Source organism: Populus trichocarpa, chromosome 16 (assembly GCF_000002775.5).
Source record: "Populus trichocarpa isolate Nisqually-1 chromosome 16, P.trichocarpa_v4.1, whole genome shotgun sequence".
Classification (NCBI taxonomy): domain Eukaryota; kingdom Viridiplantae; phylum Streptophyta; class Magnoliopsida; order Malpighiales; family Salicaceae; genus Populus; species Populus trichocarpa.
The window spans coordinates 10,338,567-10,410,655 of NC_037300.2; the positions used below are offsets into that span (position 1 = coordinate 10,338,567).

A 72,089-nucleotide genomic window follows, 5' to 3' on the forward strand; every position below is an offset into this window, starting at 1 on the left:
AATATTTATTTTTTCATCGGTAAAACCATTGGTAAAAAAGTCCTAAATTAAACTACCAAAATTTCTCAAATTATAACAGACATGCTGGCTTTCTTCATCATCATCTTCTTCTTCTTCTTCTTCTTCTTCATTTACAAATAAACACCAGTGTCCCTCTCTTTCTTTCTCTTATCCATCTTCTTCTCTCCTCAACTCATTTTCTCTTCTCTTCTCATTCGGGCGCAGTTATGTCTTTCCTCTCTTCTTCTACTAAATTCTCTGTTTCTTTTTTGTTAATTAACATATTGTTCAATTTTTTTTTCTTTTCCTAGCTTCAATCACAATGAAATCAAGGTAAGATTTTTTTTTCTTATCTTTTATTTGTGTATTATTATATTTTTTTTGTTCTTAACACTTATATGAATGTTGTTGCTGGAAGTTTTTTAAATATAAGAACAATTTTGTTGAATTTTAGTTGGATTTATTTTTTCAATTTTGTTGTTCAAATTCAATTAAATTTATAGGATTGCTTTTAATTACTATTAGTTAATAATATTCTATTAAAAATTAATAAATTTAAAATATTCTTAGTTAATAATAATTAATTATCTTATATTTATAGTTATAAGTTCAATTTCAATAACAAGTTAAAGTTATAAATTTATATTGATTTTTATATGATAGACAATATAATATTATTATGATAATAATTGTATATATAACCTAATTATAGAAAAGAATCTTTTCTATTTATAAAGTAAAATTCTAGTTAATAAGTAGATATTCAATAATTAGGTTTGCTCTATAATAAATATATGTATTAAAAAATTAAAAAAATATATCCTAAAAACAAGGTTGAGTACAAGTTGAGTGAACTCTTCACTCAATGACAAGGAAACAAATTGAATAAAATCAATTGGTTTGTGGCAATTGAATTTAAATTGTTGTGTATTTGCAAGTTTAAAAATTTTGGATAGTCTTTCCATATATGGAAGATGCTGCCAATTTTTTTTTAAATAAGAATAATTTATGATATCTTAATCCCTTAATTTGTGTGGATGCCCAAGTGGAAGTCAATAACGCGTCGTACAAACAGGATCACTGCTGGTTCTTCTACTATCATTTTTTACGATTATTGGTTGTTAGGTGCCGATCAAGAACAAGCAATTGAGACACGGCTGCTCGACGCGGGCTCGTTGAGGGGGTCCCCTTCACAGCGAGATCCATTTACTCGGAAGTACCAGACTAAGTGAAAGAATGACATTTCAATGTAAGTTTGTTTTTTCCTTCACATTGACATGTTAATAATTTTTGAAAAATTAATTTCAATTAACAATGCAATTTCAAGTTTACATATATTGAGGCTACCAGATCCATAACATCAGTCATGAAATTGTTGATGGAAATTCCATTGTTTCAATGGTGTGAGGTTTCCAAACATCCTGAAAGGGAACCTATGATTGATGCATGATTCAGAAGGTTTAAGGTTCGTATTAACTTAAATATTTTTTATATTAATTTGGTTAGTTTATTAATACTAATGAAAATTTTATTTTGCAAGTTTTAACTGCAAGGAAAAATTTGAATGTGATAGAGATGACAACGCTATTGTAAGGAGTGTTCGGGAGAATCACGCTGCAACTAGGTAAGATTGGAATCAAGATAAAAATAATAATAATCCTCATTCCAGCCTTCTAGACCATTATCTCTCGCATATCTTTTTGTTTTTTTTTTATGTGTCATACCAAAAATCACGCAACCTACTTCCATAGTAACAAATTAGAATTTAAAACATAAAATTATAAAACAAGAAATTATATTATTTTCTATGTTATCTAGTTGCTACGTGATTCTCCCATACCCTCCTCACAACATTGTTGTATGCGCTATCCCACTCAAAATTGTGTTGTGTATAAATAATTCATTTAAAATAAAAATAGTACAAGATATAAAATTATAAAAATAATTTATTAAAAATAAGCTGGAAATTAGAAGTTAACACCTACCTGAAATCGTCGAAACCAGGCATCGATATTAGGTCTCCACTTAGGATGTCTGGAAACCTGACTCCATTGAAATAATGGAATCTCCATCGACGATTTAAACGCCGATATTATTGTCCGGGCAACCTTAATATTTGTGAACCAGAAATTAAATAAAATTAATAAAATATTAATTAGTTGTTCATAAATTATGTTATAAGTATAAAAAAAACTAAAACCTAAACAAACTGACATTGAAAGGTTATCCTTCTATTGTGCCTGGTACTTGCAGGTGAATTGAACCCGCTGTGAAGGCACACCGCCTCTGCGCTGTGAAACCGCGCTAGAAGAGTTAGCATCACAAGTTGCCTCTTCGTGATCAACACCTAAGGATAAGTCATTCTCGCTGCTAGAAGAACTAGTTGCAACCGTCTGCTAACGACATGTTGTTGATTTCATTCTACGCATCTACACAAATTTATATGAATAATTACATAATTAACTTCGATTATTTAAAAAACAATCGGCAACACCTCCCCTATACTGAAAGACTACCCACAGTTTTCAAACCTGCAAATATTTACAATAACCACAAGCCAATTGACTCTATTGGAAACTCTTATATACAACCTAACATCTATAGAAATTTAACATCTATATATTTTCAACTAACATCTATAGAAATACATAAATGACAATTAAAATTAATAGAAATAATAAAAAAACATAACAAGCAATAATAGAATAAAATTGAGATAAAATAATTAAATTTAATTCTTCATTTCCAATTACCATTTCCATGGTAAATTCAACAATAACAATTAAAATTCAACAAAATTTTCAAATAATTATTACAATACAAACAATAAAATAATTAAATTGTCATTCTTCACATCTACACAAATTTATACGAATAATTAAATAATTAAATTTAATTATTTTAAAACAATTCGACATCACCTTCCCTATATTATAGACTACCCACAGTTTTCATACCTACAAATATTGATAATATCCACAAGCCAATTGACTCCATTGCAAAATCTTATATACAATCTAAAATTTATAGAAATTTAATATCTATATATTTTCAACTAACATCTATAGAAATTCATAAATAACAATTAAAATTAATCGAAATAATACAAAACATAACAAGCAATAATATAATAAAATAATTAAATTTAATTATATATTTCAATTAACATTTTAAAGGTAAATTCAACAATAACAATTTAAATTTAACAAAATTTTCAATTATTATGGCAATACAAACAATAAAATAAATTGAACAAATAAAAAGAAAAAACTAAAGACTCAAGGAATGAAAAATGTTTACCTTAAGTGTGTTGATTTCAAGATTTTATCTACAAACAATACACAAAACAAAAAACACAACAAAAATAATCATAATTAAAATAAAAAAAAGTAAAAAAATACAAAGATAAAGAAAGGAGAATCATACCTTTTAATATGTTGAAAGCTACAATCAAAACAATAAAAATGAAATGAGAAACGCAAAGGAGAAGAGAAGATGAATGAGGAGGAACGGAGAAAAATTGAACCACGTGTTAAATAATATTTATGTAGTCTTATTTAGTAAGGGTAGAATAGTACTTTCAGTTTAACCTATATATACTTTATTTGTATTTAGGTTAAGACTATGCACTCATAATATACAAATCATTCAGAATTCTAGCCTCCTTTTTGTGTTTCATCTTAATTATTTTAACATGGTATCAGAGCTGGTTTTATAGAACGAGGCTTAATCCCGAACACAACTTCGCGGATCCAACTTTTTGGAGTGATATTTTGTCTCCCGCTTCTGCAAAATTTGGTATTTCGTCAGTTTCTGCAATTATTTTGGTATTTCATCTTCCCTTCAGCTTCTGCAATTTGGTATTTGCGTTCAGTTTCTGCAAATTTGTTTTGTGTTTTGGAGTAATCGCATAATTTTGAGAAGATATTTGTTTAGTTCTGTAATCTCTGTTCAGTTTTTGCAATTTGGTATTTAGTTTTCCGCTGCTTTTGCAATCTGGTTCTCTGTGATTGTTGATTATGGTTACTGAAAGAGATGATTAGCTCCAGTCTGTGAGTGTGAGGTTGGATGGGAAGAACTATTCATATTGGAGCTATGTAATGAGAAATTTTCTTAAGGGTAAGAAGATGTAGGGATATGTTAGTGGAACTTATGTGGTACCTAAGAATACTGAAGAAGGAGATACTGCTTCAATAGATGCATGGGAGGCAAACAATGCAAAAATCATTACTTGGATCAACAATTCTATTGAGCATTCTATAGGTACATAGTTGGCGAAGTATGAGACAGCAAAGGAGGTTTGGGATCATCTGCAACGGTTATTCACGCAATCAAATTTTGCAAAACAGTATCAGTTAGAGAATGACATACGAGCTCTTCACCAGAAGAATATGAGTATTCAAGAGTTCTATTCTACCATGACAGATCTTTGGGATCAATTGGCTCTTACAGAATTGGCAGAATTAAAGGCATGTGGTGCCTATATTAAGCATAGAGAGTAGCAACGATTGGTACAGTTTTTAACAGCACTTCGCAGTGATTTCGAAGGACTTAGAGGTTCAATTCTCCATCGTTCTCCACTGACTTCTGTTGACTCTGTTGTCAGTGAGTTATTGGCTGAAGAAATACGTCTTCAATCTTATTCTGAAAAAGGAATCCTTTCTGCTTCAAATCCTTCGGTACTAGCAGTACCTTCTAAGCCATTCTCTAATCATCAGAACAAGTCCTACACAAGGGTTGGCTTTGATGAGTGCAGTTTCTGTAAGCAGAAAGGTCATTGGAAGGCTCAGTGTCCTAAGTTGAGACATCAGAATCAAGCTTGAAAGTCTGGTAGCCAGTCACAATCTAATGCTCATAGACCACCTCAGGGTTATAAACCACCACACCACAATACCGCAGCAGTAGCTTCCCCAGGCTTTATTACCGATCCTAATACTTTGGCTAAGAAATTTCAGAAGTTTATCTCATTGCAGCCACAAGCAATGTCCGCTTCTTCTTCGAAAGGTCAGTTGCCTCATAGTTCCTCAGGTATGTCACACTATGAATGGGTCTTGGATTCTAGTGCTTCCCATCATGTGTCTCCAGATTCTTCATCTTTTACCTCTGTGTCCCCTTTGTCCTCCATTCCTGTTATGACTGCTGATGGCACTCCTATGCCCTTAGCAGGTGTTGGTTCTGTTGTCACACCTCACTTATCTCTCCCTAATGTTTATCTTATTCCAAAACTCAAATTGAATCTTGCGTTTGTTGGTCAAATATGTGATTCTGGTGATTATTTAGTTATGTTTTCTGGTTCTTTTTGTTGTGTACAGGATCTGCAGTCTCAGAAGCTGATTGGGACAGGCCGTAGGGAGAATGGATTATATATTTTGGATGAGTTAAAAGCGTTAGTTGCTGCTGCTGTCGCTCCTACTACTACTGTTAATTTGTCTTCCTTTCGTTTGAGTCTTTCATCTTCTAGTTTTTATTTATGGCATTCCCGTCTAGGTCATGTTTCGTCTTCTCGTTTGAGATTTTTAGCATCCACAGGAGCTTTAGGAAATTTGAAAACTTGTGACATTTCTGATTGTAGTGGATGTAAACTGGCAAAATTTTCCGCTTTACCTTTTAATCGAAGTATTTCTGTTTCTTCTTCACCATTTGATTTGGTTCATTCTGATGTATGGGGACCTTCTCCTGTTGCCACAAAAGGAGGGTCTCGATATTATGTCTCTTTTATTGATAATCATACTCGTTATTGTTGGGTTTATTTAATGAAACATCGTTCTGAATTCTTTGAGATATATACAGCTTTTCGAGCTCTTATCAAAACTCAACATTCTGTTGTGATCAAATGCTTTAGGTGTGATTTGGGTGGGGAATACACCTCTAATAAATTTTACCAATTGCTTGCCTTAGATGGAACCATCCACCAAACTTCATGTACAGATACTCCTGAGCAAAATGGTGTTGTTGAAAGAAAACATAGGCACATTGTCGAAACTCCTCATTCTCTCTTGTTGTCTGCTTTTGTTCCTAGTGAGTTTTGGGGGGAAGCTGTTCTTACTGCTGTAAGTTTGATTAATACGATTCCATCTTCTCATAGTTCGGGTCTATCTCCTTTTGAAAAGTTATATGGGTATGTCCCTGATTATTCATCATTTAGAGTCTTTGGTTGTACTTGTTTCGTTCTTCGTCCTCATGTTGAACGTAGTAAGCTATCCTCTCGATCCGCTATTTGTGTCTTTCTGGGTTATGGTGAAGGTAAAAAGGGGTATCGTTGTTATGATCCAATAACTCAGAAACTTTATGTGTCTCGTCATATTGTCTTCCTTGAGCATATACCTTTCCTTTCTATTCCATCCACTACTCATAGTCTGACTAAAACTGATGTTATTCATATACTAGTACTGATACCTCTCCTCATGTTCGATCAATTTGTACTCATAACTCTGCAGGTACTGGTACTTTACTCTCTGGCACACCTGAAACTCCATTCTCATCTACAGCCCCTCAAGCTTCATCTGAGATTGTGGATCCACCTCCATGTCAGTCCATCCGTATTCGTAAGTCCACAAAACTACCAGATTTTGCTTATTCTTGTTATTCTTCATCATTTACTTCCTTTTTAGCTTATATTCATTGTCTCTTTGAGCCCTCTTCCTATAAAGAGGCAATTCTTGATCCGCTTTGGCAGCAAGCTATAGATGAGGAACTTTCTGCTTTGCATAAGACAGATATTTGGGATCTGGTTCCTCTACCTTCTAGTAAGAGTATTGTTGGTTGTCGTTGGGTGTATAAGATCAAGACTAATTCTGATGGGTCTATTGAGCGATACAAAGCTAGGCTGGTTGCAAAAGGATACTCTCAACAGTATGATATGGACTATGAGGAGACATTTACCCCGGTTGCAAAAATGACTATTATTCATACTCTTATTGCCGTAGCTTCGATTCGTCAGTGGCATATTTCTCAGCTTGATGTTAAAAATGCCTTCTTGAATGAAGATCTTCAAGAAGAAGTTTATATGGCACTCCCTCCTGGTATTTCACATGACTCTGGATATGTTTGTAAGCTTAAGAAAGCATTATATGGTCTCAAACAAGCACCTTGTGCTTAGTTTGAGAAATTCTCTATTATGATCTCGTCTCTTGGCTTTGTTTCTAGTAGTCATGATTCTGCTCTTTTTATTAAGTGCACTGATGCAGGTCGTATCATTTTGTCTTTATATGTTGATGACATGATTATTACTGGTGATGACATTGATGGTATTTCAGTCTTAAAGACAGAGTTGGCTAGATGATTTGAAATGAAGGATTTGAGTTATCTTCGATATTTCCTGGGTATTGAGGTAGCATACTCACCTAGAGGTTGCCTTTTTTCTCAATCGAAATATGTTGCAGATATTCTTGAGCGGGCTAGACTTACTAATAACAAGACTGTAGATACTCCTATTGAGGTCAACGCGAGGTACTCTTCTTCTGATGGTTTACCTTTGATAGATCCTACTTTATACCGCACTATTGTTGGGAGTTTGGTATATCTCACTATTACTCGTCCAGATATTGCATATGCTGTTCATGTTGTTAGTCAGTTTGTTGCTTCTCCTACTACTGTTCACTAGGCAGTTGTTCTTCATATTTTGCGATATCTTCGGGGTACAGTTTTTCAGAGTCTTTTACTTTCATCCACCTCTTCCTTGGAGTTGCGTGCATACTCTGATGCTGATCATGATAGTGATCCCACAGATCGCAAGTCTGTTACCGGGTTCTGTATCTTTTTAGGTGATTCTTTTATTTCTTGGAAGAGCAAGAAACAATCTATTGTTTCTCAATCATCTACCGAAGCAGAATATCATGCCATGACATCTACTACCAAAGAGATTGTTTGGTTACGTTGATTACTTGCTGATATGGGAGTTTCCTTTTCTCATCCTACTCCTATGTATTGTGACAACCAGAGTTCTATTCAGATTGCTCACAACTCAGTTTTTCATGAGCGAACTAAGCACATTGAGATCGATTGTCATCTTACTCGTCATCATCTCAAACATGGCACCATTGCTTTACCTTTTGTTCCTTCTTCATTGCAGATTTCTTTACCAAGGTGTATTCCATCTCTTGTTTCGTTTTCTTGTTGGCAAACTCTCGATGCTTGTAGTTGCCGCATCGTGAGTTTGAGGGGAGATGTTAAATAATATTTATGTAGTCTTATTCAGTAAGGGTAGAATAGTACTTTCAGTTTAACCTATATATACTTTATTTGTATTTAGGTTAAGACTATGCACTCATAATATACAGATCATTCAGAATTCTAGCCTTCTTTTTGTGTTTCATCTTAATTATTTTAACACCACGAAGGGGGGGTTGGGTTTTATACTGCAATATTATTGACAGAATTACTGACGGATCTTAGAATAATATTTTCTTGGGCGGTGGCAATAATTTTCGTCGGTATTTTTTGAATTTCACACTAAAATTTTAAAAATCCCTCCAGAATTTTCGAAGTCAGTCGGCATGTCTGTCGGTAAATAGGTGTCAGAGCACGCGCGCATTGGATTTCCAGCTTCCGTCGGTGATTCCTTTGGTAAATCGGTCGACTGACCTGGCACTCTGACAGTCGCACGCATGGGAATGTGCAGCCTCCGTCAATGATTCCGTCGGAAACAACATCGGTGATTGTGGCAGGGCAGTAATTTTTTTGCAACTCCCGGTAAAATAACGACGGCCACAAACTGTCGGTATAGTCATTGGTGATTGTGGCAAATGCAGTAAATATTTTGCAACTCTCTATGAAATACCGTCGAATGGGTTCTGTTGGTATCGTCGTCGGTATGTGTGTCATACTTTTACATGTTTTGTTTGTATTGCTTATTTATCCTCCTACACAAACGCTTAAATTGCAAACTTACCGCACGCACAACACAATAACAATAACAAACAATTATAAAATAAATATTACATGTTCCAAAATATCATTCATAATGTTACATTATAAAAAAAGGCTTTACACTTTCGTATTCTGATCATATTTAGTCAGAATTTTCATCTTCGTCCTCAATTGAATTGTTATCAGCTTCATCGCACTCTTCAATGTGGTTATCATCTTATTCATCAACATTCTCTAGTCCACTAGAGCTCAAAACAACATTCAACTCCTCTGCGTCAACATCAATAAGACCATCATAAAAAACACGAAAATTTAAATTTTCTTCTAAGTCAATCGAAGGAGCAACTCGGTATGGTTCAACCAACTCACTAGCTTGAAAGACTTCATGTATCACACTTGTGTCTTCGTTCTCATCCTGAACAACCTCGACACGACCCCTAGGTTTTTTTTTAAAACGGATAACCAATCAATTCTTGATCAGTCCTTTCTAAAGGAAGGGGTGTATGTGTAATAAACATGTTGGCATTGCTTTACGAAAACAAAGACATCGTTTACGTTGCGGATTCTAGCTTTTGAGTTGATTTCAACGAGACCATAGTGATGATCTACATCTGTCAGTTGTGTCATACCAATAGCATTTGAATAAAAACATTGTATTCTGCTCGCTATGATATTGCAATTCGACGACCTCTTCTAATTTTCCATAGTAGTCAACTTGAAACTCACTAGAAGTCGATCCCTTAATACAAACACCGCTGTTGTATGTCTTTCTTCCATGCCCGTATTCTTCAGTATGAAACACATATGCATTAAAAAAAATACCCGTTATAGAACTTGACTTTTCTTTCAGGGCCCAGGCTTAGTAAAGATAGTGAAATAGCAGCACTACCTACCATTTGATAAACCTTGTATATCAAATACAATAATAGTCAATAAATGGACATTCTCTAATATTGAAGTATAGTTACCTTGCAAGAGATGATGAGTTTGTGATAGGACTTACATGTGTTTTAAACCACGTGGCAAATTGTTCATCTTGTAATTGAAAGATTTAGGATTCGGTCAGCTGTGAGTTATTGGACAGTAAATATCATTGATGTTGCTTGCAAGATTGTTCCAAATTATATGAGTTTATGATATCACAATATATAAATAGTACACTCTCGACAAAGTTCAAGTAGTACATCTACTTACTTAATAAAATTAAGGTCTCAGCTCATCACAGTTAAATAGAACATAATTGTGTGCTTGTTTGAACTCTATTTCAGACAAATATCTTCCCCTTACGACATTTTTAGGTGTGGGTCGTCCAAGATTGGAGAATATTGACAAGTTCGCACTTGAAGGCACTTCACCATCATCATCATACCGTGGAACACGATTGATTCTCGTTCTCAAATAAGGTTCGAAATAATACGAGTTAAATGTTGAGATCTCCTCAACAATATAAGCCTCACATATTGAAGCCTCAACATGCGCCTGTATATATAGAACAAGTACCTGCATATATAGAATTAAACAAAAATTATCAATTAAAAAAAAACAATGAAAAAACTTTTAATTATGAATTATATTGCAACTGTAATATCTAACCTCTCGAATGGATTCATCCATCTATACTGGACCGGGCCTCCAACTTTTACCTCATACGGTAAATGTATGGGTAGATGCTCCATTAAGTAAAAAAATGATGGAGGGAATATCATCTCAAGTTTGCATATTGTCTCGACAATATTCGTTTCAAGCCTTTCAATGTGATCAACATCCAACTTGCTGGAGCATATGACTGATCTCCATGAGTGCATCCCATATCCCCTTTGGCAACAAATCACGAAAAGCTAATGGAATGAGTGTTTGCATAAACACGTGGTAGTCATGACTCTTCATTCCATATAATCTGCATTCCTCCATATTAACCAGCCTTGATATGTTCGAGGCATATCCATCGAGAAAACACAGACTCTTAAGCTATTTGTAGACTAGTAGTTATGTGTTTTTCTCTAGCACGAAGCTTGCTCTTAGTTTTGCGACCCGTAACCCATCACAAACCAACTCCATATTTTTACGGTTACAGAACAACACTAAATCCAACTCTGCCAACAAAGAAATCCTTTATGTTCTTTCTGTACCTGTGATTCGGTGGCAAGAAACGACGGTGACAGTAAAAAAAAAGAAGCTTTACCTTCGTTTGTTAGCGTGAATGCCTTGTTGTTTTCCATACAGTATAGACATGCTAGTTTTCCATACGTGCTTAAACCAGAAACCATTCCATAAGTTGGGAAATCATTGATAGTCCATATCAAAGCCGCTCTCATAACAAAATTATGTTTCCTCGAGATATCATAAGTCAAAGCTCCAGAAGATCACAATTGCGTCAACTCATCAATCAACCGTTGAAGACAAACATCTATATTCTAACCCGGACTGCTCGGACCTGGTATGACCATAGATAAAAACATGAATTTCATAGACATCCTTGGTGGTAAGTTGTAAATCGTGAGTATCACCGGCCAACAAGAATAAGGAGTAGCAAATGACCCGAATGGGTTGAATCCGTCTGTACACAACCCAAGACGCACGTTCCTTGATTCAGCTGAAAAGTGAGGATGCACATTGTTAAAGTGTTTCCATGTTTCACCGTCAGAAGGATGCACCATCACTCCATCAACCGTATTATGTGATTGGTGTCATGTCATGTACTCAACAGTCCTTGGTGATATGAATAACCTCTGCAATCTAGGTGTGATTGTGAAGTATCCAAGTTTTTTATATGCCATAAGAGTCTTTCCCCTACCAGTTCTGGGTTTGTAACGGGAATGCCCGCATGTCATGCACTCGGTCAGCTCAACATTTTCAAGGTAGTATAACATGCAGAAGTTAGGGCACATGTCAATTTTCTGGTATCCTAAACTGAGGGGTTTCATCATGGACTTTGCAATATAGAAGTTCTCTTTCAGCCTGTTCCCTTTAGGTAAAATTCTTCTCGCCCATTCGATAATTTTGTCATAACCGGCCTCACTCAACCCGTGATCTGACTTGATGGTGAACACCTGTGCTACAGTCGATAATTTACTATGGTTCGTGCAACCATCCCATAATGATTCGTCAGAATCTTTCAACAAATAAAAAAACCTTGCTGCATCTGCATTAGGTTCTTCTTCTACAATTAGACAATAACTGACATTACCTTCATTCATTCTCATTGCATCCATAACCATATTTCTGTAAGGATTAATGTTGTCATTTACAACTTCATGCAAGTTGTTAGCATTAGAAGTTGACTCAACCATCCTTTCTACCATGCTCTCATTAGGAACAAATAGTTCTCCGTGTGCATACCAACACAGGTAATCCTCTATGAATCCTTTGGTTAGAAGATTCATCGTTACAACATCTTGATGCAGAAACTTTTTATTTTTACACTTCCTGCATGGACACCTAATACCGACATCAGTAAAATTCCTCGAAATAGATTGCGAAATTAATAAAACCCTGAACCCCATTACAATAATCCATCCTCTGCAATCCTTAGGGTGAGTCTCGATACATCTATGAACGATCATCCATGACTTCTATAGAACCTCTATAAAATTATGATGACAACATGTATTAATTAACTATGTTACGTAAATAAATTTGTAAAAATATTGGTTCGCCCCGACATTATCCAACAAACTAAAAACACACTTATGTTAAATATTCATTATCAATTATCAACGTCCATATAAATTTATACATATATAAATTTACGGAAATCACAACTCCGCAATAGAATTGATAAAAATTAAAACGAACCCATTAAATAAGCTATTATTTATTTCATCACAACATATCTAATTCGGTGTAATTCAAACAAAGTTTCAACAATTTACAAACAAATACAATTTCATAAAATCTAAAACAAACTATAACAACTACAAAATTATATATTCATACTACAAGTTTCTTTGACAAATAACAATAAAACAAGTACATACGTTAACAAAATACTTATACTAAAAAAACAATAAAAAATAACAAAATTGACATTTAAATGTTAAAACTAAAAAGGATAGATTTGCTTACAAAAAATGATAAAATCCACAATAAATTAATCGGAGAACAGATGTTGTCATGACCATGTACAAAAGTATAAGAAACTTGAGTGTTTGTGTTGAGAAGAGGGGGAGAGTTGGGATGGGTGGTTGGTTGCAGTTTGGGAGGGGAGAGTTAGGAAGGGAAAGAAAAAGGAGAAATAGAGGAGGAGAGAGTCAGCAAAGTGTGTATATATTGGCTTTTATCGATGGAATCACCGACAGACACGTTCCGTCGGTATACCCATCTGTAATGCTGACGGTGAATGGGCCACGTCACTATACAGAGATTCCGGTTTGAATCCATCGGTCATTTCGTCGGTAAAATCATCTAAAAAAATTGCACGTTATCACACTGTTTCTCCTTTTCAAAATTATATAGATTCCGTCGGCAATCCAGTCGGTATATACCGACCGCATTGTCGACAGAATCTATGCCATCGGTAATTATTACTGACAGCAAAATTATATCCGTCGGTAAAAAATACTTGCCCTCCCTTCTGTATATTTTTGTTCCTCCTAATAAACTTCCTCTACATATGTAACACCAAAAAGTTATGTCTCTCTCACTCCTTACATTTACTCTCACAACTTCTCTTTCATTATCTCTGAAACTAATCCCTTATTTTCTTTCCTTTCTCTTTCTACTTGTGTTTTCTTCTTCTTCACACCCCTCAATCAAATCAACTAAAATCCAATTACAATTTCTTTCTCTTCATATATTTTTTATAATTACTTTCAATATTTGTATTTTTATGTTTTTACTTCTTTCCTTTTTTTTATTTTTTTATTCTTTTTCACTTTTTTTTTATATTTTTGTTCTTTTCTCTTATCTCTCTCATTTTTGTTAATGTTTTTATATATATATATATACCATGCTTAATTATTTATTCATATAGTGTAACTGATTTATTTATTTTGTTATCGATTTTTCCTATTTTGTTATTATTATTGTCATGTGTAGGATTGTGTGTGATGATGAAAATAGTTTGATTTCTATGAAGTGTTAGTGGTTTATTGATTTTAGATTTTAGAATTGTTCTTGATATTATGAGATCGATAATCTATTTTTTTTTCATTGAAAAATATATAATTTGATTCAATATTTAAAAGTAGAATATGTGTATTTTTATTGTTTTATATTTTATCTGTTTAGAATGTTATTTTTATTTATTTAAAACACCAAAGGAATCAGCAAAGGAATTTAAAAAATATATATTTTTCAAAAAGAAATCCCTAAAATTAAAAACCCCATTAGCAATTCTCTAGGTGAAAGATACCAACAATTATTTTTTTTTTCCAATCCAGAATTTTACCAACTTATTTTTTCCATCAGAAATCTCCTTCAAAAATTAGTTTACGACGGAACCTTTAAGGCATAGCGAGGGGTCAAGGCTCGGGCTTGGAGTGGCAAGCAGAGCTGCAGAGGCGGAGGGGAGAATACAAATAAGAAGGAAGCGCTGCCCTATAAAACCATAGATATTAAACCCGGCCTGAGGGTTGACCCGGCCAAGGGGCCGGGTCCCGGGTTTCAGGGGTCAACTCGGGTCAACCCGGATTAACCCGGAAAAATAATAAAAAAAAAAAATTAATATTTCATATGAAAAAATCCATGTAAATATAGATTATATATATTATGAAGTTTAAAAGAATATTTAAAAAAAAAATTTATCCCACATTAAAAAGATATTATGTTAAGCTTTTAAGTTAAAGTATTTAAACTAAAAAAGTTTTTTATCCCACATTGAAAAAACATAACTTTTTCCTTGGAAACATAGAGTATATATACTAATGGGTTTCAAATCCCACATTGAAAAAACATAACTTTTTTCATGGGAACATGGAGTATATATATGAAAGGGCTTCAAATCTTATATTGAAAAGATACTATGTTATCCTTTTAAGTTGAAGTATTTAAACCAAAAGGTTTTTTATCCCACATTGAAAAAACATGATTTTTTTCATGGAAACATAGTGTATATATATGAAAGAGCTTCAAAGACATGGTAGGGTGATTCATCCCGGCACCAAGGAAAAGTCATAATTAAACACTTACGACCATCTAGACTCGATAATCAGAATTAATTAATAATTTAGAAAAACGACTTAATAATGACCCTTTAATGACCAATAATATTGTCAACAAATTGAAATGCAAACTTCTTACTCGACTAAACTGTAAATAAAAATTTAAAGCGGACTAGAGATTTTATAAGTTTCAAATTGAAATTGATTGAAAGGAACAAGGGTGGTCTACCGATACTTTAAGAAAGAAAATTACATTTGAACCAATAAAAAATGATAAAAATATTTTATTTAGGTTTAATTTTTTTTATTCTTTTTTATATTTCTCTCTTATTTTTGTGTTTATCTTTTTTATATAGACTAAATATTAGTAGTTATTCTTAGATTACTTTAAAATTTCTCGTAGCCTCTTATTTTTTTATCCTTAATTTGTACAAAAAAAAGAATAATTTTTTTATTAACGTGGATGTCCGGGCTAGCTTACGTACACCTTGACTAATTTCACGGGTCTTGAAGTTAATGACCATGTAAGCCTCCAGAGACCTTAAGGACTCGAACTCATGATCATTGAAGAGCAAACACAAGGCCTGACCAGTATTGAGTTACCTCTCATGGTTAAAAGAAAGACAAAAAAAAAAAAAAAAAAGATTGGAAGGGTGGGTGATTAGCACCTGAGTCCTTATGCTACCACTACTGATTAAAATATACAAGGAAAGCTGCCCCTTTTTTCTATTAGCTAGGTTTTACCTAATTTCGAAAGGAAAAATGATACAAAGCTAGACCGTGACACAATGCTCTCATCACCTATCATCGCCACATTGAGCGTGCAGGTTTTGCTTTGGCTTAGGACAGGCTGCGATCGATCTCTGCTTTGAAGTTACAAAAATTAATGGATTAAGAAAAGGAAAGCAAGTTTGATTTTATGCAACGAATGACTTCACCTACGATGGAGACAATGGAGTAGGCATTCGGATAAGGCAAGCAAGAATTTCAGACATCAATTAAGCAAGCCTTATCTATTAACTTGTAATGTCCGTGGCCAATTTCTTTTCTTCTTCTATTCCCTGTGTTTTGCCTAAATTAATGTATAGAAAGCAAAAAAAATAACAACTTACAATACCAAATGGATGCGTGAATGTTTTTTTGAAGTTAAAATCGAGAAAAATATACATTGAATATGCTGTAGCATCGCTCCTTGCTATTCCATCAAGTGAATAAATGGATTTTAGCCATTTAATGTAATGTAATGTAGCCAGACACTAGATTTTGACTTTTGCAAAGGAAATATATTAAGCATGCAGTTAATAAGAAAATACGCTTAACTGGTCAGGTTCTAGATTTGCGTTTTAGAGATCATCAGTTCGAGTCCCACAAACCTCAAGGTTACTGGAAGCTTACATGGTTATTAACTTCAGGATCCATGAAATTAATTAAGGTGCGCGCAAACTGGCTTGCACACCCACATTAAAAAAACAAAAAAAAACAGACACAATATAACTGGTTGAGAGAGGAATTAATGGTAACTAACCATTTAGTAATTAATTAGGATGGGAAGGAATATGGCTGCCATCATCCAGCAATAAATTAGACGTTAAGATTTTTAGGACAAATTAATAGAAAAAGGTTATGGAATGTTTAAGGAGAAGGAACAAATCAATGGAGTAAGATCCGGACTTGCTGTTTCCTTGCTAGTGCTTGCCATGACGTTATACCGATAGGAAAAGAGAATTAGGTACAGAAACGATGCTGCATAAGGACATTCCATTTCCCAAGATTTTTTATATATTTTTTTTAAATTATGTTTGTTGTTGATTTTTAAAATAATTTTTATTTAAAAATATATTATAATAATATTTTTTTAATTTTTAAAATAAACAATCTTTTGACCTTGTGAAATACATGGGGCGCCGGCTGAAAAACACCACCAAACTCATTCAGCAGCTCTCTGTAAAACCACGTGTAAGCAGACAGGCAATAAAAATAAAATAAAACAGCAAGTAGATAATGAATCAGTTAGGAAGATCACAATGAATGTTCCTTGCCATCTTAGAAATTAAATAAAATACCAAATAATTTTCACTGACTGCCCAACCATATTGAAAAAAGCTAATAAATCTGTCAAAAGGAATACATAAAAAATTAAATTAAAGGGAAAAATAAACTATTATAGAGAGATTCTGGTAAGCTGTAATGAAGATGTAGACCGTAAGTTGGGATAGAGCTTTCTTATCAGGGTCTTCGTGTGGGTTTCTAGTGCATGTCTCCCTCAAGATTTGTTTCTTTCGGCTTGGCGTGAAGAGCTGGACTCCAATTCATTATTACTCCACGTCAACCAACACCCTCCTCCTCTTTTAAACCAGTCCCCGTCTCCCTCCCTCCATCAAACCTGACTGAAGCCTAAAAGTCTCCTTTTCTTTCAAAAAAAATGGAGGGTCTTATCCCTTTTGTGTACAGGGCTATAATGCAATTCAATAACGGGAAAGAAGCCGGACCTTTAGGGTCATGGTTCAGTGAGTCACCTTCAGCCTCCTACATGCGACTTCCTGGCGATTCAGGTCGGTTTCAGAAGTCCGATTTACGAATTCTTGGATCCGACCACGGCTTCTCTAACTCTTCAACATCATCTAATACGCATTCTTCAACCACTCAAATTATTGTTTCTACCGGAGCTCAAGCTCCTCTTAATTGCCGTTTGACTTCTCGTCGAGTTGTCTCACAATCATGATCAAGACCCTTGGAAAAACACTGTACGAGTGTGTGACATGCTTGAAGAAAGCTGAAGGCATGGAGCTAGCTTGTCAAGGATGATGGGTGTGCAGGTAACTATGTCTAGAGACTTTGTGTGTGTGTAGCAATCTTATTTGGTGCCTGTGGTTTCTCAGTTTGGAATATGGTAATAACAAGCGTGTGGAAAACCGAAGGAGCCGCACAGCTTTGTGTTATTGGTGTGGACGTGAAGGTAAAAAGGATGTCGGCATGTGTAAATCCAAAGGGGCACACATGCTTTGTATTAATCAATTACCAGCAGCAGCTTAGATTTGTGTAAAAATGGAGTTGTAATAATGTTTGAAAAAGGTCTATGTTTCTGTACTGTAATGGTTCAGTAATGTCAATCAGTTCATGTGAACATAATAAAGTTCAATCCACTTCCTTGCCTTTGGTCATAGGTGGGATGTGTTAACAATTAGCCTTGGCGATTATTTGATGTTTTGTTTCTTAATTTAGTTTTTTTTTATTATTATTTTTTTGCTTAATGGCCTAAATTTCTGCATTCCAGAGTTTAATGGGATGCAGCGAAGAAAAATAGTATTTATGGTTTTTTTTTTTTTTTTTGATAAGCAAAATGAAGCCTATAGAAGGCAATGTCAATAACTCAGGGTTCTATTACGATATAACCAGCAGAGCCCAAGGGGTATAAAACAGATAACCCAAAAACAAGGAGACCTCCAAGGAAATGAGCCATCATCCTCCGAAAAGACGACATTGAGCTGACTCATGTCATAAGGGAAGTGCGAGAATGAAGGAGATAATGCGAAAACCAGGCCGAACAGAGATGAATCAGCTGCTCCACACCTTCACTAACACCATCTCCAATTTGCATACTCTTAAGAGCCTTTGAAGAAGCATCTGCAAGTTTGTCTGAGAAGCCCTCTTGCACACATATTCTGATTACACAAACACATGATTGTCCACTATTACAGAAACCTTGCCTTTTAACAGTTCCAGCAGCGCCAGCCATCAATTTCTTTTTCCTCTGAAGATCCTTTCTTGAAGAAACTGGAAAAATTAATCAGAAAGAGGAGCTTGATCTGCCATTACAAGAAATCTTATCATTAAAGCACACTGAAATAGAAACTGGAGGCAAGAAAACTGTCTGACCAGGAGCTTCCCAAACTCCAGGAATCACTTGGAACATCTGATTCTGCTACGAAGATTTCGCGAACAAGACAATGGTCTGACAATCCCGAATCGCCTCTGCTGAGATTTTGATGCTTCAATATCTCTCCAAAACAAATTATTCTAGCACACCAAGCAGGGGCATGCTTCTTTTTACCCTTCATCTTCTGGTCGTGAACAAACATTTTGCAAGGCAGATCGCGCAAAGGATCACGAGAATATGCATGCCAAAAATTCTGTAACGATTGCATTTCTGGTCCTTCCCTCCAGAAGCCAAAAGACTACATAGTGGGGACACCAGACCCACACCGCAAATTACACGGGTATATGGATAGAGATGACATAGAATGACCCAGCCTATCACATTTTGATTAGGAGACTAAGCCCATTTGGTCTGTCTCATTGTTATTTTATTTATTTAAAATTATTTATATTAAACACTTTGATTTGATGGGCTGAGCCCAATAGTGAGATGTTTTAGGGTTTTACTATTTATATGTTTCTCTGTCATTTTGTGAGACAGTTTTGATGATTAATGAAAATATTGCAGACTTTACATATCTTCAATCCCCTTTCTTCTCTTTTTTAGCTTTTTTCTTTCTCTAAAAGCTTCTTTTTTTTCTTGCTTTAATTCTTATTATTTATTGTCCCGCATCAAATTTGATATCAGAGTTAGGGTTTATATTGTTCTTACAATTAAACGATCCACATATTTATGCTAAACCCTAGATCTGGTTTGATCTTTAAAAAAAACACATTGTTCATTGTTCATTGTTCATCATCAACAACAGCAATCAACAACGACGCCTCAACTAATCACAGCAGCGCCTTAACCAATCACAGCAGCAGACCCACCACCGAGAAGACCGCCACATTAGTCCATAGATCCACGTCGATTTACTACCTCCGACACAGACCAGCAGCAACCACCAGATCGACACCGCAAGAGACATTAGTAGATTTTCGGCTTCAGCAACCAAACCAGAGTCACAAAACCACCAGCCACAGCCACCCACAAACCCATCACAGCCAGCACCGACTGGTGATTCACAGCAGCAAAGGCAGGGCAACATATCTTTATCTGCAACCATCCACAGTGCCATTGCCTTCAGCAGCGACAACAGATCCACACATCAACAGGCCCTCGTCCAGCAGCGACACAACAACCCCTTTCATCGCACCGCCGATCCCAAACAGAATCACAGAGCCACGTTTCTTGCGCCATCGCTGTCAGTAGCGACAAAAGATTACAGGAGGTAGGGAAGAAGAAAACAGAAGCTCTCAAGGCAAAATAATTAACTTCACCATGTCACCTGCCACATCAGCACCACGCCACCTGCCATATCAGCACTCTGAAACAGCATTTGCGTCATCGCCACATCAGCACCACGCCACCTGCCATATCAGCACTCTGAAACAGCATCTGCGTCATCGCCACATCAGCACCACGCCACCTGCCATATCAGCACTCTGAAACAGCATCTGCGTCATCGCCACATCAACATGTCCCACCACGTCATCTGCCACGTAATCTTTCGCTGCCACATCATCCGGTCAGAAATTCTTTTACCAATTGAATATCATCATTCCTAGTATGCTTTTACACTTGTTAACCAAGATTTAGCATTAATATTATTCTTTGTGCTTGCCCATAAATAAATTACATAGTCCATCTCGCAAATTGAATTACCTTAATTTTAGGCTTGTTTATTGGCATTGAGTATCCGATCATCTTAATTAATTGTGGAGCTTGGTTAAATTCGTGGGAAAATTGAAACATTGTGTTTGGATTACTTATGTGCATTTAGAGGACTTACGTTGCTTGCTTGCAAATTTTCCTGTTTAATCTGTCATTACTTAGTCTCAAAGATAAAAATAAATAAATAAATAAAATAAAATAATTTTTTTAAAAAATATTAGCTATAATTATATTTTGCGTTTTTACTTGTAAGTGTTGTTTGTGATCTTAGTCTTAGGATTAGTTTTTGCATGCATTTATGTAGTGATCGTCTAGTACACAATCTAGAAGTCATAGCTACCATGGACTCAAACTCTAGTAATGCTCTTAGAGATATTTAAGAGGAATTATAACTTATACGAACGGAAATGAACAACATGTCCAATCAAATGAACAACCTTTTTGAGAGGGTGGAGTCCATAGAAACTTTACAAGTAAGACAGTTTAGTGAGAGTGAACATTCTAATGACAACCATAGGAATCCTCAAAGACCAGTTCCTTATAGGAACCACAAACATAACCAACACCAGGGTCACAATAACTTTGATGACCCTAACGATAGTGAGCGTTCCAATGATTATCGTCAAAGACCAGTTCATCCTAGGAACCGTTAATACAACCACAATCAAGGTCATCACGACTATGATGACCCTGGAGAATGAGTCATGAGGCATATCAAAGTAGAAGCCCCAACTTTTGAGGGTCAACTTGACCCGTGGATCTTTGATAGATGGATCCGTGACATGGATCAATTATTTGATTGGTATAATTTATCTAAGAATAGAAGGGTAAGATTTGCAAAGATGAAACTTAGTGGGACCGCTCAACTCTATTTGGAAAGTGTAAAAGAGTCTTTGGATATGAGAGGTCAACCTCCTATTACTAATTGGGTTGAAATGAAGACTAAGTTATAAGAAAAGTATTTTCCTCGTTCTTATAGAGGAAATCTTTTGGACCAGTGGAATCACTTAAGGCAAGGAGGCAAGTCTGCTAATGAATATGTGGCACAATTTGATGAGTATAGGATAAGGTGTGCAGTTAGGGAGGATGAAGTGATGACCCTAAGTAGATTTTGAAAAGGCTTAAACGGTGACCTTAGAAGAAAGGTTATGCTTAGAGGTGTGTCCACCCTTGATAAAGCTTATACCCTAGTATAAAATTATGACTTGGTCATAAAACGCCAGTGGACGAGACGTCAAGACACTCGTAGTACCCCTTCTAGATCCCAACCTGGTAGTAATAACTTCATATTAGGTGTCCCACCTCGTAAACCCAATCCTTTAATTTTGCAGATACCTAAAGAAGACAAGGATAAGGGTATTTTTATGAAGCACCTAAGATAACCTTAAGAATTAAGTGGTTTAAGTGTCAGGGTTTTGTTCATATTTCCTCTAGTTCCCCTAATAAGACTTTGTTCATCAAAGGGCAAAAGGATATGGGTAAAGAAGATAATTGTGATGATAAGGTATATGAACCCAATCCCGATGATTTTCGAGATCTAAATGATGAGGAGGATGAGTCCAACTTGCGAGGATGTGTTAGGTATATATCCACTCAAATCAAGACAACCAGGTTAAGTGTAGTTAGATGAGCTTTAACACAGCCTAAGGGAACTGAGGATTGGAGAAGGACTGTTATTTTTTACACTTGTATTAAATATGGAGATAAAGGGTGTAAGATCATCATAGACAGTGGTAGTTGTATCAATGCAGTTTCCTCAGGTAGTGTATCCCGCTTAGGCTTAAAGTCTGTTCCACACCCTAAACCCTATAGTGTATCCTGGGTTAATGATACATCTATAGCGGTCAAAAAGAGATGTCTTTTTCCCATAAAGATCTTGAACTATCATGATGAAATTTGGTGTGATGTCATTCCCATGGATATAGGGCACGTCATTTTGGGTAGGCATTGGTTACATGATTTGAACGTTATAATCTTTGGGCGATCAAATTCTTGTTCATTCACTTTTCAAGATAAAAAAAAAATCCAATTTATTGGATTACCTCTAAGGTCTAATGATTATAGTCAGAAGAAGAATAAAGTGAAAGAAGGAGGGCTTAACATAATAAGTCCTAGAGAGTTTGATAAGGAGATTTGTGAGGAGTCTGTTGTGTTTGCTATAGTGGCTAAGGAGATTGTAGAAGACTTCTTAGAAGAGCCACCTGAAAAGGTAAGGGAAGTGTTGAAAGAATTTCTAGATGTTTTCCCTTTTAAACTACCTGATGTTTTACCTCATATAATAACATCGACGTTTAAATCATCGATGGAGATTGTATTATTTCAATGGAGTCAGGTTTTCAGACATCCTGATTGGAGACCTTATATCGATGCATGGTTTTGAAGATTTGAGGTTAGTGTTAACTTCAAATTTTATTTAATTTTTATGTTATATTGAAATTATTGATTTATTTTTAATAAATTATTTATACACATAACAAATTCGAGTGGGATAACACTCATGACAATGTTGTGAGAAGGGTGTGGGAGAATCACGTGGCAACTAGGTAACATGGAAAACGATACGATATTTTTGTAAAAAAAATTATATTTTAAAATCTAATTTGTCATTAACTCATATAAAACTCGTTGATGGAAGTAGGTTGTGTGACTTTTGGTATGAAGTGTAGAAAAAAGCCAAAAAAATGTTCTAGAGATAACGGTTTACAAGGCTGGAATGACGTGGCGGTTTGGAGGGATGGAGGCAGGATTTCAATCCGGATTTGTGGATGGAGGCAAGATCGTCTGGTGGACCAAAAACAAATCGGGTGTATGGACTCTCCAACACTACGGTCGAGAACTTGCGGGCGGCCTGTAGTGTCTCAACCGTTGGGAGCTCTCAATAAGTATCGAGCACCCTCCAGTCTGAGGAGATCGATCGTGGCCTTGAACAACATATGACTCATCTCACCTAGCAATATTAGTAACTCTTAATAGATTATGAACAACTCCGCCAGATGGTTATGGACATGAGATCACAGATGGGTGGTACGTGTGCACCTCTTTTTTGGCCGTATGGTCCCGGGAATGACCAGCCTCCTCCTCCTCCTCTAGCACCACCATTGTTCTAGTTTAATTTTTATTTGTACAAATAAAATTGTAATGAATATTTGGATTTTGTATTATTCAATTTTATTTACATATTTTAGTTTTATACAATTTTATTTGTTAAATTATTTTCTTTTTTTTATTATTCTATACGAATTAATATTAATTATTTTGTATAATTTTATTTTTTTAAATATTTTTTAATTATCATAGACAGAATTACAGATGAAATAAATATGTCGGTATTTTCCAAAGAGTTGTAAAATGTTTACTTCATATGCCACAACCACCGACGTAATTATTTCGTTGGTGATTTACCGATGACAATATAGATAAAATCATTCCGTCGGTATATTTCAGAGAGTTTAGAAAAATTACTGCTTATACCACTATCACCGATGGAAATATACCAATAGAATGATTCTGTCGGCATATTTCCAACGAGAAATTTTTTCTTTTGGCGTGCATATTCCGTCTATAAAACCATTGGTTTTTAATTTTTTTTAACTGATAGAATTAGCAATAGATTATGAAATTACCGATGGATGTATTCTATTAGGGAAGTAGTCGGTAAAATTTACACCGACGTAATGGTAATCTTATGCTAATGGAAAAATTTTGTTGGTAAAAAAGTTAAATGTTTTTTTTTTTTAATGCCTGGAAAGCTCGGATTTTACTTTTTTTTCTTTTGCTTATAATCGGAAAGGAATATGGTAGGAAGTGATTGGTGATGGTATTTATGTGCCCAGTATGTTGATGGGAATGCTTCGGCCTCTACAGCAAATAGGAAACTTCTTGACAAGTCAAAGTGCTTTTAAACGTCATTTAAAAGCTATTTTCAACTGCATCGTTTTGATGTTTAAAAACTTTTTAAAATTACTTTTTTGATAGCATGTATTAGTAAACAATTTTTGCATTCACAGCCACACCTGTTCAAACAATTTATTTTTAATAAAAAATAATTTAACTGAACTGAATGTGTTTTTTTTTAAATTGAATTAAATAAAAAAATTAAATTGATTGATTCAATTTGGTTGAGTGTTTTATATTTTAAAAAACTAAATCTTTTAGTTAGAATATAATGATTTATTTTATTTGATTCCTTAAAATTTTATTTTTTCTTGTTAATTTTTTTATATTTTTATATTATTTTAATGAATTGATTTTAAAAATAATTTTTAAAAAATAAAAAAAATATTATTTAAATATATTTATAAGTAAAAAAAACTTTAAACTACAACGATATCAAAATCTCAAATAGACTTAACAATCAACCACCGATTTTGGTGATTTATGCTAAACTCAATCAACAATATGTATTTATTTATCCACTGACAAGCGGACTTAACACTAGAAAGTCGAGCATGTAATGTCTGAAAGTCAGGCATCTGATGTTTCACCATCCCATAGTTCGTCGAGTGTCTTGTATGAACCATAAGTCTCGTGCACAAACACAGTGCCCTTAACCAGCCTCTCCTGCATGATAGAATCACAAGTTCAATCATCTAAATCACAGCGAAAACACTACTTTTACATAGCTTATAATCCCATAAAATCTACTGCCACCCCATGATCCAAAAAGCTTAGTAATTATCTTGATCTAAGCATGCGCTAGTGCAAAGGAGAACTTAACACCTGCTGCCCGAAGCACTTTCTATAAATTCATGGCAGATTCTATTGATCTAACCTTGAGGATCATATGCTAAATGGAGCAAGTGCACAGAAAAGTTTACAGGCATAAAACGTTGAGGAAGAAATAACCACTGACTTGCCTGTTCAATTCCAGATAACTTGGCAAACAAATCTTCAGGAATAGACCAGTCAAAAATGTCAAGGTTTTCCTTGATCCTTGCCTCATTTGTGCTCTTAGGAAGCACACTGTGGCCCATCTGTAGTCCCCACCTAAGAGCTACTTGCGCAGGAGATTTGCCTAATTTCTCAGCAATCGTATTAAGAATTGAATTCTTGAGAACCTGGGTCTTGATCGTTCCTGCATCTGGGGAACCTAGCGGTGAATACCCCTACAGAAAAAAAGAAAACAAATTCTATCATAATTGTTATTTGGAAACTCGAATAAACTATAACGATCTACTTCTATTCACACTCACAGATAAATGGACACCCCTGGATTGACAAAATTCATGAAGCTTTGGCTGCTGCCACACGGGGTGACATTCGACTTGGTTAACAGCTGGAGGTACACGAGCCGCGGCTAGCAAATCCCCAAGCTTCTTTGATGAGAAATTACTAACTCCAATAGCACGAGCCTTGCCAGAATCGTAAAGTGCCTCCATGGCTCTCCACGTTGCTGGTATGTTGGTTTGAGTAAGGTTTTCAGGCTTATAGCCCTCTGAACCCTTCTTCATGCTGACGGGCCAATGAATCTTCAAACATTTCACCACATTTTAGTGACAAAATTTAATTTCACAGAAGATAAACTCTGGTATGGATATTGATTGTAAGAACATACCAGATACAGATCTACATAGTCAAGCTGCAAGTCCTGCAAAGTCTTCCCTAATGACTCCGGTACATCTTCCGGTGCATGATCATTACACCTATAGATCATCATACTTTCTTTTACAATCCAGGCAACTGAAGTGCTCAACGATATTATATATGTTTTCAGGGAATTTGAAGAAATAAAACAAATCCCCTAACACATACCAGAGTTTTGAAGTGATCCACACTTCGCCACGCTTTACTACCCCATTGTCAAATAATTTCTTCAATGCACAACCAACCTGCAGAAAACCAGCAATCAATTCTTGAAATCAACAACTGATCTTTCTTTCTATCTACCAAAAATGAAACGCTCCTTTTGATTCTCAGATCGGAACTTGTTGTAAGAAAACTATGCGTCAGAACCTCTTTCTCGTTGCAGTAAAGTCGAGCGCAGTCAATGTGTCTATATCCAGCCTGCACAAGACAAAGTCCAGTATCTCTATTAATTATATTTTTTGGATTAATAATCCCACGTCAAATTTAGAACCCGAAAATCCCAAATGCATTCTAGCAAAATTAATCGGAGGCATCTAAAAAAGTCCTCAAAAGAACTTCGGGCATGAATAAAATACCTTAATGGCAGCAGTGACAGCATCAGCGACAGCACCAGGGTCAGCGCCCCCTGTGCCCAAACCAACTGAAGGGATTTTAGCTCCAGTGTTGAGCTCAAAAAATGGAATGGCTTTGGCCATTTCTAATAAAAACCAACACACTGTCCTAAACTTGGATTCGCTCCTGTTTATACATGAAATTCACATTCGTTGAACATGGACACATATAAATAAAATAATAGGAATTAAAAACCTCTTACGGAATCTCGAGTCCCGATCGTTGAATTTTATGACATACGTAATGATTTTTGCTTATGGTTTCTGGAAGAGATGAAGGGTCAGGAAGGCTATTAACCGCTGACATATGTTCTCACGTCATGAGTGTGCTGCCCGGGAGATGTGACATTTGCAATAAGGATTGGTTAAATTTAGATCAATTAGGTATCAATGACATCAATTGATGCCATAAACTACATCAAAAGGATATAAATTAAATCATTTAGGGTTTATGTTTAATTTTGGGAGAATTGAGGATAATTGATGATTTTTTCCAAATTGATAATTATTTTTGTGAGAATTTTTCATCAAATTTGCGAGAATTGAAATTTTTATCCAATTTTGTTATTTTTCTATATTATAGTTTTTGTATGTGAATTTTGAGAATTGATAAATTTTAATGAGAATTTATAAGTTTTATTGTTTTATAGAATATATCTTCTAATAAATATGACATTATTATGTTATTATGATGCTACTAATAATATTAACAATATTATTACTTTAATTAGAGGAAGCAATGTCATTTTTAGTGCTTAATTTGACATTTTATTAGTCGAAGTGAAACAAGTAATATGTGGAGGTATTTGATGAAATTATAATGAAATGAAAGTTTGTAACATCCCTAATATTTCGGTATAAATTTTTTATAATAAATCTAAAAATAGTATAATTGTTTTAATCGGTCGATAAAACGATCATATCCATTTTAGCTAATAAACAAAAGCAAATAAGGTAGATGTTGAGCATCTATTTACTCCTCCAATCGTTCTAAAAGACTCTAAATTAGTTTATTACTTAGCCTCCTCATCACACATATCTCTAAACATAGACAATATATATATATATATATATATACGTATATATATATATATATATATATATATATATATATATATATTCACATACACATGCTTTCACCTACTCATCACCTAGCTAGTTTTTTTATTGGTTTCATCATACTATTTTTCTAATATTTTAACCTCATTCAAACCATAGTTTTAAGACCCGACCCGATCCAAGATTCAGTTTCTAGGTTTTGACCAGGTCACCGGATCAATTTTTTTTTAAAAAAATCAAAACGACGTCGTTTTAGTTAAAAAAACAAAAAAAAAGTCAACGGGCTTGCGACCGGGTCAACCGGGTTACACCGGGTTTTTCCTTCCCCTGTTTTTTCTTCAACCCGGCCCGGTTCCAGCCTCGGGTCGACCCGCCGGGCCGGACCGGGTAAACATCGTATTCCCATTTGCATAGATTTACAAGCATTTCTTCATCGATTCCCCTTGTAAGCTTACATGGTTCTCGAGTCTTCCCAACATTTCACAACTTCTTTCAGTTTTTGCATGGTATTCTTATAACATAATTTAATATCAATTACATATACACACTCAAGATTTTCTCATTATTAAATCAATCTCATTTTTGCATACTTCCCCCCTTATTCATGCATTGTTTTTGATATAATTGGAGTAGATAATTTTCAAGCCAGTTCTTCATCAACATCAATTCCATTTTCAAGCCAATTTTAAATGATCAATCATAATATCACACACCATATTACCACTTTAATCACCTAGCTCAACCATGGCTGCCACGACAACCAATAATCATGTGTCTTGAATCGTAATAATAATTGATCAGTTGGTGGTTGTCACACCAGCCTATATTCACACACTTTTGGGCATTAAAATAGGTTTTAGACACTTAAATGTAGGACTGTTACAGTAGCCCTCTTATGCCCCTTTTTATACAACCCAAAACAATCATAGAGTTCATATATTCCTTCCCAGAACTATTGTTGCATACACATTCTACCACCATTCTTAATCACAACAAAATTTTTATGGTATTTATACACAAACCAATTTGGTAGCCATTCAATCATGTTTGCCTTCCCAAGTCTCCCAACTTTCATACATAAAAAGGATGAATTTAATATAATTTATTAGTACTCAAACTTCTCATACATTTCAAGTAATATATATTCATCAAACTAATATTATTATTGTGAAACCCGAGAAAAAATTATACAAATAAAAGAGAGAGGGGGGTTTATAATAATTTAAATTTTGTTATAATACAAAAATAATGTAACTACAAAAAAAAGGCTTAATTAAGAAAAAATAGAGAAAGATAGGGCTGGAATTAAGATGAAATGGGAATTAAGTGGACTCGAATAGTCTAAGTGCCTTAAAAGATGAAATGAGTGCATAAAAGAGAGGAAGGGAACCCTTGGTTCCCTTAGGTATGTTTCGGCCAAGAGCCAAACTAAGGAGGGTAGAGAAATTCTGGTGGATTAAGTAATTCTTGATGCATAATTTAGTGATAGAAATGGTTTTGAATGTGGAGGGATGCAAGGAAAAAAAAACAAAGAGAGAACAGATGCAAGGTGACAGGCCACAGGAGGGGAAGAAAAAAAGAGAGGAGAACTTATGATTGCTTAATTAATTAACTAGGTACAAATGACCTTAGGATGTCATAAATGAGACGGGTTGCCATAAATAAAGGGAAGGCATGGTTGTATCTGATGAGGAAGTAGGGATTGGAGATAAATTGGAGATACCTTGTCCATTGACGAAACAAGGCAGGTTTGTCGCCCTGGTTCCTAAGGGAATTTGGACATGAAGACGATAGAATCTAGGGAGGATCCCTTTATCAAAGTTGTAGTCGGGAGTGTTAGCTTTTCAACGAGTCTAACCCCGTATAATTTAGAGTTATGAAACTCCAAATACAAATAAAAATCTGAGGGGAGGTCAAGCTGTCACCCCTGCTGACAGATTCGGCCAAGTCAACAAAACGACGAGATTTAGCCATATTAAGGGTGGAATTTGTTTTCTTCCTCTTTGTAAAGCGTGTAACATTGTGTCGTGATCTTCATAAAGGAATAAAACGTGATCGAAATTAAATTCATGATGTTCATTAGGATTGCTAATGAGCTGAAATTTTAAGGGATAATAATGGGGGATTTAGGTGAGAAAGAATAACGATAAAGAGAAATGAATATTATCACCATTTCTGCTGTTATGTTGTGATATGTGGATTAACATGGAATAATGATGGGCATTTATGGTTTCAGGAGGAACCATGGGAGGGGTGCAACAACAATAGGGGAACGCAAGTTGAGCGTCCATAGCAGGTAGGTACTCGGTACCTCTCCTCTAATTAATAATTATTTTAACTAACTATTGAACTAAAAAAATTTGGTGCTTATTGATGAGGAAAAGAAAGGGGGAAAGGAAAGGTTAAATGACGGGAAAATGGAAACAAAGAACTAGATTTAATTTATGGATTCTTTTGGAGAAAATGAACGGTAACAATGAATTTTGGGAATGACTGTTGCTCGAATTTGATTAGCCTGTCCCCGATACTGGAGGCTAATGATGTTAGCCAAGTTGGTTAACATCGGCATTACCGGTACGTGGGAGGAGAAATATAAAACTTGATTAACTATTCGGGTTCAGAATAGTTAATGATATCGACGGGTGACGTCGATATCGGCAAAATGTATGGACTTGATTAGCTTTCCGAGGTGAAAGCTAATGATGTCAAGAATCCTTGACATCGGCATACTCAAGGACCTCCCAAGGTAACATTGAACATTAATTAACTATTTCGGTCAAAAAATAGTTAATGACACCAACGGTCGCGTTAGTGTCGATATTTTCATGAATTTGATTAGTTGACCCCATGACGGGCAACTAAAGACACTAATGGAGGTCATTAGTGTCGGCAGTAGTCTTCCTAATGTGGGGAGAAGTAGTTAAAGGAAACAAATTTAATAATCCTTAAAAGAGGTTGGTGGTGGTGTATTGAATTGTATATGACTTAAGTAGACGTGCTGTATAATTTTTCTTCCGTGAATTGTTTGTATTTTAGTTATTTTTAATTATATGAAAAATTTATGTTTTGCAGGTCCCCCCTCATTCACGTCAGGAGTAGAATTTAGGTTCCTTGATCCCCTTTTGTATAAGTTAGGAACTTAGGGATTTTTTATGTAATTTTGTTATGTAGTAAACATGTAACCTGAATAGAATAGTATACTCCTTGTATTATTTTGTTTTTGGAATATTAAATGTATCAATCTATACTTGGGAAAATATAATGTACTAGCTTATGTTCAGAATGCTAAATTGTGGTGTGCTTATATATAAAATTTTAGTGCTCTTTGGTTCTTTTAATTACTAACTTATGCATGTGATATGAGATGGAGATTGAGTATGAAGATTTGTCCTGAGTATATTCTCGAATGAATTAAATGGTTGATTTGTACCAATTATGGATGTGATTATGGGTGGGATTTGATTATAATTATGTACAGGGTAAATTGTCGATAACTTGGAACCTCCCGGTATAGAGGAGACTCTGGCGAAATTTTGTAAGAAATTTCAGTGAACTCAATAAAAAACAATTATGCTCCATTTACCCTTTACATGGAAGTTAAATGGATAAATTGATGTAACCTTTAAGGCTGTTACAATTATTATTATTATTTGAAAAAATGATTTACACAAAACATCATCGTTTAGAACTCAAACTAAATCATTTTGCTTTAGTTCTTACATATCATTTATTTTATTTCTAATATTCTTTCCAATTATCATTTTGGTCAGAATAACCATTCAATAACCATTTAGTGAAGGATGACTTAACCCAATTAACCCACTTGATACCTTTATAAATATTCTCATCATGCTATCATTAGCACTGACATTTCTTTATCATTACTTTTCTCATCACTTGTATATAGAAGTCTACTAAATTGGTTTGTGTATAAGTGTATGCATACCATAAAAATTCTGTACATAGATCCACGCCGATTTACTACCTCCGACACAGACCAGCGGCAACCACCAGGTCGACACCGCAAGAGACATCAGTAGATTTTCGGCTTCAGCAACCAAACCAGCGTCACGAAACCACCAGCCACAGCCACCCACAAACCCATCACAGCCAGCACCGACTGGTGATTCAGCGCAGCAAAGGCAGCACAACAGATCTTCATCTACCACCGTCCACAGTGCCATCGCCTTCAGCAGGGACAACGAATCCACGCATCAACAGGCCCTCGTCCAGCAGCGACACAACAGCCCCTTTCATTGCACCGCAGGTCCCAAGCAAAATCACAGAGCCACGTTTCTTGCGCCATCGCCGTCAGTAGCGACAACAGATTATAGGAGGTAGGGAAGAAGGAAGCAGAAGCTCTCAAGGCAAAATAATTAACTTCACCACGTCACCTGTCACAACAGCACCACGCCACTTGCCATATCAGCACTCTGAAGCAGCATCTGCATCATCACCACGTCAGCAGGTCCTGCCACGTCATCTGCCACGTAATCTTTCACTGCCACATTACCTGGTCAGAAATTCTTTTACCCATTAAATATCATCATTCCTGGTATGCTTTTACACTTGTTAACCAAGATTTAACATTAATATTATTCTTTGTGCTTGCCCATAAATAAATTACATAGTCCGTCTTGCAAATTGAATTACTTTAATTTTGGGCTTGTTTATTGGCATTGAGTATCCGATCCTCTTAATTAATTGTGGAGCTTGGTTAAATTCGTGGGAAAATTGAAACATTGTGTTTGGATTACTTATGTGCATTTAGAGAACTTATGTTGCTTGCTTGCGAATTTTCCTGGTTTAATTTGTCATTGCTTAGTCTCAAAGATAAAAATAAATAAATAAATAAAATAAATAAAATATATTTTTTAAAATATTAGCTATAATTTTATTTTGCGTTTTTACTTGCAAGTGTTGTTTGTGATCTTAGTCTTAGGATTAGTTTTTGCATTCATTTATGTAGTGATCGTTTAGTACACAATCTAGAAGTCATAGCTACCATGGACTCAAACTCTAGTAATGCTTTTAGAGATATTCAAGAGCAATTATAAATTATGTGAACAAAAATGAACAACTTGTCCAATCAAATGAACAACCTTTCTGGGAGGGTGGAGTCCATAGAAACTTTGCAAGTAAGACAGTCTAGTGAGAGTGAACATTCTAATGACAACCATAGGAATCCTCAAAGACCAGTTCCTCGTAGGAACCACCAACATAACCAACATCAGGGTTACAATGACTTGATGACCCTAACGATAGTGAGCATTCCAATGATTATCATCAAAGACCAATTCATTCTAGGAACTGTCAATACAACCGCAATCAAGGTCATCACGACTACGATGACCCTGACGAACGAGTCATGAGTCATATCAAAGTAGAAGCCGCAATTTTTAAGGGTCAACTTGACCCGTGGATCTTTGATAGATGGATCCGTGACATGGATCAATTCTTTGACAGGTATAATTTCTCTAAGAATAGGAGAGTAAGATTTGCAAAGATGAAACTTAGTGGGAACGCTCAACTCTATTGGGAAAGTGTAGAAAAGTCTTTTGATATGAGAGGTCAACCTCCTATTACTAATTGGGTTGAAATGAAGACTAAGTTAGAAGAAAAGTATTTGTCTCATTCTTATAGAGGAAATCTTTTGGACCAGTGGAATAACTAGAGGCAAGGAGGCAAGTCTGCTAATGAATATGTGGCATAATTTGATGAGTATAGGATGAGGTATGCAGTTAGGGAGGATGAAGTGATGACCCTAAATAGATTTTGGAAAGGTTTAAATGATGACCTTAGAAGAAAGGTTATGCTTAGAGGTGTGTCCACCCTTGATAAAGCTTATACCCTAATACAAAATTATAACTTGGTCACAAAAAGCCAGTGGATGAGACGTCAGGACACTAGTAGTACCCCTTCTAGATCCCAATTTGGTAGTAATAACTCCATATTGGGTGCCCCACCTCGTAAACCCAATCCTTTGATTTCCCAGATACCTAAAGAAGACAAGGGTAAGGGTATTTTTCATGAAGCACCTAAGATAACCTCAAGAATTCAGTGTTTTAAGTGTCAGGGTTTTGGTCATATTTTCTCTAGTTGCCCTAATAAGACTCTGTTTATCAAGGGGCAAGAGGATATGGGTAAAGAAGATAATTGTGATGATAAGGTATATGAACCCAATCCCAATGATTTTCAGGATCTAAATGATGAGGATGAGTCCAACTTGCTAGTATGTGTTAGGTTTATATCCACTCAAATCAAGACAACTAGGTTAAGTGTAGTTAGATGCGTTTTAACACAACCTAAAGGAACTGAGGATTGGAGAAGGACTGCTATTTTTTACACTTATATTAAATGTGGAGATAAAGGGTGTAAGATCATCATAGATAGTGGTAGTTGTATCAATACAGTTTCCTTGGGTAGTGTATCCCGTTTAGGTTTAAAGTCTGTTCCACACCCTAAACCCTATAGTGTATCCTGAGTTAATGATACATCTATAGCGGTTAAAGAGAGATGTTTTTTTTCCATAAAGATCTCGGACTATCATGATGAAATTTGATGTGATGTCATTCATATGGATATAGGGCACGTCATTTTGGGTAGGTCTTGGTTATATGATTTGGACGTTACAATCTTTGAGCGATCAAATTCTTGTTCATTCACTTTTCAAGGTAAAAAAATCCAACTTATTGGATTACCTTTAAGGTCTAATGATAATAGTCAGAAGAAGAATAAAGTGAAAGAAGGAGGGCTTAACATAATAAGTCTTAGAGAGTTTGATAAGGAGATTTGTGAGGAGTCTGTTGTGTTTGTTATAGTGGCTAAGGAGATTGTAGAAGACTTCTTAGAAGAGCCACCTAAAGAGGTAATGGAAGTGTTGAAAGAATTTCTAGATGTTTTCTCTTCTGAACTACCTGATGTTTTACCCCTTATGCGTTATGATGTTTAACACACCATAGATTTTGTCCCTAGTGCCACATTCCCAAACTTGCCTCACTATAGGATGAACCTGAGTGAACATGCTGAATTACAAACGCAAGTATATGAGTTGTTACAAAAAGGATTTATACGAGAGAGTTTGAGCCCTTGTGCAGTACTGGACTGTTAACACCTAAGAAAGATGGATTATGGAGAATGTGTGTAGATAGTCGAGCCATCAATAGGATTACAATCAACTATCGTTTTCTAATTTCTCGATTGGATGACATGCTAGATATGATGGTAGGAGCCCAGATCTTCTCTAAGATTGACTTGAAGAGTGGGTATCATCAAATTAGGATCCGTTCTGGAGATGAGTGGAGAACGACATTTAAGACTAAAGATGGTTTATATGAATGGCTAGTCATGCCTTTTGCCCTTTCCAATGCACCAAGCACTTTTATAAGAGTAACGACACAAGTGCTTAGGCCATTTATGGGAAAGTTCTTGGTGGTGTACTTTGATGATATTCTTATTTATAGCAAAACCAAGGAAGAGCATTTTGATCACCTTATTCAAGTTTGTACCACCCTAAGAAAGGCAAGTTTGTTTGCAAATGTCAAAAAGTGTTCCTTCTTTACAGATCAAGTGGTCTTTTTAGGGTTTATAGTGTCATGGAAAGGAGTCTCTACCGATCCCCAGCAAGTCCAAGCAATAGTAGATTGGCCTGAGCCTAAGGCTATTCAAGAGGTTCGTAGTTTTCATGAGCTTGCGACTTTCTATCATCGTTTCATTAAGGGGTTCAGCACCATCATGTTGCCTATTATAGATTGTTTGAAATAAGGTGAGTTTCAGTGGAGTAAAGGAGCTAACAAGGCATTTAAGGAGGTTAAGAAGAGGATGACGGAGGCCCTAGTAATGCAGCTACCTGTCTTTACTAAGGTGTTTGAAGTAGAATGTGATGCTTTGGGAGTCGGTATAGGTGGAGTACTTAGTCAAGAACGTCACCTTGTAGCCTACTTTAGTGAGAAACTTAATGAGGCAAAATAAAAGTACTCAATTTATGATAAGAAGTTTTATGTGGTGGTTCAGGCCTTGCGCTATTGGCGCCATTACTTATTACCATAGGAGTTTATTATTGACTTCGACCATGAGGCCCTCCGTTATCTTAACTCCCAAAAAGAAGCTCAATCACAGGCATGGTCATTGGGTTGCATATTAATTTATTTTGAAACATAAATCTGGAATAGAGAATAAAGCTATAGATGACTTCAGTCGTCGGGTGACATTTTTATCTGTAATGAGTGTGGAAGTCACAGGATTTAAGAGACTCAAAGAGGAGTATGAATCTTGCTCAGAATTTGGAGAGATAAACTTGACATTAAAGGATGAGAATCACCGTGTTATAAATGGTTATCACCTCCAAGAGGGATATTTATTTCGGGATAATAAGCTTTGTATCCCGAAAACATTCGTACTTGAATTTTTGATATGGGAGATTCATGCTGGAGGTCTCTCAAGACATTTTGAAAGGAATAAAACCATCTAAGAGGTGGAACGTCAGTTTTTCTAGTCTAGTTTGAAAAGAGATGTCACTAAATTGGTTGGTTAAAGTCGAACTTGCCAACCAGTTAAGCATAGAAAACAAAATACTAGTCTTTACACCTCGTTGCCTATTCCTACTTGCCTTTGGCAAGATGTAAGTATGAATTTTGTGCTTGGGCTTCCACATACTGCAAAGAAACATTATTCTATTTTTGTGGTTATCGATTGTTTCTCTAAGATGACCCATTTTATTCCTTATACTAAGACCATAGATGTTTTCAAAGTTGCGAAACTCTATTTTGACGAGATTGTCAAGTTTTATGGTCTTCCCCAAACCATAGTTTCGGATAGGGATGTTAGATTTATAAGTTATTTCTGGAAACCCTTTTAGCATATGGTGGGAACCAAACTGAAGTTTTCTACTGCTTACCACCACCAAACTGATAGTCAAACCGAGATGGTTAACGGGAGTTTAGGCAACCCTTTGAGGTGTCTATGGAGTGATCATAATAGGAATTGGGATCTGATTCTTCCTACGACTCAATTTGCCTATAATAGCTCTATCAATAGGTCAATAGGCATGAGTCCCTTTGAAGTTGTACATGGTTACAAGCCTAGGAAACCTTTAGACGTTCTTCCCATGTCCCTTCATGCTAAAGTGTCTGAGTCAGCCGAGTCTTTTGCATGTAGAATTTAGATTTGCATATTGAGATCACTAAACAGATTTAAGCAAGTAATGTGCAATATAAACTTCAAGTTTTTTTACATAGACGACATAATGAGTTTAATGTGGGAGACAATGTTATGATACAGATTAGACCCGAGCGGTTTCCTTCGGGAACTAATCGAAAATTACATGCACGTCGTGCTGGGCCTTTCAAATTTTACGGTTAGAAACATTTTATTAGCATTTTGAAAATGAGATGAAATTGAATAATCTGAAATTTCTGGTATAAATAAAATAAAATAAACTGGTTTGTGGTATATATATTGTCAATATTTGCAGGTTTGAAAAATATGGGTAGTCTCTAGTATAGGGGAGATGAAATTGAATGTTAATTTTTTTTATATATTTTCAAATCATTTTAATATACTGATCTCAAAAATAATTTTTAAAAAATAAAAAATACTAACAATCAACCACCGTTTTGGTGATTTATGCTAAACTCAATCAACAATATGTATTTATTTATCCACTGACAAGCGGACTTAACACTAGAAAGTCGAGCATGTAATGTCTGAAAGTCAGGCATCTGATGTTTCACCATCCCATAGTTCGTCGAGTGTCTTGTATGAACCATAAGTCTCGTGCACAAACACAGTGCCCTTAACCAGCCTCTCCTGCATGATAGAATCACAAGTTCAATCATCTAAATCACAGCGAAAACACTACTTTTACATAGCTTATAATCCCATAAAATCTACTGCCACCCCATGATCCAAAAAGCTTAGTAATTATCTTGATCTAAGCATGCGCTAGTGCAAAGGAGAACTTAACACCTGCTGCCCGAAGCACTTTCTATAAATTCATGGCAGATTCTATTGATCTAACCTTGAGGATCATATGCTAAATGGAGCAAGTGCACAGAAAAGTTTACAGGCATAAAACGTTGAGGAAGAAATAACCACTGACTTGCCTGTTCAATTCCAGATAACTTGGCAAACAAATCTTCAGGAATAGACCAGTCAAAAATGTCAAGGTTTTCCTTGATCCTTGCCTCATTTGTGCTCTTAGGAAGCACACTGTGGCCCATCTGTAGTCCCCACCTAAGAGCTACTTGCGCAGGAGATTTGCCTAATTTCTCAGCAATCGTATTAAGAATTGAATTCTTGAGAACCTGGGTCTTGATCGTTCCTGCATCTGGGGAACCTAGCGGTGAATACCCCTACAGAAAAAAAGAAAACAAATTCTATCATAATTGTTATTTGGAAACTCGAATAAACTATAACGATCTACTTCTATTCACACTCACAGATAAATGGACACCCCTGGATTGACAAAATTCATGAAGCTTTGGCTGCTGCCACACGGGGTGACATTCGACTTGGTTAACAGCTGGAGGTACACGAGCCGCGGCTAGCAAATCCCCAAGCTTCTTTGATGAGAAATTACTAACTCCAATAGCACGAGCCTTGCCAGAATCGTAAAGTGCCTCCATGGCTCTCCACGTTGCTGGTATGTTGGTTTGAGTAAGGTTTTCAGGCTTATAGCCCTCTGAACCCTTCTTCATGCTGACGGGCCAATGAATCTTCAAACATTTCACCACATTTTAGTGACAAAATTTAATTTCACAGAAGATAAACTCTGGTATGGATATTGATTGTAAGAACATACCAGATACAGATCTACATAGTCAAGCTGCAAGTCCTGCAAAGTCTTCCCTAATGACTCCGGTACATCTTCCGGTGCATGATCATTACACCTATAGATCATCATACTTTCTTTTACAATCCAGGCAACTGAAGTGCTCAACGATATTATATATGTTTTCAGGGAATTTGAAGAAATAAAACAAATCCCCTAACACATACCAGAGTTTTGAAGTGATCCACACTTCGCCACGCTTTACTACCCCATTGTCAAATAATTTCTTCAATGCACAACCAACCTGCAGAAAACCAGCAATCAATTCTTGAAATCAACAACTGATCTTTCTTTCTATCTACCAAAAATGAAACGCTCCTTTTGATTCTCAGATCGGAACTTGTTGTAAGAAAACTATGCGTCAGAACCTCTTTCTCGTTGCAGTAAAGTCGAGCGCAGTCAATGTGTCTATATCCAGCCTGCACAAGACAAAGTCCAGTATCTCTATTAATTATATTTTTTGGATTAATAATCCCACGTCAAATTTAGAACCCGAAAATCCCAAATGCATTCTAGCAAAATTAATCGGAGGCATCTAAAAAAATTCCTCAAAAGAACTTCGGGCATGAATAAAATACCTTAATGGCAGCAGTGACAGCATCAGCGACAGCACCAGGGTCAGCGCGCCATGTGCCCAAACCAACTGAAGGGATTTTAGCTCCAGTGTTGAGCTCAAAAAATGGAATTGCTTTGGCCATTTCTAACAAAAACCAACACACTGTCCTAAACTTGGATTCGCTCCTGTTTTTATACATGAAATTAATATTCGTTGAACATGGACACATATAAATAAAATAATAGGAATTAAAAACCTCCTACGGAATCTCGAGTCCCGATTGTTGAATTTTATGATATACGTAATGATTTTTGCTTTGGTTCATGGAAGAGACGAAGGGTCAGGAAGGCTGTTTAACCGCTGACATATGTTCTCACGTCATGAGTGTGCTGCCCGGGAGATGTGGCATTTGAAATAAGGTTCGGTTAAATTTAGATCAATTAGGTATCAATGACATCAATTGATGCCATAAACTACATCCAAAGGGTATAAATTAAATCATTTAGGGTTTATGTTTAATTTTGGGAGAATTGGGGAGAATTGATGATTTTTTCCAAATTGATAATTCTTTTGTGAGAATTGTTCATCAAATTTGCGAGAATTGAAATTTTTATCCAATTTTGTTATTTTTCTATATTATAGTTTTTGTATGTGAATTTTGAGAATGGATAAATTTTAATGAGAATTTATAGGTTTTGTTGTTTATAGAATATATCTTCTAATATATGACATTGTTATGTCATTATGATGCTACCGATGATGTTAACAATAGTATTACTTTTAATTGGAGAAAGTAATATCATTCTTAGTGCTAGATTTGATATTTTATTAGTCGAAGTCGAAATGAAACAAGTAATATGTGGAGGTATTTAGTGAAATTACAAAGAAATGAAAGTTTGTAACATATATCTTCAATATTTCAGTATAAATTTCTTTATAATAAATCTAAAAATAGTATAATTATTTTACTCGATTGATGAAACGATCAACTGATTTATCTATTAGTTCAATCAAAAGGTTTTTCATCAATAAATATATATCTCTCTCTCTCTCGTATGGTTGACAAGTCACACTTACATCAATTATATTAATGTCATTACTATTCATCCAAGGAAATAACTAATTCAATGCCGACATCATATCCATTTTAGCTAATAAACAAAAGCAAATAAGGTAGATGTTGAGCATCTATTTACTCCTCCAATCGTTCTAAAAGACTCTAAATTAGTTTATTACTTAGCCTCCTCATCACACATATCTCTAAACATAGACAAAATATATATTCACATACACATGCTTTCACCTACTCATCACCTAGCTAGTCCTTTTTATTGGTTTCATCATACTATTTTTCTAATATTTTAACCTCTTCCAAACATCTTATTCCCATTTGTATAGATTTACAAGCATTTCTTCATCAATTCCCCATGGTTGTCGAGTCTTCCCAGCATTTCACAAGTATTGCTTTCATTTTTTACATGATATTCTTATAACATAATTTATTTTAAATACCTCAAATGATGGGTATTGAATCAAAAGCCAATATTTATGTTATTTAATATCTATTACATTTATACACTCAAGATTTTCTTATTAATTATTAAATCAATCTCATTTGTACATCCTCCCCCCCTTATTCATGCATTGTTTTTGATATAATTGGAGTAGATAATTTTCAAGCCAATTCTTCATCAACATCAATTCCATTTTCAAGCCAATCTTAAATGATCAATCATATCACACACCATTAGGTGCCATGAAAACCCCCATATTACCACTTTAATCACCTAGCTCAGCCATGGCTGCCTCGACAACCCATACTCATGTATCTTGAATCGTCATAATAATTCAGGTGGTGGTTGTCACAACAGCCTATATTCACACTCTTTTGGGCATTAAAACAGCTTTTAGACACTTAAATGTAGGACTATTACAGTAGCCCTCTTGAGCCCCTTTTTATACAACCCAAAACAATCATAGAGTTCATATATTTCTTCACAGAACTACTGTTACATGCACATTCTACCGCCATTATGAATCACAACAAATTTTTATGGTATGTATACACTTGCACACAAACCAATTTGGTAGCCATTCAATCATGTTCGCATTCCAAAGTCTCCCAACTTTCATACATAAAAAGGATGAATTTAACATAATTTATTAGTACTCAAACTTCTCATACATTTCAAGTAATATATATTCATAAAACTATTATTATTATTATTATTATTATTATTTCTTTAAAATTGATTTACACAAAACATCATCGTTTAGAACTCAAACTGAATCATTTTGCTTTAGTTTTTACATATCATTTACTTTATTTCTAATATTCTTTCCAATTATCATTCACCATTTAGTTAAGGATGACTTAACCCAATTAACCCACTTGATATCTTTATAAATATTCTCATCATTCTATCATTAGCACTGACATTTCTTTACCATTACTTTTCTCATCACTTGTATTTATAAGTCTACTAAATTGGTTTGTGTATAAGTGTATACATACCATAAAAATTATAGTATAAGTTTCTTTATAATAAATCTGAAAACAATATTTAGGTATAAGTTTCTTTATAATAAATTTGAAAGCAATATAATTTGTTTTAAACCATTCGATGAAACGATTGGCTGGTTTATTTTGTAGTTCAATCAATTGACTAGATCAATCTAAATATATTCATATTTCTAACTCATTAAGATTTTATCAAAATTCTGGCAAAATCTCCTTCATATTTGGGTCATCCCAAGTGTCGACATGAAAATCATATTATATATAATAACACTTCATAATCACAAACACCACAAGCTCATCAACCCACTTTTGACTCAATCATCGTGGATCTCATCTTCTCATATCTATCATTCTGTTATTTATTCTCATCAATTCATCGCACTAAGATATTTATTAATTTCACATCCATCACAATAATTAAAAAATCAAAACATTTACAATAAATTCTACATCAACAAACACTTGATTGTGTGTGTGTGTCCTCCTCAAATTACAATGACAAATATAATAATTATGTAAGACCTTAGTATTATTAGGTTTTAAACAACAAATATATTATATCACCTTAATCAATCAATGATAATTGTTAGTTTAATATAAGGATATGTGAATTACATTTCAAAATAGAGTATCCAAATTACAATCTACAAGTTTGATGTTACACCTAATAATCCACAATTTCATAATCTACATGAAAGCTATTCTGCAGATTACCCCTGGTGAGCCTATGAGTTATATGTAACAAAGTCAATGAATTTTACTAAGTCACAAGTTAACATCTCAATTAACACATAAAAGGAAATAATCAACTTTTTATCTAAACAATGTTTTAATTCATTCTTTATAATCATCTAATTTTGTCTTTATATAATTTTATTAAACCCTAAATAAATCTCTTAATATTTATAACTCACATAATTGTTCCAACATTTTCATATCGAAGCCAACAATTCAACACTCTCTTTTGAGTAATTATTATTTTAGCATAGCTATCTTAATTCCCAATCGGTCCAGTAATCTCATTCGAAAAATAATAATATGGTATTCCTCGTGAATACCAATTTCTCTAACAAACCCATGTTGATTACCAATTATTCTGGCATTTCAATTCAAAAGCCAATAATCTGTATCAATCAATACGACCAACCCATCTTGGTTGCCGATCAATCCGGCATTCCTTAATAAATACTAATCAACCTAGCCAACCCATCTTGGTTGCCAATCAATCTGCCATTTCTATTCAGAAGCCAATAATATGATATTTCTTAATAAATATCAATCAATCTAGCAAATCCATCTTGACTGCCAATCAACCTAACATTCCTCTTCGAAAGCTCATAATCTGGTATTGGTTAATGAATACCAATCAATCTGGTCAACCCATCTTGGCTGCCAATCAATCTTGCATTTCTATTTGAAAGCCAATAATATGGTATTCCTTAACGAAAACAATCAATCCGACCAACCTAACTTGGTTGCCAATCAATCCAGCATTCCTATTCGGAAGCCAATGATCTGGTATTCCTTAATGAATACCAATCAATCCTACCAACCCAACTTGATTGCCAATCAATCCAACATTCATATTCGGAAGTCAATGATCTGGTATTTCTTAATGAATATCAATCAATTCGGTTAACCTATATTTGTTGCAAATCAATTTGGCATTCCCATTCAGAAGCTAATAATCTAGTATTCCTTAATGAATATCAATCAATCCGGCTAGCCCATCTTGGTTGCCAATCAATTTAACATTTGCATTTGAAATCCAATAATTTGGTATTCCTAGACACATGTCATTAATTAGCAAAGGTTAGCAAAGGTTACAGTGGTTGAGTTATATATCCAATTCTTTACCTGATCAAATAAAATATAAATTAAAAAGTAGAAAGGAAATGTTAACATTCACTTCAAACTAAAACAAAATTGGTTTTTGAATGTGACTTTCACTGTTCATGTAAAGGCAATTGTCTATTCACCTCATTATAATATAATAACCAAAATTTTCGTTTCTAGTTCCTTGAAAATTTCTTTTTAATTGAACTATGACTATCTTTCTTTTTTATATTAAAAGTTAATTTCTTATGTTAAAAATAAACTTGAATCCTATTAATATTGTAGCACATAGACTTATGGAGTAGTTAATACTAGATTCTTGGCCCCTGTTAAGCTGCGATTTAAATAATTTTTTCTAACATTAAAAAAGTTGTAAAAATGTTAGAAAGTAAAAAAATTCATTGTATTATAAATAAAATATATTTTTAAAATATTGAGATAGTAACATATTGGACAACATATTTTTTTTTTTAAAAAAAATTGAGATAGCGATACATTGGCTTAACCTGGGTCAACCATGATTGTTCGATGAAACTTGCAATTCAGGGCATAAGACTATGATAATTTCATAGAACCCAAATCAAAACAAAATAGGGAGTTCAATTTTAATCAACCAAATATTTAATGCCAAGAAAAAAAACATTAATAAAAAGGATAAAAAAAGCTATATTTAAGCAAACAAAAATATCATGAAATGACTATATCATGCTTAAATTTAAGCAATTTATTTAATTTAACTAAAAAATAAAATTTCTTTTTAGAAAAGCTAAATTTAATAAAGAATGACAAATAAAAAAGCTGAGATAACCCATATTATTTTTAAAATTAGTGAAAAATCATATAAAAAAACAAATAAAACAAATAACATAGATCAATCTCTAATTAACTCAAAAATTAAAGGATAAAACTAAAAAAATATGAGCTAAAAAAACAAATTAAATTAACCTTGGCAAATTTCATAAACCGTGGTGATTCAGAAAACACCAAGGAGGGGTTTTTTTATCACCATTAGTGTCGCCGTATGCACCATTTGAACACATTAAGGCGACTTACTTCCTAACGTGTCAATGTACATACCAACTACCTTTTTATATATATATTTATTAAAATATTATATTGCTCTCAAGTCAAATAATTATTACAAAAAAAACCAAGATGAGAGTACAAATAAGCCACTAGAGGCAAGCTAAAAAATTCTTGATTTTAAGGGCAATCCAATCATTTAACAACGTGATAAAAAGTGAAATTTCATTAAAAAAAAAATAGATACAAATTAATTAAGTTGTTTTAAAAAAATATAATAATAATTTTACTATTTCCATCCTAGCATGCTAGGTTTAGGTTTTTGTTACAAAAATAAAACTGAAAGTGACAAACTAATACACATTGAATGGTATAGAGAAATATAAGCTTTAAGCAATCAAAAGGCCTAGAAGTGAAGTGAATCATAGCATAGCAGAAATCCCAAACAAAGGAGAGATACCGAGACGCCAAACTAACCCTGCAAAACCCTCTGTATAAAAGGGAGTTAGCCAAAACCCTAACAAACTTATAAACTTAAACCCCAACATTTCTCACTCAGCCAGAGCCACTTCTCTCTTCAATCAAAATCTCTATAAATGGCCTTCAACTCTGTACTTCGCCGAGCCTCGAAATCCCTCTTGCCTCTCGCTATCCGCGCCGTGGGAACTCCCAGAACCTTCCACAGAGCTATCCCCGCCGTTCTCTCCGTTGAAAACCTCCGAGACTTTCTTCCATCTTCGCATTTCTCAACAGCTGCCACCGCGCTGAAACCAACCGCCGATGAGAATCTCATTCGAGTCCTCGGAACTGAGATCGAATGCGTCGAGGAACCCCACGATGTCAGTTTCTTTCCCCATTTTTTTGAACTTTATTCACCAATTTATTTTAATTTTTTAGTTGCCTATTTTATATTTGATTCTTATTTGATGGTATGATTTTTTGTTAGTTATGCTGAACATAAATTATAGTCTTTTTTTTTTTTTTTTTTTTAATGTGGCTTAGAATTTTGTCTGCTTAGTACTTTTATAATTTTTAACTTGAGAGGGATTTTGCGTATTTTTTTTATAAGTCTTGAATTTTCAAGCTTTGTGCTGGTGGAGAATAAATTGTGAAATCTTGATGAGAAATAACAATTTTTTTTAATTAGAGCTTGTGTTTTTAGTGACACATGAACATCTTTTAATGATTGCGTAAACAGGTGGAGAATATCTCGAATGAGTTTCCCTTCAAAATTAAAGATAATCCTGGAGAGAGGACCATTTTGCTAAGTCGAAAGTTCCAAGATGAAACCATCAAAATTGAAGTCGACATGCCTAGTATTTCAGATGATGATGATAATGATGATGATGATGATGCGAAGGACGCAGATGTCTCTAGCATTCCGTTGGTTGTGAGTATTACCAAGGGAAGCGGTCAGTATATGGAGTTCTGTATCACTGCTTTCCATGATGAGATTTCAATTGATAGCTTGTCAATAAAAAACCTGGAAAATTCTGATGAACTTGCATATGAAGGACCTGACTTTAAGTAAGTTTATTATGTTCAGAATGTGGGACGTTTGGTGGATTTCAATCCTTTAGTGGATTCTCTTTTTGTTAATTTCTGACTTTGTTTTCCTTTGGCAGTGATTTGGATGAGAATCTGCAGAATGCTTTCCTGAAGTATCTTGAGATTAGAGGCATCAAACCTAGCGTAACAAATGTTTTGTTTGATTACATGGCTAACAAAGATACCAAAGAATACTTGTTATGGCTGAAGAACGTCAAGAATTTTGTGGAGAAGTAACTCTGTGGAGAAGTAACTCTTTGAACAAGACACGACCATTTCTGGATTCGCCCGTGTATGCCGCTAATGGTGATATCTGCGTGCTGTTACTGTAGTGATTTAGTTTTTCCTTTTGAAATGTTCTTACTTCTGGACCTGGATCATGTTGATGAAGGAACTAGTATTGAAACTCATGTCAGGAATATGAGAATGGCAGATAGGGTGCAAGTTCTATTTCATAAGCTGCTGTCAAGTAATAGATGTGAGACTTAAATGTGATCATGATTCGGGTATCTGATTATTCTTTCAGTCGGGTCTGTTTATCTCCCAATTTGTTTTTAATAAGTATGCAAATAGGTGCTAGAGTAAGTCTTGATACACGAACAATCTTATTGCTTAACAGATTTGGTTCTGCAAAAACTTTGGACCCAATTTACATGTTTTATGCCTGGTTTATCGTTCACTTACTGGAAATTTTCAATCCGATTTCGCTAGCGAGATCCATTTATCCAATGCGTGAGGTATTTGGGGAAAAGAATATCTAGTAAGATTAGCATTACTCTTTATTTGGGGAAAAGTTATGCATGAAGACTCGGAATCTGCCGGCAACTCTGACTCCGATAATCAAATACATGCACTTCTATTTTGCTTTGCGTTTGTTTTCTAGAAGTGATTTCCTACTCACAAGGAGCCCAGTTTTGAAACGGTGGTGGGTAGGACTGGAGGAATTCCTGATACCAGATCTTCTCCATTGATAAGCTGTCCCAAAATTACGTTTGGTGGTTTTAAGGCAGTAAGGAAAGTATTTTCTGAATCTAATTAACTCTCTAATGCTATAATTCAGAGCTTCCAACTACACGGGTATTCTTTTTCAAAAAAGGAAAATGTCGAAACATTTTCATATTTGTCATCATGTGGAGATCCAGTTTTCTTGCCGTGAAGATCTAGGAATGAGATCATCCATCCATCCATTCACTCAATGCATCAAGAAATTTACTTTTCTCCCTGTGTTTTGGGCATAACTGACCACTAAAGACCTGGTCTCTCCCCCCTGGTAAATCGTATTCAGTTAATTGCCTCCAAAAACGTCCACTCCAAAAGGAACAAATCCATCTTTGATACTTTGTTTCAAAGTATTTTTAGAGTTATATGCGTGTAGCAGAAGAAAATGGAAAAGGAAAAGATACATGGACCTCTATATTTTGACCTGAATACAGGTGCCAAAATCCCATCTGTTGGACTAGGGACATGGAAAGCCCCACCTGATGTCGTTGCTGAAGCTGTCAAGTTTTCTGTCAAGGTTCTCCTTTTCTTACAATCAACTCCATACCTTGTTTCCAAACTATTCAATATTAGTACTGAATATGTACTAATTTTGGTTCCAACTCTGTGCAGGCCGGCTACAGGCATATTGACTGTGCTAAAGTCTACGGTAACGAAAAGGAGGTACCATCTCTTACTTTCATGTAATACGAGGCCAATGAATTAATTACCTTCTGTAACACCAGTTTGAAGACACCTGCAATATGTTTGTTGTCATTCCTGTTTTTGGGCCTTTGTAAGAAAATGGAGATAATCCCTGCCTTGTGTTAATGTAATGCAGATAGGGAAAGCGTTGAAGGAACTGTTTTGCACTGGGGTAGTGGGACGCAGTGAGATGTTCATCACATCTAAGCTCTGGTACTTTATTATATTTTTCTGCTGCTTACTGTTCTTGATTTGGTCTTTAACTGAAATTGCTTTCTTATTATTACTGATTACAATCAAATTTTGGAGTTAAGAGTATGCATGATCTTTAGTTTAGGACTCTGATATTGGCCTAAAGCCGTCTTTACTTAAACAATCATGTCATGATTACTATTATGAATTTTTCAGGTGCAGTGACCAAGCTCCTGAAGATGTATCAAGGGCACTGAGCAAGAGTCTAGAAGATCTGCAACTTGATTATATTGATTTATATCTTGTAAGCATGTATTATGCATTCATTGGTATTCGCAAATAGTGACGACATGATGCTTCAATGACAACTAAGACTATTTTCTAGAATTCTGAAATCAGAATTGGCACAACGAAGAATGTACCAACTGACAGTAAATTCTAAAATATGGCATTGCTTTACAGATTCATTGGCCATTTCGGACAAAGCCAGGCTCAAGTGGATGGGACCCTGAAGTCATGGCACCTTTATGCCTTCGAGAGACGTGGGCTGCAATGGAGGGCTTGTATGCATCAGGTCAGGCACGAGCGATTGGTGTCAGCAACTTCTCGACTAAAAAGTTACAAGACCTCGTTACGTATGCTAAAGTGCCACCTGCAGTTAATCAGGTTGAGTGCCACATAGTCTGGCAGCAGCCTGCTCTTCACCATTTTTGCAAATCAACTGGAATTCATCTCTCGGTAATACACTAGACAGTCTTTTATCACTGGATTTTATCCTTAGAATCATCTTGTTTGGTAAGATTCAATATTCGAATTGTGTGAATAAAATCTCTCTTGCAGGCGTATTCCCCTCTGGGTTCTCCAGGATCTTGGATTAAAGGAGAAATCTTAAAGGAACCGCTGCTGGTTGAAATTGCTAAAAAACTTAACAAATCGCCTGCACAAGTAGCTCTTCGCTGGGGAATTCAGAGTGGTCACAGTGTTCTTCCAAAGAGTGTAAATGAATCAAGGAGCAAGGAAAACTTGAGCTTATTTGATTGGCATATCCCTCCAGATCTCTTCTCAAAATTCACAGATATCCACCAGGTAAGATTATATACTTGTAAGCCGCTATGAGGAATATTTATAAATTTATCTACTAACTATCTGGTGGGTGCGTCAAGCAGCAAAGGCTCCTCCGAGGGGATTTCGCCGTCCACGAAACTAATAGTCCGTACAAAAGTCTTGAAGAATTGTGGGATGATGAAATATGAGATGACATATCCTCTGGTGATCTGCATTTGCATGTTATTGATCTCTCTTCAGGAAAACAATCCCACATGCTGAATCCTACCTCTCGAATTTTGAGAGGCTACGCGGTGCAGTAATAAATGAAGCTGAATATGGTTTACTTGATCCCTAATTTGTTTTTCCCACTGTATCAAGACAAAGTTCATATTTGGCTGTACTAGTTGCTTAGCTGCTTATCAATCTCATCACCTTACAAATGAAGTGTTTCGATCTAGAAATTTGTGTGGCACATAGAGCCGCGTCATTATCCATCGAGTCAAATCAAAGACTACACAGAAGACTGGTTGTAGGGAAATTAGAATGAAAATAATTCCATGCCTTGATACTGGATTTTCTTTATATTCTGTTGTTCAAAAATCAGATCCTTGACACATTGCACTGATGGATGGCCGTAAAGATGTCGCTTGCTAGAACACCATTTGCTTAAGAAATGCAGTTTTTCGTTTTTTCAGCCTTGCCATGCCAACAATTAGTTTCTGATAGCTCGTCAAAAAAAGAAAAAGAAAAAAAGAGAACTAGTTTTTGATACAATGCTGCAGCTGTCTTCTCCGACAACACATTCACTTCGCTATCGCAATCTTTTTACATGGAGCAGATCAGCTTGTATTATTAGACAAATAGTTTTGAACTATACATTTCACACAGCTGGAGGGGTGAAAAGTTTGCCTTTCGAAGTGTGAGGCGGCATTTGCTTTTCTAGTTTGTTCCCAAGTGAAAAAATCACATGGCAGTGCCATGGGAAGATCATAAAAAAGAAAAAAAGAGGCATCTGCTCCGATAAAAACTTGAGCATTGTTAATGGCGTTGACTATATATAATATGCATATGCCACTCCATCCAAATAGTTTTGAAACAACTTGACAACAAGATCATTCAAAAGTCTGGTGCTACCACCAACTGATCGTTAACAATGCTAGGCTTGCTACGGACTACGAGCATGAATCCAATTCCATGATGACCTGTTCGACCATCCAAAATTGGAAAAAATGCAGCCATGTTGATTTCAATTTATGGGAACATCACTCACCTCTGTTTCAAGTCCAAATTGGGCTCTATTGCAATTAAATTATGAAATACAACAGCACAGACATCAACTATATGATGGCATACATCACCGTAGATTTTCTTTTGAAATTACGTACCAGTTCTTCAGGGCTAATGATTTGGCACCCATCATGCTATAGGAAAATCCTGAGCCAATAAACCTTATCTATAACGCCCAACTACTTCATGATCTTCTGCAATGATCTGACCAGTCCGAACACTAGACAAAAGGTAGGAAGACAATTGGAGAACTCATTTCGTCAAAAAGTTCACCGCATACATTGAGAAAGCAAATACCACAGAATACAATGAAAAGAGATGCCTAGATACGATATCACAATTTTCATAAATAAAAAATCAGCCACCAATGTTGCCAGTTTTCATTGCCGACATTATATATTGTTTCCGTGGCAGCTAGAAATCTCCGCCGCAGCTTCCAGCTTCTTTCGTTGCTCTGCATGGGATATAAGAAACAGTTCATTCAGGTAGGCTTCTAGATCAGCAACTGCAACTTTTTTTCGCAAGGAACAAACTTTCAGGGGTCAAGTTCTTTTCAAAAGGACAAATGATGGAGAACCATTATTTTATATCCATCACATTTCAAGTTCCTATGGTTGATAGTTATTAAACCCGGCTCAGGAATTGACCCGGCCGAGAGGCTGGGTCTCGGGTTTTATGGGTCAACCTGGGTTAACCTGGGTCAACCCAGATCAACCCGGAAATTCACTCATTTTTCTTTCTTTTTGAAAGCTGTTGACAACAGCTTCAACACGAAAGTAATATTCCCGTAGATTTATAATTTACCTTTCCTAGCCAAATGGCTCCAAAAGGCAAAAGCTACGGGGAATGCCCCACATTACAATTTAATATATTTCCTGTCAATTAAAATTTTTGAAGGAAAGACACACAAAACCTAAACTTTTCCCTGTCTCTACCAAATAAAACAACAAGCCGCTGCTCCCCTGCTTTTAGATTTTCTCTCCCAAAACCAGCCAAAACTTCCCTTTTTGCTTGGCCAAAACAACTGCCATGCCCGACTAACTATCAAAAATTGAAAGATAAAAGACATTCTCTTCCTTCTTTCTTCACTCTCGTTCTAGAAGGTATTCTATCAAGCAACAGGAGACTAGAGAGCCACGACTTCCTTCATCCCTCTCTCAGTCACCCCCCTGGTTTTTTGGCCAAAACTAGAGAGCCCCTCCTTCTTCTTCCCCACCCGCCTCCGTCTCTTGGCCAAACCAGAACCGCCGCCCACCGACACAGGAGACCAGCTCGACCAGCCTCCAATGACAGCGTCCCTCACTCTCCTTTCCTCTCTGTTGCTGCTAACAACAACTCATTGTAGAGAAGATGATGAAATAAGAAGGGAGGCTGAAGGACAAAAACCACATTTGAAAAGGGGAAAAAAATCGGGTCTCGTCCGGGTTCGTCCGGGTCATGGGTTGACCCGCCGGGTCGACCGGGTTTTGCCAGGTTGTTGCACCAGTCGGTCTTTTAACAAACCCGAACCGGTTCAGGTCCCGGGTCGACCAACCGGGCCGGTCCGGGTTTAATAACTATGATCAAAACCCAAATCCAATCCAAACTAGAAAAACAAAATTACAAAACCCTAATTTACTTTACAACAAAACTCTGCCACCAATCTTGCTGGTCTTCTGTTTCTATTGTTTCCCTTAGCTGCTGGCTATCAGTTTCATCACTGTTCATTGGCAATTAGTGGTCCTGCTTCGTTCAAATTGGCTTCTAGATCAGTAACTAACACTTTTCTCAATAAAAATACTCTCTAGAGTCAGGTTTTTTTTATTAACGGTAATAGATGTATAAGTCAGCTTACACGTATATTTCAACTAATTTTTCAAGAATCTAAAATTAATAACAATATAAATCTTTAAGAATCTTAAAATTTATGATACTTGAACTAGTAAAAGTCAAATACCTTATTTTTAAGAAGGCAAGAATGATGGAAAGCCCAAGTCAAAAGAAATTTAGGCTTTGACTAAGATGAGTCCATCACTAGGCTGGAAGCAAAGGCAGTTATCAGAAGGGTCAATGAGTAATAAGGAAAGCTAATGACATCAGTGGAAATATTAGGGGTGATTATTTTTAGTTCGGTTCGGTTTTTATCTAAAAAAATAACCAAACTGAAATTTTATAAAATATAAAAAATTAAACTGAAACGGATTTCAACCAACTTATTTTAGTTCAGTTCAGTTCGGTTATTTTATATTAAAAACAAAAAAAAACTATATTGTTTTTTGGTTTTTTTGGACTTTCTAATGAGCTTGTAATTGATATTAATATTATCTAATTTTATTACAAGATTCTTAATTTTTTTAGCACTGAATATTCATTTATATTAAATTATTAGTGTCAATCTTGTGTTCAATATGTTGCAAGCCTTGTTTTTCTGTTTTATTTGAGGGAGCAAGATTCCTTCTGCATCAGAGTTTAAATAACACACACGCCATGTTAAAATTTAAATTATAAAGCACCGCCTTCAAAAGAGTTTGAAAAAAACAACAAATAACCTTGTTATAAAACACTTCGTGCCAAAAAAATAATTTTTCATCGTGCATATCATCCCAATCAAAAAACAAATATTTTGATATCAAAACCTGGAACTCAATATCTAGAATTATAACATGATAAATTAAATTAGAAGATATAAAAATAAAATGTAGTATTTTTACCATAAAACTGACTTTTGAACTGATTATCATTTGTTGCATGATGTAACTTTTCACCAAATTCTATAAAATAAAAAATTAAACATGTTAGATGATTGAAAACATGTTAATTAATAAATCACAAAATAAAAGGAGTAAGTTTATAAAAAAAATTACTCGACTCAAGGTTTTTATAGGTTTCAAAATCATTTATCAAGGTTCTAATATCAGTTGGAATTGATTCATGAAGCAACCAGTTTTGACAACAAATGAGTGCTTGAACTGTTGCTAGAGATAAAGAACTTTGAAATTGATCGAGTATATGACCATCTGTGGCAAAGGCTGATTCAAAAGCCATTGTGGATATATGAATAGTTAGAACATGTTGTGCAACCTTTGAAAGTGATTTATATTTCGAAGCATTACTCTTCCACCAACCTAAAATATCTAACTTATCATCATTAGAATTCTCATAACCATCAACCAAATACCTCTCAACCTCATTTCTATTTTCCACACTATCCTCCTCCTGTAAATGCCTTTTGAATCGAGTCAAAGTATTAACATCTACCTTCATATCATCAATAGCATTAAGCGTAGTTAGATGTGTCTTGACATAACCCAAAAGAATCAAAGATCGGAAAAGAACTGTGATCGTTTACACCTCCATTAAATATGGTGAAAAAGGTTGCAAGGTTATCATAGATAGTAAAAGTTGTATCAATGCAGTATCTTCTAGTTGCGTAACCCGTTTAGGTTTAAAATATGTTCCTTACACTAAGCTATATAATGTATCCTGGGTTAACAATCAATGAGAGATGTTCTTTTCTTTTAAAGTTAGTAAATTGACATGATGAAATTTGATGTGATGAGATTTATATGGATGTAGGACATGTCCTTTCACTTTCAGAAGGATTAATCACTTCTTGTTTGGTAAATTCATATTTATTTTTTTATATTTAATTCTTTACAAGTTTACTATTTAAAGTTTTTTACGAGACTTTTTGTCGCAGTCATTGTAAAGAGAAGGCAACTGTCATAACTTAATTTTCGACCCCCTGTTTTTCTAAATATTTTCAAAATACAATATATATATATATATGTTCTTGATATATTTATGTTATTTTCAGTATTTTTAATATATTCTCAAAAGAATTCAAAATCTAAATTTTTTTTCTTTAAGGCATTCAGTTTTTAATGTGCCATTTTCAAAACCATTGTTTGATTTTCAAATGGTTTAAAAATGGTTTAATGATATTAGTATGTATAAAATTGATTTTTGATAAAGGCAATTTTTTGGTCCAGAAAGAGTAATTGGGTCCCAGTCATTTTAAGTTGTCTCTTTAATTCGTTAGGTCCTTAAAAATCCATCCAATTATAGTATTTACAAATGAGTTGATCTATCTATTATTATAAGTAGAAGGAAAAGTTTTTTTTAACATAAAAAATCTTTTCATCCGATTCAAGCACAAGCAAAAAAATATATAAATGTTGTCAATATGTTTTTTAATATAAAAATATTAATTACAAATAAAAAATTTCATATATATTTATTTAATAAAATAAATCTAGAATTATATGCGTTAATAACTATAAAAAAAGTATTAATACTAACTAAAAACTAGATTAATTAGAAAGCAAAGAAATAGAAAATAAAAATATGTGATGAGATAGTCTTTCAAAACTTTTTAATTTAATTATATGGTAATTAATTTGTTTTTGTAAGAAGAGTTGTAATTTAAATTTCCTTGAAACAAAATGATTTGTTTGTATAACTCCTTATTTTTTTTTTGATTGTTTTCTACCAAGAAATATATATTTTTTATTATATTTTTTTTATTTAATAAAAATCAAAAGTATACAGAACAAATAGAAAAAAAAAATTGAATGATTTGAAATAAGAATAAGAAATGTAGAGGCTGCAGAAGACGGGTCGTCCGCCTTTTAATATATAAAAAAAGATTCGAGACCTTGCACGCAGACAAAATCTCTTTTGATGGGTTGGGCACGTAAACTCATATGCACGCCTGGCTTATATAGTTTTTTTTTTGTTTTTTTTCCTATATTTTACACTATAATTTTTTTTTTGTACAAAATAGATTGTCTCATGCATCTGACTCCTTTTTTTTTTTTTTTTTGTTATTTAATGCATTTTGAACTCTTCAATTTTTTTAAAAAATATCATTCAATTCTTTATAATTCAATGATCTCGTTTTGTAAAGACTTAAAAAAATTATATTTATTTTTGTTATTTCAGTCTCACATCTTTGTTATAGTTGTTCTTTATAAAAACAATCATAAAAAAAAAGTGTTTTTATCTATTTTTTAATATTTTTAGATCGTTTTAATATAAAAAATAATTTTTTTATTAAAGTATTATTTTAATACTTTTCTAAGCGAAAAACACTTTGAAAAGCAACCGTTACTAGATTTCTAAATACCCTCAATGGCTGCCATTATATATGTGTATATTACCACAAATTCACATTTTGTTTATTTTTTTTTGGTATTACATAAATGCTTAATTATAATACCCTTTGAATGAAGAAATGTACAATATGTTTATAGTAATAATTATTTATAATCAAAAAGTGCATTAATTGTTCTAAATTAGGTATCACCATCTCTACAATATCTAAAGTACATTTGAAAGATTTGAATTGAATCTCACAACATATGAAGATAACGACTAGTTATATACTAATTTTCTCTCAGCAGGTTCTCAAAATGGTGGTAACTGAAGAATTATATTCGACAAGTGCCATGTTCTTAGTAATTGCAACCTTTAGTAGCATTCTTAATATCCCCCAGTAATGCTCATTCCATTTCCTATCTTGCTTTTTTTTAAAACCATAATTAATTCATTTAATCAATTATTATATTGGATTTAAATAAAAAAAAATGATTTGTTGCTTTCGTGAAGCGTAAGCATGGTTTCATTGTTGCTTAGGAAATTGATGTCAAACAATGAACAGGGTATCAAACAATGAAAAAGGTATTGGCCCAGAAAAATAAAGCAACAGTGTTTAATTTGGACACACACACAGACAATAGGAGAGCAGTGTTTTTCCCCAGTTGAATACACAAATGTCACAAGATCGCAGACTAGTTGCATGTAGTTTTAGTTACCGCTCCAACTACTCCTACCACTACTATCACCATCTTCACGGCCCTCTTCTATGGTGCCGTAATCTTCATCAACATCTCTGATCTTGGTGCCATTTTCTTCAGTTGGCTTGGGCTGCTCCACTTCTTTGCTGTTAAAGCCTACCCTGCAGAAACAGATCAACAAGAAAGCTGCTGCTAGAAATGCAGATAAACAGGCCAGGAGCGCAATAGAAGAGGGCTCCATTGGTGAAACTCGTGCATCAATGAATATCACTGCTCGCTTCTTATAGCAAAGGATAGTCTAAGGTTGACGCCGGCTGGGTAGACCAAGCTTTGTTTAAGACAGACTTAATCTCAAGTTACTCCGAATTCCACATCCAAAGACCATCATATTTCCGGTCATTAGGAATAAACTTTGGTGTCTTGACTTTCCCGAGCGACTCAAAACTCTGAATTGATGGTATAACAGGAAATGCCATTAATTTATTAATTGGCCCAACCTACACATAATCATTACCATCTAATCTATGCCTCAAGTTTGAAGTTTGAACTAGTCCATTCTTGCATAATACAAGGGTTTCATTGACCTTTATAGGATTGCCAAAGTTCAGTTTGTATACAAATACAAACCTAATTTATTTTTATGTTTTAAAAATACTTAAAAAAAATTTATTTATTTTCTTTACTTTAAATCAATATTTTTTTGATGTTTTTAGATCGTTTTGATGTGTTAACGTTAAAAATAAAAAAAAATATTATTTTAATTTATTTCAAACAAAAAAATATTTTAAAAAACAATTGATATCATATTTCTAAACACGATCTAAATGGAAGGATACATGGATTTATTTCAATTTTTTAAGGACATATTAGATATAACTAAATGTTTAGTGATATATTGGACACAACCACTGATCTATAAGGATATGTGAAGCCATGCATTTCCTTTAAAACACATCCTAAAAATTAAAACTGATAGATCAACATGTTTTATTTTTATATGGATCTTTATTTAAAGGAACCAAAGATAGGGTGATGACTCAGCATCCTTGGGCTTAGCTAAGCACTAAGCCCAAGCATGATGTGAACCTCGTGATCATGCAACCCATAACAAGATTGACAATGAATCCTGAAATGCTAAAACATGTCTGATAGGAGTGTGACACAATGAAAACTTATCTCAATGCACTAGCACTATTGGAACAAGAACCCTTACCCTACAAATACCAATTTGTGAACGAAAAGTATAAAAAAGACACCACAAAACCAATTATTATTCGATAAGTCAATTTAGTTCGTTAAAGAACCAAAAATTATGAAAATCTCTCTCACACAAGCTGAATAAATTCGACAAAAATAGTATTATCAAGTCTTTTTATTTTGTGCCTATAAAGAATATTATACTCTTGAGAATAAAACTCTCACACTAATAGGTTAAACATGCACCCAATTTAAATAAAGTCCGAACTAATTAAAATAAGATTTAAAAATAATAGAAATCAATAAAACAATAGTCTAAAATTATTTTTCACCCTTTTTCGCATATGATAGTGAAAAATACACGAGATAAATAATTATTGAAGAATCCTTAGTGAATAAAAGTCTGATGCTTTGTAAAATAAGAATTAATTTTTTACAAATTAATTCTTCTTGTTTGATATGAAATTCTCGTAATATAAGAAAGCCAAAGGCCGCCACATAAGTTCCCAGTAGCATTAAAGACTCTTTGTAATGAATGAAATCCTTGTAAAAGGATTTTTTTCAAAAACATTTTGAGCTGGTGAGATCATGCAAGTTTTTAAAGGATGTTTATTTAAGAGAAAGGGTATTCGCAAAGAGAATTCTGAGCCAAACTTTGTTTTATTGATGAGAACAAATTACACATTATTTCTTCACATAATCTTAATTTACAAGCCTAATTACATCTTCTCCATTCATGCTAGTTAAGATTAGTGCCCCTATCGAGAATGTTTTTTTTTTTTTTTACCATGTAAGGGCCTTTATAGTTTAGTGCTCATTTTCTATGATCTTTATAAGGAAAATGTAGAACTTTTCTTAACACCAAATCATATTCTCTAAATTCTCTCGATCAAACTTTCTTATCAAGTGTCTGAGCCATTCTTTTTGGTACAACTGGTAATGACAAATTGCTACTAGCCTTTTTTCACTAATCATGTTTAGCTGTTCATATCTTATCTTCATCCATTCAACTTCTTCTAAATCAGACTTCATCAATACTCTCAACGATGAGATTTCTACTTCTAGGGGCATAACCGCCTCCATTTGTATACTAGCGAATAGGATGTAACACCAATCGATGTTCTCACAACTATTTTGTAAGTTTGGAAAGCATGAGGGAGCTATCCATGCCAATCTTTATAAATGATTACCATCTTTTGGATAATATTCTTTATGTTCTTGTTAGCAACTTTTACAACTCTATTCATCTTTGGCCTATACAGTGATGAATTCAAATGCTTGATCTTCCATTTATCACACAATTCAACGATTGTTTTTCCATTGAAATTCTAAGCATCAAATGTGACTATTCTTTTAGGCAGTCCATATCGACAAATTAGCTCTCTCTCAATAAACCTTTTAACAACCTTTTAAGTCACATATGCATGCATACAAAAAAGCTTCGATCCATTTAGTAAAGTAATCAATTGCTACTAAGATAAATCTACGTTCATTGTTGGCTTTTAGATTAGGTCCAATAACATCTATCTCCTACATTACGAATGGTCAAGATGACAACATGTTAAATAGAGGAACTAGTGGTGCATTGATCTTATCTCTATGTACATGACACTTATGATACTTCCTCATATAATCTATGCAATCCCTCCTTATAGTCATCTAAAAATACCCAACTCTTTGGATCTGTCTAGTCATCATATGTCTATTTATGTGTGTAGAACCTATTCCTTTATGTATTTCATGTAGTGCTTTCCTTGCTTCTTCTTCATTCGAACACCTCAGAAAAGTCCCGTCTAACGACCTCTTATATAGAACTTCTTCATCCAGGTAGTAATCCATGGCTATTCTTCGCAATGTCTTTCAATTTGACTTGGATGCCTCATTGGGATATTCTCGATATTGGATAGATTTCTTTACATCGTAATACCAAAGCTTCTGGTCTATTTCTTCCCCAACTAAATAGTAGTAAGCACGAGATTTTTTTTTATTCTTATGCATACTGGTTGCACTTGATCTCCACAATCAATTTAAGCTATGAAGGCCAAAGTTGCTAGAGTATCAGCAAATTGGTTTTTATCTCTTCCTAAATGTGTGAATTCTATCTCATCAAAGTTCTCTACTAGTTTGAAAAGGTACTTTTGATATGGACTCAACTTTTCATATTTGGTTTGTCATTCTCCTTTTACCTGACAGATTATTAGCATTGAGTCTCCATATACATTTAACTTCTTTATCTTTATTTTTGTAACTACTTCTAGGCCATAAGTGCATGCTTCATGCTCAATTATATTGTTAGTGAACCAAATTGTAGTTTGATTAAGATGGGGCATTATTTATCATTTAGAGAAATTATAACAACTCCAGCTTCATGACCACATACATTCACAACTCTATCAAAGTACATCATCCACTAATCATTCCCTTTTTTTTTTCAATTGTTAAGACATCCTCATTTGGGAAGTCAAAGCTTAAAGGTTCATATTCCTTAATGGTGTTGTCAGCTAAATGATCAATAATGACACTTTCTTTTATAGTTTTCATAGTCATGTAGACTATGTCATACTCAGACAACAAAACTTGTCATCATGTAATCTGACTTGACAAATATGGTTTCTCGAATATGTACTTTAGGGATCTATTTAGGAGATGAGCCATGTGGTGTAGTATAACATATACTAGCGTAATCTCTTAGCGCTCCATGCTAACTCGCAACATAACTTCTTAATTTTATTGTAATGTGCTTCGCAATCTGTGAACTTCTTACTGATGTAATAAATGGCTTGGTTTTTTCTCCCCATGTTATTGTGTTGTCCTAGTACATCGTTCATATTGACTATTAAGTATGTATCAGGGATTTCCTAGGAATTGGTGGTATTGGCAGAGGTGGGTTAACAAGGTATTACTTAATCTTCTCAAAAGCCTCTTAACAATCTTTATTCCAAATCCTGAGGTTATTCTTCCCCACCAACCTAAAGATTGGTTTGCATATGTAGTTTTCAACCAAGAGATAAAATGAGCTATGTAGTTCAACTCCCTATAAAACCCCATACTTCTTTCTTAGTCTTAGGTGTTGACATTTCTTAGATGGCTTTGACTTTATTTGGATCTACTTCGATTCCTCTATTACTTACCATAAATCCTAATAACTTCCCAATTTTAACCCCAAATATGAATTTTATTGGATACAACTATAACTGATACTTCCATAAGCTCTCAAAGAGTTTCCTCAAAGCTTGCACGTGATCTTCTTTCATCTGGGGTTTAGCAATCACATCATTGACGTATACTTCAATCTTTTTATGCAACATATCATGAAAGAGTGTTACCATTGCTCGTTGATATATGGCTCCAGTATCTTTCAAACCAAATGGCATTACCTTGTAAGAGAAAGTTCCCTATGGGTTAATGAATGTTGTCTTTTCCTTGTCTTCATTGACAATTTTAATCTGATTATAACTTGAGAACCCATCCATGAAAGAGTATATAGAATTTTTTGCAGCATTGTCTACAAGCATGTCAATGTGAGGGAGTGAAAAGTCATCTTCCAGGCTAACTCTATTTAAGTCTCTAAAATCCACACATACTCGGATTTTATTACATTTCTTGGGAACTGTCGCAATGTTCAATACTTATTAAGGGTATTTGTCTACTTCTAGAAAACCCGTATCCCATTACTTCTTCATATCTTCTTTCATTTTAATTAGGATGTCTAACCTTATTCTTGTTAGTTTATGTTTTACATGTTTGCACCCATATATCATAGGTACCCTATATACCACAATACTAGTATCCATTCTGGGCATTTTGACGTGCTTCCAAGCAAACACATCAGATAATTCTTTCAATAAAGATACTAAACCATCCCTTTTCTAGGAAACAATCTACATTCCAATCTTCAATTCTTTTTTCTCATGTTTAGTGCCTACATCCACCATTTTTATTTTTTCTTCAACGGGTTTTAAGGCCTTCTCAGACTGCTCAATTATTTATGGGAATTCTGCTATGTCATCCTCTTCAAACTCTTTCCATCCATAGCAATTGTGTTTTTATTAAGATTTAACCAATTATTCTTAATGCGATGAGTTTACATGTTTATTGAAGTTTCGCTTTCAAATTGCTTGAAAGCGAAAAGTCTTTTTTGGTTAAGATTGGTGGGAGCACTAGAGAGGTTAAATGGTTGGTTAAAGTTATGGCTATAGGTGTGGAGACTGGAAAATTTTAAATATTGGGAGGAAGATGAAGGTTAATGCTCTCAGTTCTCTAATTTCAGTTATGGTGATAGTTGTTGAGACTTTGGTTGAATTAGAGGCTAGTGTTAATGGGTGTTATTATCGTATTGTTACAGTTGAAGGTTAGCGATTGAGGGGCTCTGTGTATGATGGATGCTCTTTGGCCCCCCTTTTTTTTGTTGCCTCTGTTGGTTCTTATATAGAGAAAAGACACTGGTTTTTTTCAATTTGAAGGCTGGAAATCGGGGATTTAATTATGATTGCTAGAATGCTGGGATTAAGAAGTTGATTCAAGGTATTAAGATCCAATCCCCTGATTATAGCTGGTGTATTGAAGAATAAAATCACATGTTTATTAATCAAGGCTGTAGATTAGTTGATCTAGGATTTATTGCTAAATGGATTATGAGCTAAAATGAAATGATTGGAAATAATTAGACTAAATTGAATTAACGTAGGACTAAATTGAATCAAATTAATTCAATTGGACTGATATGATTAAAATCAATGAATCAATGTAGAATAAATTTAATTAAATGGACTGAAATAAAAATTCAGACAAACATTCTTTATTCTCATTACAGTCATTGGATTTTGAATTTTTTTCAATTTCATTTAATTTGTTTTAAATCACATTTTCATTTCAATTGTTTTCCTAATTGAATCAATTTAAACCTTCAGATTTAACAACCTATTACAAATTCATCCTTGGTTCCCAAAATCATGCAATTTTGATCAATTTAACTCTCATTTTTTATCTTCTTCTTCAATTAAGCCCTTCATTAATTTCTAACGTGGCTATTTATTTCAAAATCATCCTTGTACTTTCAAATTTCTTTCAATCTTAGCCAAGTTAAATTAAATTAAGCATTTTTCTTAATTCCTTTTCAATTCAAACCTTGATTAAGCCCAAAGAAATCCTAAATTCAATTTTCACCTATGATGCTCAATTATTGGCCCAATTTCAAACCCAAGCTATTGTTTTTATTTTTTTATTTTGTATTTTTTTATGGTTTTCAAGATTTTGTTTACACAAGAATTAAATAAAAAAATGATAAAAATAAAGAAATTAACTAAAACTACTAAAACAATATATTTTTGGATTTTTTTAATTTTCAAAATATAAAAAAATAGAGGGTTAAAAATTGAATTACAACATTGTGTGCTTTTATTCTCTTTGTGTGGTTGATTGATTCTCATACCAAGTTCTTGATTGAACTAATAAACTCTTCTAATGAATGATCAAATTTATTATGATTTATATTTCTCATTCACGTCTCGTTATAGACATAAAATGAAGGTGATCAATTGGATATAATTTTGGTTCTTCAATATTAAGTTCTTATTGGGTCAAGTTGCAAACTTTTCTTCAAATCTCAAATTAGCAATCTAAGAAACAATTCTACATCACAAATTGTAACTTAAAAACTATCGACGGATTTACCGATGGATATTAGCAACGGGTTTATTTTGTTGATAATATTGTTTTTATTAATGACACATCATTTTTTTTTTTTTTCATTTCTAATTGTGTTTCCATTGATATATAACAAGGGACACAATGAAGAAATATTCCAGCAATAAATGTTACTATAATATACTAATGGAATCAATTTCATCGATATTATTGTTTGTATTTGCTAATTTTCTAGTAGGATTTTAATATGCGTCTAAAAAAAATTCGATGGGACATATATGAATTAACCATCTAATTTATATGCTTTAAAATAATAAAAATGCAATGAGAGAAAATGCCTAGTAGCAAACTAAAATATTTTGAAGATTTGAAATATTTTTCAATTCTTCACCGGCCCAAACAGTAAGGTTAATGGAAACAAAACATCATATTATATATATATATATGTTAATTAGAGAATATTGTCATATGTTAATTACATAAAACTAAAGGCAAATATCTTTCAATTGATAATTATATAAATAAATGTCAAAACATGTGTTGTTCTATTCACAAACGTACACTGCAGCAACCTCCTAACTAATCCGATTCAGGGAAAGGAAAGCATAAGAATGAATTCAAGAATAAAAGAGAAGAAACTTAATACAATTTGTCGGGGAGGAATTAGAGCTTGTAATATTGTAAAAGAAGAAGAATCAAACGCCAGCATAACCACCATCACAAGTGCAACTACCGTTTCCACTGCTCATGTCTCCAGGTTGACGAGGTCTAGCGCTGAGACAACAGCACATAATACCTATTAATAACATGAAACCCCATGCTGTGGCTATAGCTTGAGCCCAGATCATGACATGCTCCATTTATCTTCTTCTTCTCGAGTCCTTCTATGTCTCGGGACTCCAGTCTTGTACACCCTCCTTTCCCTTTTCTCATCGTCTCAAAGTTTCAGAACAGGAAGGTTTATTCATTGGTGGGCATGGCAGAGAATGAGGGATTATGACTCCCCATAAAGGTAACGGTATCAGCCCTTTAGCTGTAAAGGGAATTATGCTGCAGCAGCTGGAGAGAGAGAGAGAGAGATTTGTAGTGCACATGGGCTGAGCTTGAAAGAGGCCGAAATAACATGGACCAGCCTGTGAATCTAACAGCGTTCCTTACACAGAGCAGAGCCAGTAGACACCGTCATCTCCTCTTTTTCTTTTTCTTTTTTCTTCAGTTTTTATTTTTCTTCTTTTATCTTTCTTTTTGAAGAATTAATTCCTTGATCTGTGGTTTTTGCTTTTGATATACTCTTTAGCCCTTTACGTTCAACAAGATCCATATCCCAGTGTGTGTGTCCCATATTAAAGCAATCATTTTTTATATTTATTTTTTATTTTTTTGGGGTATATTTATATTCTATTTATGATAAAATATATTAGAAAATAATATAAATCATATTTTGAGACATCATCTAACAATTTAAGATTTTTAATTGAGATGATTTTTTTGACATGATATCAGAGCTTTGATGATCAAGCGGACCGGTCACGAGTTCAAATCTCACCTCCCCTATTTATTTGATAAAAAATAAGTATAAGGTAATATGAGCTTGTACAAGTTTTAATGTCAAAGGGCTTTCACTTAAAGATGTATGTTAGAAAATAATATAAATAATATTTTGGAACCTCACCTGACACCTTAAATTTTTGAATTGAGATGGTTTCTTGATAAAAATACATCAATAAACTTGAAAATCACTTTTTATATTTAATTAAAAAAAATTCTTAACATTCCAACCAAACATCAACAGTATATAAAACAAGGCATTAGTTTTGTAATCCACAGATGGTATCAAATACATGATGATTCTCTCACCAACATTTTCGTGCAGCCAGCGACACATGCCTTTAACATTCGGCACCCTACTCAATGTTTAATGAAAAGTTGAGTTTTCTTTTTGCAATCCTTTCATAAACCATATATAAGATGTTTTTAACTGAGACTCGAAGAAATAATTGAAGAGGTCTTGTCCAAAAATTAAAAAAAAAAATATGAGAGAGAATTCAATATGTCCAAAGAGAATTGCTTTCGGACAAGTCGAGCTATTGCCAGAGTGTGAGTAATGAGTATAATAGATGTCGTGAAGCAAACTAACTCTATAATATTTCTATCAATTCATACATATTAACATTTGTCTTCCTTCGTGCAATACAGGCTAACCTCATCTGTGTATATGCATGTGTATGTTAAAAAATAATATAAATTATATTTTATAACCTCATCTAAAAACTTAAGTTTTTGGATTGAGATAGTTCTTTGATATGATATTAAAGTTTTGATGACCAAGTGATTACGAGTTCGAATCTCATCATCCCTATTTATTTGATAAAAATTAAGCATAAGGTAAAATGAGTTTATACAAGTTTCAAACCTAAAGGGCTTTCACTTGAGGGGATGTGTTAGAGAACAATATAAATCATATCCTGAGACCTCACTTAAAAGCTTAAGCTTTTGAGTTGAGATGGTTCTTTGACAGTGTATCATATAAACTTTTATCATATAAACTTTCCCTGACTGATGATTTTTGGCCCGTGATTATATTGCAAAACAAATTCTTTGTGAAACAAAATTTTGAGATTGTTTGATTAAGTGATAAATACACGTAGAAAATAAAATAAGTGTTGTTAATATATAGAGAAAAGATACTAAGTGTAATATTGTTCAAATCAATTCTTTTTTTTTTCTTTCAAAACTTGGGAATATATAATTTTGAGAAATATTTGTAAAATATTTAGAAAAATATCTTGAGAAATATAGGTAAAAAAATACTATTTATAAATAGTATCATATATATTATTATTCATGAATAATAATAAATAATAAATTAAGATGAGTGAAAATAGGTTGATTAGACTAAAATTCAAGCTTGGTTGGACGTCGGTGTAACCAAGCTTCTTGAAGCTTAGTTAAAGCCTGAATAAAGGAAGAAATTAGAGAAAAAGACGAAGTGAGAAAGAGAAAATTAAGAGAGGAAGGATACAGAGAGAAAGAAGGGTAACTCCGATGGGCATCCTATCGAGCTTCTTCAACTCTCTTTTTTTAATTATTATCGCTCCCCTTGCATAATCATGCGCTGTCAACTCGATGGATGAAGCAAATTAAAAATACTTGAGATGGGTAGGTGGTCTCTTCTCTTTTGTCTCTTATAAAGTGAGACGCATGATCATTTAAGGTACTTGAAAATCTGTCATCGGAAAACATATGATCACGTTGTAAAGCTAGGCAAGGGGACCTGCCACACGTCTATATTTTATTACGACCATGCTGATTTTGAGAAAGATCGATGGTCAATACGGAAAAGGAGCTAAAAGCTCATGCTTGCGCTTGTGGAAATGAGATGAGAGGAAAACACACGAAAGCCAACTGGGAAGCTCATTGAGTGCCATTTGTACTGAGAATGGAAGCGAGCAAACGGGCCTTGTAACCCAATTTTCCTGTCATGTTACCTTTTATCGAAAGAGCTCGATCGACTCCAATATTTTTCCTTGCATGTCAAAATGATTCTCCCTTGTAGGAATTGCATTACATAACAGAAGGAACCTCTCTCTCTCTCTCTCTCTCTCTCAACTCTTTGTTCAACTTTTACTGAGGTCCTGGACTGACTGCTGTAAAGGAAAATAATTTGTTTTGTGCACGTAAAGCAACCAACAGTATCGTGAAGTAGCAGAAGCATCCATAGCTTCATATCCTTAGCTAGCAAATTCTTTTATTCGATTCAAAATTTTAATCATGTAATGATTTATTATATAGCTTCCTTTTTATATAATACTTGTGATGTAATGAATCATTGTAATTAATTTAATCCTCTATTATATTACAATATCAATAATTCACAACAAAACATAGAAATATAATCAACCATTACTTTATATGATATAAAATGGACAATCTGTATATAGGAATATTGGTGATATAAAATGAAAATCTGTAGAAAACAACTCTTTTCAATACATACTACTTAATGCACCTTCCTAAACGATACAGAATCCCGAGAGCTCATCCATCCAACAATTATAAAATGCTACTATTTTCCCTTTCTTTGTTCAGATTTTTTTTTTTTTATAACCCGGGGTGTCCGGACTAGCTTACGCGCATCACGACTAATCTCCGGATTCACTGAACACTCTGCAAGCCTAATAGACAGGTAAAGCACCACAGGGATGACAGGCGTACACACTAAGATTCAAACCTAAAATGCAGAGGCTGGGAATTCCCTGACAGGAGCGCTGGCCACGAACCTGGGTGCCTTTTGTTCAGAATTCTACAAATATTGGTGGTTACAAACGGAAACAATTCGCTTTACTGAATGAAGCCCAGACAATTTGCATGATATATTGGATATCTTGCAGTAAAACCGCGTATCTCTACAAGCAGCAATGATAATAATGGCCCCCAACTAGTAATAGGACAATTTTTATTGTAGCGGCAATAATAGCACAGTAGAATCCCAAATAACCTGAAGGGGAATTCATAACTATTATCATGCTTATAAAGTAATACAAAGGCGAACTTTTACTTGTACATGCAAAGAAAATAAAATCCCCAACTTCAAAGATGTAAACCAAAGCAGATTTACTTACATGCCACAAGCTCAAGCTACAGCTCACTGTAATTGCACCAAACTGCACGAAATGTTTTCAGACGTGCTTTCAGGTTAGGTCTTCTAAAACTTGCATGCAGGATAGTGGCTGAGAGAGGGAGAGAGAGTTAAGCAAAGAGCTCATGAAATTTTGAAGAAAAAGTGTGAAAGATACGAGTAAGAAACGAACCAAGAAGTCCAGTGGCAAGTGCCCAGAGAACAGTACTCAAAAGATCACAGGAGGCATACCAAAAGGATGAAACTCACTGCAGAACATCAGTAGAAAGCAAATACAATCAGCTAACAGAAAATGGTGTTTGGTTCACCACACAAGGTTTGAGTTTGAAATTGCTTTAAAAGAAGAAAAAATCGACTGACAGTATTAAAGTATGAGAAGAAAAAACCATGACAAACACCCAACATATGTAAATTGCTCTCTTCGTCGATGGACGTTCACGAATAACAGGTCTGTCAATGCTAAACAGTGAATAAAACAGCAAAGTACTAGATGCTGCACAAAACAATAGTAAACAAAAGGACTTGCGTCAGAGGAGGTCTCATTTTTTCTGCTAAATGCGGAGAGAATTGCCTCACAGTTCTGGTTAACTTCTCACTAAAAGTACCTGCAAAGCTGTAGAAAATAAATTCCAGCAACCAGGAACGGGGAAAATAAACCAAGAACAGATAATAACAAAAGTTGAAGGATATGGGGGTAACTGGGTAAGGGTGAAGCAGCAATGAGAAATGACAATGAGATGGCAACCAAGATGCTTTAGTCATTCTGCATTTTAACTTCACAAATCTCTTGGCTACATCAAATGAAACACTTGCTAAAAATTGCTGAAGACAATTTAATATCTCCGATCCCTCCTACCACACCGACACCTTGCACCCAGAAAAAGAAAAATGAAAAGGAGCATGCTAGTTCACATGAGGATTGGTATTCCACCCATTAGGAAACGCAAGCTCCAACAATGCAATTACTCAAGAGGCTTAAAAACCAATTCCATCGCACAACTGATCTTGTTTCTTTAAATAGACCTTCTAATTTAAAATTTAGCTATTAGATTTTTGCACTCGCCAATGCATGTAAGATTTATTGCTTAATGCAGGTAGAGTGAGAAAAGTAACTGGGCGTGGCCACGTTACCTCCAAAGAATATACTTAGTTAGGTGATCACCGCTATATCATGCGCTTATTTTTTATGTTTATAAAAAATTTAGGTTCGGCATCCAGCCGGCCTCAAAGTTATTTTAGTTACTGCATCCTTCCAAATCCAAGGCTATTTTGAGTCTTGTCCGCCAGGACTCAAAGCTATTTTAAATTATATAAAAATTAAGATTTATGACTATTGGGTCGTATCTTCGCCAGAACCTAAAGATATTTTGAGTCTTGTATAACGCTGGACTAACATAAATATTTATAATATTAATAATAATATTTAATTTATTTATTAAAGTTTTTATATCTTTCAATTATTTAAAAGATATATATAATTTTTCTTCGATGATAATAATTTTTTTTTTCAATTTACTAATGATGATGATGATGATGATAGTACAAATTTGTAATTCTATCCTTTAAATCAAATCTATTATTGTTATTTTTAATAATAATAATATTTATGATATTAATAATACTATTTTTTATATTAATACTTTTAATTATAGTAAAAATAATAATATTTATAACACAAACAATACTATTTTTAATTTTAATACTTTTAATTATAATAAAAAAATAATATTTATAATATAAATAATAATATTTGTAATATTAATACTTTTAATTATAATAAAAAAAATAATATTTATAAGATAGATAATAATATTTTATCATATTAATAATAATATTAAACTTGTATAATCAAAGTTTATACAGTAATATTTTTTTCAATTTTTTTTAACAATAATAATAATGATAATTGTTATTATATTTTTTTTTTCAATTTTATTCTATTCTTAATATTAATACTTTCAATTAAAATAATGATAATAATATTTAGAATAAAAATAATAATATTTATCATATTAATAATAATATCAAACTTGTCTAGCCAAAGTTTGTATAGTAATAATTGTTTTTTGAAAAAATTATTAACAATAATAATAATGATAATTGTTATTATATATATTTTTTTAATTTTCTTTTATTCTTAATATTAATACTTTTAATTACAATAATGATAATAATATTTAGAATACAAATAATAATATTTATCATATTAATAATAAGATCAAACTTGTCTGGCCATAGTTTATACAATAATAATTGTTTTTTGAAAAAAATTATGAACAATAATAATAATGATAATTGTTATTATTATTTTTTATTTTTCTTCTCTGCAGGGTCTGCCAATCCAACCGTGTGGTCTTTAAACCTAAGGGCTATGAGAACAGACCAGAGCGGCTGAGTCTGCACCCATCGCGCGGGTCTGCTGGCCAGGCGCTCGGGGGTTTGTACACCTTAGGCTCGCTAGTCTGCAGACCCCAGGCTCGAGGGGCTGTAGACCCACTCACCCTAAGGCTGGGCAAACCACGCTAGGTGTCTGCTTCCTGGGGCCGTGGCCAAGCGCTGAGGCCGGTCCCAACGCCCTGGCTTGGCAGCTCTAACGTCAGGTGTACCTTGCCTCGCGGGTCTGCACACCCTAGGCTCGCAGGTTGCAGACCCTAAGCTCGCGGGTCTGCACACCCAGGCTCGCGGGCTGCACACCCGCTCGCCCTGGGGTTGCAGCCAAGTGAGCGGGTCTGCGCCCATGGCTGGGCAAACCTCGCACCAAGTGTCTGCATGCTAGGGCCTAGGCCAGCCCCAGCGCCACGTGGCTGCAACCTGGGGCACGGGCAGGTGCCCGTGGCCTACCCAACGCCCAAGCCTAGCAAAACATTTTCTATTGTCAGATTGTATTTGGATTCTTTATATATTCATTCTGCAAATACTTAAAATCTATGCAGCACACACAACACAATAACACTAGTTCTATGTATAATAATAAAATAAATATTTCTTTGTGATTTAATAATAAATAAACATCATTGTCATTACATTAAAGTTAATTTCATCTAAAAATATTACATTATAGTTTATGGCATTACACAATCATGTTGTGCAAATTAATGAGAATCATCTTCTTTTTCAATTTCATCATCATCATATTCATCGCAATCTTCTATGTTGATTTGATATAGATTTCATCTATATCATAATCTTCATTGACTTGTGTATGTTTATTGGTTCTTAAAACATCATTTAACTCCTCAACGTCAACGTCAATATCAACAAAAATATTCTCAGCGACGTGAAAATTTGAATTTTTTTCTAAGTCATTAGATGGAACAACTCGATATGGATCAACTAACTAGTCAAGTTGAAAGACATCATCTCTTACAATTAATTCATCGTTGCCATTTTAAACAACTTGGACATGACCTTTGGGTTTGGTTTTTATTACAGATAACCAATCAACTGTTGAACGATCATTTCTAAATGAAGGAGTGTATGTGTAATAAACTTTTTATTATTATTTGGTGAAAACAAAGACATTGTCAACGTTGTGAAGTCTAGCCTTTGTATTAATTTCGACCAAACTATGATGGAGATCTACTCTGATTCCTCTATCAGTGATGTCATACCAATAGCATTTAAATCAAAAGACTATATTTGGCTTGCTATGATATTGCAATTCAATGACCTCTTTTAACTTTTCATGGTAGTCAACTTCAAACTCATTAGAAGTTGATCCCTTAACACATACCTCATTGTTATGTATCTTTCTACCTTGACTATACTCTTTAGTATTAAACACATCTATTGATGAAATACCCATTAAAGCACTTCACCTTTCTTTCAAGACCAAAACTTAGTAAATTCAAAGTAACACTAGCATTCCCTTCCAATTGATAAACCTGGTACATGAATTACATCTCTATCACAGTTAACGAGAAATGTATAATAAAATTAAATATCCTGAGATATAAGAATAATTAAATAGCCTTTACATGTGTTATGAAACACATGGAAAATTGTTCATCTTATAGTCGAAAGATTTAAAATTCAGTCAGCTATAAGTTTTTGGACAGTCAAAATTAACGATGTTGCCTACGAGGAATTCATCAATCTATCAATTTATGATCGTATAAGAGATAAATTGTTCGAAAGTAACAACATGTGGAGTATTATACATACTGAATAAAAGATCTCAGTTGATCACAATTCATCTCAATTCATTACTCGTAAGGTTATAAATTATATATTATAAACTAACTCTTTTCAAATGGCATGATTTTATAACAATAAATTTTCAAAGGTTTGATAAAAGTAGTATCTTCTTTTGTCTTTGTTTTCTTCATGGTTTGACTATACTCCAAAAATCCATTCATGAAATAATACATGGAATTCACTTCTTTTTTTATAATAGTAACTCTCCCTTTACCTTTACAAATCAAACTCCTAATTCACTTTTTTTATTGATCAATAAGAAAACACATAAAAAGTTCATAACTTTGATTT

General features: G+C 34.2%; 4 protein-coding genes across 5 annotated transcripts; 2 read left to right on the top strand and 2 right to left on the bottom strand.

Moving 5' to 3' along the window:
- Nucleotides 1–24,948: 24,948 nt before the first annotated feature.
- LOC18106247 (NADPH-dependent aldo-keto reductase, chloroplastic) lies at nucleotides 24,949–26,893 on the bottom strand. The gene is made up of 7 exons (XM_052448077.1): nucleotides 26,724–26,893; nucleotides 26,515–26,565; nucleotides 26,314–26,390; nucleotides 26,117–26,204; nucleotides 25,755–26,030; nucleotides 25,419–25,667; nucleotides 24,949–25,122 (listed from the first exon to the last, which is right to left on the bottom strand). The coding sequence occupies exons 1-7, from the start codon at nucleotides 26,841–26,843 to the stop codon at nucleotides 25,027–25,029; spliced, it is 957 nt and encodes a 318-aa protein (XP_052304037.1). The 5' UTR covers nucleotides 26,844–26,893; the 3' UTR covers nucleotides 24,949–25,026.
- Nucleotides 24,949–39,392, bottom strand: LOC127903908 (NADPH-dependent aldo-keto reductase, chloroplastic-like). 2 transcript variants are annotated; one of them, XM_052448076.1, is made up of 8 exons: nucleotides 39,228–39,392; nucleotides 39,018–39,068; nucleotides 38,817–38,893; nucleotides 38,620–38,707; nucleotides 38,258–38,533; nucleotides 37,922–38,170; nucleotides 37,494–37,625; nucleotides 24,949–24,989 (listed from the first exon to the last, which is right to left on the bottom strand). In XM_052448076.1, the coding sequence occupies exons 1-7, from the start codon at nucleotides 39,345–39,347 to the stop codon at nucleotides 37,530–37,532; spliced, it is 957 nt and encodes a 318-aa protein (XP_052304036.1). In that variant the 5' UTR covers nucleotides 39,348–39,392; the 3' UTR covers nucleotides 24,949–24,989; nucleotides 37,494–37,529. The 2 variants fall into 2 exon arrangements, with proteins under 2 accessions (XP_052304036.1, XP_024443166.1); XM_024587398.2 differs by lacking the exon at nucleotides 24,949–24,989 and having other exon boundaries at nucleotides 37,328–37,625.
- Nucleotides 39,393–44,984: 5,592 nt separating this feature from the next.
- Nucleotides 44,985–46,769, top strand: LOC7468828 (uncharacterized protein At2g39795, mitochondrial). Its single transcript, XM_002322884.4, has 3 exons — nucleotides 44,985–45,424; nucleotides 45,784–46,112; nucleotides 46,211–46,769. Exons 1-3 carry the CDS (start codon nucleotides 45,182–45,184, stop codon nucleotides 46,368–46,370), a joined length of 732 nt encoding a protein of 243 aa, XP_002322920.2. The 5' UTR covers nucleotides 44,985–45,181; the 3' UTR covers nucleotides 46,371–46,769.
- Nucleotides 46,770–47,139: 370 nt separating this feature from the next.
- On the top strand, nucleotides 47,140–49,637 carry LOC7486524 (NADPH-dependent aldo-keto reductase, chloroplastic). The gene is made up of 7 exons (XM_002322885.3): nucleotides 47,140–47,649; nucleotides 47,745–47,795; nucleotides 47,953–48,029; nucleotides 48,225–48,312; nucleotides 48,471–48,746; nucleotides 48,849–49,094; nucleotides 49,175–49,637. Exons 1-7 carry the CDS (start codon nucleotides 47,518–47,520, stop codon nucleotides 49,259–49,261), a joined length of 957 nt encoding a protein of 318 aa, XP_002322921.1. The 5' UTR covers nucleotides 47,140–47,517; the 3' UTR covers nucleotides 49,262–49,637.
- The last annotated feature ends 22,452 nt before the right edge of the window (nucleotides 49,638–72,089 follow it).

Coding starts and splice junctions, on each gene's coding strand:
- LOC7486524 (XM_002322885.3), top strand. CDS start 47,518: ATGGAAAAGGAAAAGATACATGGACCTCTATATTTTGACCTGAATACA. Junction 48,747..48,848: donor CAACTGGAATTCATCTCTCG/GTAATACACTAG, acceptor TCTCTCTTGCAG/GCGTATTCCCCTCTGGGTTC. Junction 49,095..49,174: donor AATTCACAGATATCCACCAG/GTAAGATTATAT, acceptor TGCGTCAAGCAG/CAAAGGCTCCTCCGAGGGGA.
- LOC7468828 (XM_002322884.4), top strand. CDS start 45,182: ATGGCCTTCAACTCTGTACTTCGCCGAGCCTCGAAATCCCTCTTGCCT. Junction 45,425..45,783: donor GCGTCGAGGAACCCCACGAT/GTCAGTTTCTTT, acceptor TTGCGTAAACAG/GTGGAGAATATCTCGAATGA. Junction 46,113..46,210: donor TATGAAGGACCTGACTTTAA/GTAAGTTTATTA, acceptor TTCCTTTGGCAG/TGATTTGGATGAGAATCTGC.
- LOC127903908 (XM_052448076.1), bottom strand. CDS start 39,347: ATGGCCAAAGCAATTCCATTTTTTGAGCTCAACACTGGAGCTAAAATC. Junction 38,534..38,619: donor ACTATGTAGATCTGTATCTG/GTATGTTCTTAC, acceptor AAATGTTTGAAG/ATTCATTGGCCCGTCAGCAT. Junction 37,626..37,921: donor AGTTATCTGGAATTGAACAG/GCAAGTCAGTGG, acceptor TCTATCATGCAG/GAGAGGCTGGTTAAGGGCAC.
- LOC18106247 (XM_052448077.1), bottom strand. CDS start 26,843: ATGGCCAAAGCCATTCCATTTTTTGAGCTCAACACTGGAGCTAAAATC. Junction 26,205..26,313: donor TGGATCACTTCAAAACTCTG/GTATGTGTTAGG, acceptor GATGATCTATAG/GTGTAATGATCATGCACCGG. Junction 25,123..25,418: donor AGTTATCTGGAATTGAACAG/GCAAGTCAGTGG, acceptor TCTATCATGCAG/GAGAGGCTGGTTAAGGGCAC.